Below are 70,649 nucleotides of genomic sequence, written 5' to 3' on the forward strand. Positions count from 1 at the left end.
ATCCCAAGGACTGTTGTATGTCAGACAAAATCATGAGCCTTATCCACCAAACACATAACATGAATTTTAACACCAGTCAGCTCAGTTGGGCTGAGTCAAGGGATACTAATTCAGATGGATCTAATAGAATCGACTTTGTAGGCGGCCATGCCTCAGAGTTCAATATCTGCCCAAAACAAACCTGAGCAGTTTTTTTGGGGGGTGAGTTCATATGTTTTCAGCTTCCTTTGCTGGAGAGCAGAGGCTGGGGTAGGTATGTCCAGCAGATGGTGCAGCTGGCTATATCCCAAAGCACTGCAGGTTTTTGGGACTTAGGGCAGCTTCTGATGCTCAGCTGCTCTTCCACTGTGCTGCTCACCTAATGAAAGGCAGCTCGAGCTTGGCAAGGCAGAGGCAGGTTTGCAAAACCTGTGAGTCCCTTTCCCTCCAGGTGCAAAGTGTGATACAAAGGAAGCATCACTGTTTTCACACAGTCTGCCTGCTGCCTATTGCTGTGAGAAGGCACAGGTGGATATATAAAGCTGTGCTAAACAATCTCAGCAGCTGGAAGAAAAAAGAAAAAGCTGAGCTCCCCTAAAAACTTAAGAGATCTGGAACCACTGAGGCCTGTAAAGCACAAACTTACTGCACTGTAGGATAATGATGCTATCCTAACAAGTGTCAGATGCCTGGGTCTGAATCATAGCCTTGCTGAGCCAGTTGGATTTCCTCAGGCTGCCACGGGATGGCCATGGAGGGTAAGAAATGGCTCTAAAGCAGAAAGAAAACAAAGAAAAAAAATATTTCAGAGACCTGCCAGTAAAGTTCTTTTGGCTTTGAGTCTGGGCATCGCTCCCAAATTCAGCCTCTCACACTCAGATAAAGCGCTACAGCTTGAAATGAGAGTCAGATGTGTGGGAGGGGAGCACACGTATCTGTGCCTGGGCTGAAAACCACATTCACTGTAATGCCTAGAAAATGCTTTTTATTTTGGGCATTGCTCCAGAAAACCTTTTTCATTGCTTCTTCAACCATCCTCTATTGCTTGGGATTGCCCAGATTTTAAACCCAGCTGAGTGGACAGGGAGTGCCAACACCCTGAGGGGTTTTCTCTTTGTTCTCCTCCCTGGAGAAACCTCCATTCCCTGCCAATGCTCTTCAAGATATGGGCGAGAAGGGTTGGTCCCCTCAGGCTGTGGGGTGGGATGGCCACAGCCACTTGACCCGCAGCTTCCAGCTTTATCTGACACATCAGGCAGGTGGAGTCCCAAATACACAAGTGTCTTACAGGGCAAAATGGGGAGGGGGTGGGGGAAGAAAAGGTCCTGACAGTCTGCAGTTGGGTTATTCCTATCATTTTATCATGGGTTTATATTCCTGTGTGAGGGTGAAGGTTTTTTTGTGTTTCTCCCTGAGTCAGAATCTTGGAATTTTGTGATTATGTTGGCATTTTAGCTTGAAAACAAACGCAAATCACCACCATCAATCTGTATGTTCTTAGCCTGCCAGCTTGGAGGAAAAAACTAGAAATGTGAACTTTTCTTCTTCATGCCAGTCTACCTTGTGGCCCTTTCTAGGAGGTGAGAGCTGACTCCTGGCTGCAGGACAGCTGGTGGTCCCGACCCAGGGTGCTGAAGGGGGAGGCAATGGGAACGGCAGAGGACCAGGAACAGTGTGAGTGAAGAACTTGTTAACCCAGAGAAATGGGAAGGAGCCATGTTGGGCTGGATGGGACCCTAGAGGTTGCCCAGTTCCAAGCCCTGCCATGAGCTCCAACAGCTCAAGCTGCCCATGGCCCCATCCAACCCAGCCCTGGGCACCTCCGGGGTACCTGCAGCTCTCTGGGCAGCCTGTGCCAGGGCCTCCGAGTGAAATATTTCTTCCTTATATTACAGTACGGAGTAATGGGGATTTCTCAGGGCAACTGTGCTTGGGACAGCCGCAGGGAGCTGAGGAAGGAGAAAAGCTCAGAGAGGACATGGAGGATAGGTTGGATGGGAAGGAGGAGGTTGGGCAGGTGCCTGCCAACCAGCTCAGCCCCTCACGTAACCCTGGATCTCCAGTGTTATGTTGCCCCATAGCCCGGTCCATTTGCATCTGGGGCTGGTCATTTTTGCTTTGTGTTGGGGTAAACTTGGGAAAAACCTCTGTTATTTTTCCATCTGAGGACTATCTAACATCTAATAGTGACTGCATCTCTTCACTGCAGCTTAGCAATGGGAAGGGTGCTGGAGGAGATGCGATCTACCCAAGGAAATAAATGCGGCATTGTGTGTGTAACTCACAGATGTTAAATCAATCTTCTTAAATCAGCCTTAATTGCTTAAATAGTTGGAGTGCTGTTGCTTTTCACAGAACTGAGCTGCCGGTGCCTGTGGTGCCGCAGGTCACATTCGCCTCTTGGGTAATCTTTGGGACCTGGAAAGCCCACGCAGACAAAAAGAGCTCTGTTTGCAGCCAGCACCAGCTGGGTGGCAGAACTACAGGGCTGGGTAATGCCTAGGAGGTGTTCTCTGTGACTCCTGCACCCACTCCAGCACTCCCCGAATATCCAACAACTTCTGTTTAACATTTCCTGAAATATTGCTACTACCATAATGCTTTTTTTGTGCTATCAAAAATTTACTCCAAACTGCTGTGCAGTGCTGGAATGTGCTTGTTTTAACCTGAGCATTCTTTCTGCTGCCTTATCGGCTCGCGGTGGTCATTCCTACGCAGCTCTAATCACAGAAGTATTTATTTGCTATTCTTTCCTTGCAGGCCAACAGCTTACACAGGAGTGAGACCGAACAGCATGCACATGCCAATGCTGCAGGAGAGACTGAAGGACGTCCTGCTGTGATTCAGGGGATATTTAAGGGGTAACATGAAGAATTTGGTCATGTTTTAAAAGCATTCAGAGTTCTAATGCAATCGAACTTAACTGCTGGTTTGGTTTTGTTTTGTTTCTCAGCACAGATTTCACCAAACGATGCCTGAGTGGGGGTGGTTTTCCAAGCATGATGCAGAACCTGTTGCAGTCGGGAAGTCGCAGTAGCACAGACGCATCGTGCCGGGTGTGTGTGACAGAGCTGGAGGTGGGCGGTATGTCTGGCGGTGAGAATGGCTGGAACTCAAACGCAGGGACAAATAATGGAGGAATTACTCACCTCGAGGTAACGCAGCAGAGTCTCCCAGTACTGAAGAGCGACAGGCGGAGCTGTGAGGGGTCTGGTGAGAGCTGCTGTACCTCAGCGCCCAGCGGTTCCTGGGGGGAGTTTGAAGGCTTCAAGGAACCCTTGGGCAAATGGCATCCCAGACCTGATATCTTGCTGAAGTCAAAAAACACTTCTGATGGTGGTACAGGCGTGAGCAGAGGACATTGCAGTGCTGCTGCTGCCGGTCACTTCTGTTCCGAGCCATCTCTACGCAGTGAGGCTTCCAGCTCTCTGAATGAGGTAAGTGTTCGCAGTAAACCAAAGACCAGAAGTGTTCGTGTTACTGCTTCCTGCATCTTAAGATTTGTATCTGAATGTCTGCTCTATAGAGAATAACTCTGTCCAGGGAGAGAAACTGTCAGGCTGCTTTTTAGTTAACTCGAGTGGAACAAAATGCAACTTCTTTCCAGAGTTTGACAAATACTTCAGTTGTCCTGCTGGAGAGCTTTGAAGAATGTAACGTGCTGCTTTTCTTTTGGGCACCAGGAATGGGTTACAGCCCTTCGGAAACAATGGGCCCTGAAGCATCTGAGAGTTAAAAGCCAGGCAAAAGGAACGTAAGAAGCAAAGAGCTGGGAAGGCAGGTAACGAAAATAAAGTGGGCAGAAAGCCCGAGTTGCCTGCAAGCTTCTTGAAATAAACCAACATAAAATTGAGTTAGAAACTGACAAAAACATTAGCTTCTGTTGTGTAGTACGCTGCCTGAATAACCCAGCAGCCATTCTGGCATTTCGGACTGATCATGGGTAGAAGTTAATATGATACAAGAAAATGAATAGCAAGTAATTTAATACCATTCCTCTCCTATCATGGGATACATTCTCTTGTACGATGTTGGAACTAAAATCTGAATGCTTACTAAGTTGCTTGTTGAGCATAAGGGTTCTACTGACGTGCGGAAGATCAAACCCTGTAGCCTGTAAGGATATAGAGAAGGTATGTTTTATTGGCAATTGTGTAAAAGCCCTGGTGCAAGGGGGATAACTCCTCCAAGCTTGCACACCGTCTGGAAAAATTGTGCTACAGATATAGGGCAAACTAATACATAATCAATAGTTTCCCAGAATTCTGATACATATTCATTATACCCCAAAGCATGCAGATCCTCCCCTGTTGTGCGTGCGTAGTGGGTTGTGAGTTGAAGAATTTGTTGTCTTTTTCGTCAAGGTTTCTGACCTTTCTCGCCATAACTCCTGACAGAGAAGGGAGGCATCCCCCAAACTAGTTTTGTCTCGCTCTGTGGATATCTAATCACCTCCCTACCAGATGTCTCAAACCTTATCAGCATGGCCTTCATCCCCCCTCACAGACCCCGTGTCTGCTATCCCCCTTTCTCTAAAGAACTGTACATTCCTGCTTCTGTAAACTATCCCTAACTATTCCCCTCTATCCTACCCCCTATTCTCAGTTACTGCAAAACCTTCTTTTTGCCTTTTACTTTTCTACCTTTCAATTCCCCCCCTTTTCTTCAATCTAGCAGGATTTCTACCTGCTAGATTATTCCTTCTTAAAGTGTGAAATAAGCCCCACTTTCTACCTTTTGCCTTAACTCATGTTTATTCCAGACTTCGTACTTTTTTCTCGTATTCCGGCACAGGCACATAGAACACCTCATTACCACACAGGTAAGGCCTGCCAATAGTACCAGTATGATGCATACCAAGAAAAGTTGCCTTAACCATCTTAGATTTGGTAACCAGTTAGTAAGTGAGTCCCATAGATCTGTTTCCCAGCTTGTGTCATCCATGCTAGTCTTATGCAGAACCTTTGTCTGTTCCCAGATTTTCCTTAAGTCTGTTTCAATTCTCAAATTCTCATTTATGTAAGCACAGCAACTCTGTTTTATTATTGTGCATATCCCTCCTTCCTTAGCTGTTAACAGATCTAAAGCCAACCTATTTTGAAGTACCACTTTGGACAGGGAGGATACCTTCTCTTGGATTGCTCGTAATGCATCCGTTGTGGCATTTTCCACTATCTCCAGAGTTGCAGAGATATTTACTATAGCCTTTTCCAGCTGCACTACTCCTAGAGCTGGGATTAGGGCTCTCAGAAAGCTATGGAACCCTGTATTATACCTAGCTAGGGGGCTGTATGTGTGCTTAGTTCGAATCCAAGGGGTTCTCAAGAGTCAGGCCTTTCGTGCCTGGCCATCTCCACATAGCCACCAGTAGCCATGAGGTAACTTACATGGCCTGTTTATGTTTTCCTGGTGGGTGAAAGATGTTCCCATCCCTACAATTCCAAGTATGTTTTTATCTGAGGCCCATTGTGATGCTTCGTCAGTTCTAGGATCACATCCCTCACCTTGCTTCCACCTTCCAGTTTCACTAGTTCCTGATACTGCTTTAGAGTTCTTATATTCCCGTCTACACCCTAAGCCTGTCAAATTTCGCCATCCAACCCCCACCCCACCTTTACTATCATGTTTCCTATCTATAAAGATAGATCTAGTAGAATTGACAGCTAACAAGTCAAACTTAGGACCCTTATCTTCTATCCCAAATTTGCATTTCCCATGTTCCACCTAATTTGGAATTGTCCAGTTTAAGGCAACTATCCCATAAACTGGTATTCTTCCCTCCCCTCTAGGGAGGGCTGTACATATCCAACATGATCTATTGAGAGCTTGACCAATTTTCTCAGTCATTCTCAGGTAACTATTCTCCTGCCATGCTGTGACCACTACCACTAATATACTGGATATAATCAAATGCTTATTCATGCTTCAAATCCTGATCTTCAATTATCCTCTTTCTTCTGCGGCCTAGTTGCTTTCTTCAGGTGGGTATAATGTATCCACGATGTCAGTCCCTCCAGTTTTGCAGCAGTGTGGATTGTCAGAAGGTAGGATCCTTCCCACTTCGGTCTCAAAGGTGAATTTGAGAGGGATTTAACTCTCATAACTCTCATTACCGGGCATAGTCGCCCAGTAATATATCATGTACAGGGCCATCAAGGCTTCACGCCCTGGTATCAAATACTGTTTTCTTGACTTTCTTTAACTGTCTCGCCAGGCTAACTATATATTCACTTAACACTTTGTCTCCCACCTGTGTGGATATCCCTTTTTGTACAGCATAAGGTCGCCCATAAAGAATTTCATATGGGCTTAATCCCTCCCTGGTTTGGAGTTTAGTTCAAATTCTTAAAATTGCCAGAGGCAGTGCCTGTGGCCATGAAATTCCAGCTTCTTGGCTCAATTTTACTATTTGTAATTTGATCAGATGATTCATTTTCTCCACCTGGCCACTTGACTGTGTATGGTGTATGTAATTGCCAATCAATTTGCAATAATATTGCTGAACCACCTTAGCAATAATCTTGATCTGATGAGATTACTGCAGGAACCCCGAACCTCGGAATTATTTCATGTAACAACGCTTTTGTTACTTCCCGCGCCGTATTAGTTCTACAGGGAAATACGTTTTCAGGATGGCCAGAGGTATCAGTTAAATCAACATGTACCTGTACCCCCCTTTCCTTGGCAGTTCTGAGAAATCAATTTGCCACTGTTGTCTTGGATAGTTTCCTTTCCCTATCTGCCCTAATAAGATTTTATGTCCAGATTTGGGATTGTTCTGCAGACAAATTTCACATTGTTGAGTCACTTGTTTAACAGTGGAGTATAAAGTTTGGGCTATCTGCTGGGCCAAATACTTGTACAGTGCCTCAGCTCCCCAGTGTGTTTTTCTATGTTCAGCCCTTACTACCGCCCGTAATAAGGCTGTGGGGATGACTGCTCTACCCCGTGGGATAGTGACCCATTCTCCCTTTCTTACTTGTCCTTCTAAATCCTTTATAAGAACTTTATCTTCCTTCGAATACGTGGGTTCACTATCAATTTGGATTTTACCATCTGGAACTAGAGGATGCAATTCTATCGGATCTTCCTCTGCTGCTCTTTTAGCCTCTTGGTCTGCGAAAGCATTACCTATCTCATCTGGTGTTTTTCCTCTTTGATGTGCTCTGCAATGCATAATGGCCACCTTTTTAGGTAGCTGCACTGCTTCTAGAAGTTTGAGAATTTCTTTGGCGTGTTTGATGCCTTTTCCTTGGGTTGATAATAGTCCTCTTTCTTTCCATATTGCTCCATGGGTGTGTACCAAGCTAAAAACATATTTTGAGTCAGTCCATATATTGATCTTTTTCCCTTCTGCTAGCTCTAATGCTCGAGTTAGAGCTATGATCTCTGCCTTTTGTGCTGAGGTGTTTGGAGCTAGGGCCTTGGATTCTATTACCTTGCTATCGGTTGTTACAGCATACCCGGCTTTACTCCCTGATGCACAAAGCTACTACCATCAGTGTACCACGAGTCCTCGGCATCCTCTAGGGGTTCTTCCTTCAGGTCCACCTTAGGCTGGAATACACTACTTCTAGACAGTCATGTGTCACAGGTTCTCCTGAGGTTCCACTGAGGAATGATGCTGGGTTGATAATATTGGTTACTACTTGTCTTGTTCCACAAGAATAGCTTGATATTTAAGGAACCTTTGTGGTGAAAGCCAGTGTCCCCCTTTCACCTCCAGCACTGCTGAAACTGATGTGTTTTAATGTTTACCAGGCACAGGTAAGCACACTAACAAAAAGAAAAATGAAATGAAATACTAACAAAATAGCAAGACTTCATTATTACTACTTTTATGAATTAAAACGTGAGAAAAAGGAGAGCAGTCAACTCGGGCTTTCATGGAGCTAATAGCACTTCATAGCTCACAGCTTATAGTCTGTAAAATCAGTTTTTACATGGAGGGAACAGAGTTTTGTGGAGCCAGGCTTCCCTGTCCCTGTGGAGCTTTGCCTTTTGCAGAGGCTTTGCTCAGGAAAGCTCAGTGCTGAGCATGGGGTGAGCTGTCTAGCATTGGTAGAACAGAGATCACAACATAACTGGTGACGAGTTGCTGGTATGCATATACAGAAGTTAAATTCTAGGGTTGGAATTTCAGACATGCAGTCTTATGCCGAAAAGCAGAGTGTGTGGTGACCAGGGCAGAAATATAACAGATTGTATGGTTTCTTTCTTAGAAGTTGTACATATTAATCTAATTGTAGCCTTTGCTTTAATATTTTTTTCGTGTTTATTAAAGTCAAAAGGAAATATCCAACGTGAGCTGAAACTTTAGGCAGAGTTAAAATACTTAAGGTGTCTTTTTCTTAGGGTAGAGAAGCAGCTGCAGTGCTGCTGGAAATTTCTTTGGGAGTAGAACACACACGTTGTTTGTCATTCATTCCTGTTCTTTTTATATTGTTTATTTGACATCATAAACTCCTCAGGTTGGGGTGCAGTCCTTCAATAGAGGAAGGTTGGAAGGGATCTAGAGATCATCTGAGGTCAGATGTCTGACCTCCAATATCTATTGCATCAGTTAATTAAATTATAACAGTCAGGAGCAGAGTCCCCTACTTAAAAATGAAATCACCATTTCCTTGCAGTAGCAGGATACTTTGCCTACAATCATAGAACCACCAAGGTTGGAAAAAATCTCCGAGATCATCCAGCCCAACCATCCACCTACCACCAATATTCCCCACTAAACCATGACCCTCACTACAGCATCTAAACGTTTCTTTAACACCTCAAGAGTTGGCGACTCCACCACCTCCCTGGGCAGCCCATTCCAGTGCCTGGCCACTCTTTTAGAGAAGAAATATTTCCTAATGTCCAACTGAATCTCCCCTGGTGCAACTTGAGGCCATTCCCTCTCGTCCTGTTGCTAGTTACACAGGAGGAAAGGCCGACCCCCAGGACTTAAAGGATTTTTCTTGTGTTCTTTAAATTCAGGCCATTGTAAGAGGAATGAGTGTACTTGCTTAAGCAAGTGCTCCGATGTAGTATAGAGGATTTTTTCAAAAAGCAGATTTGAAATTTTTGCATTTGTATTTTTATCATCAGTACAAAGGTGCAAGTTAAATGGAAATTACCTGCATTTTGTGTTAAAACACACACTGAAATAGACAGTAATAAAAACAAAATTAATACCAGAGAAGATCTTGTGGTTTTCCTGTGCATCGAGCTGTTCATCTGGCTTGATAAGCTGTACTCCAGTGGCTTGTGTGCATGTCTGTGCAACATCACAGGTTGCAGGGAGAAATGACAAACAAGGAAGATCTCTGCTTTCCTTTGTTACTTCTTCTGCAAGTGTTCTGTCATGGAATTCTGCTTTTCAAACACTTTTCTCCTCCGTATAGTTTAAGTTCACTAAAGCGATTTACAGATCAGTTTAAAGTTTTGTGATATTTTGGGAGAGTTTTGGAGGGTTTTATCCAGGAGTTTTTGAGAGTCTCTGCAGTCACCCATCAGGAAAGGCAGTTCAGTAAGGGCTGAATTTCAGGGATGGCCGTGTGGGCTACGCTGCACTTCTGGGAGCATGCTCAGAAGCACAGAACCCTCTGCCAGCTCTGCTGACTGTGCACGCCCTCAGTACTTCCACTATTCACTGCATTTGTCTGAGTTCAGTATAATGAAACTGGAAATATCTCAATTCGTTTCAGTCATTTGAATTCCAATTAAACCAACCTGTCAAAGTATCCACATTTATTTTTTTCAGATCAGATTGTTGATTGCTAGGCAGGAAAAACAAGCTGGCTGGGTTCGTTCTCCAGTTTTCACACAGCATCTCTGCTCCTGGACTGCAGTCACACTGCAGGGTGTTAAATGCAATGAAGTACTTTGATTTAGAAAACTTGAGTATCTCCTTATTTGGAGAAATAAAGCTTCTGGATGAGATGACACAACAACATCCCTTTAGGATAGGATGTCAATTACGCACGTTTTCCCTTGGTTGTGCATTTCCTGCTCCTTGGATAACCCTGTTACTTCCACTTGTCCTGTTTACATGAGGTTAGATTACTCATGGCCACGTCCATCCTGCAAACCTCCTTATCACTGCTGGAAGAGGAATGAGTTTGTAAATCAGACCAAACTTCTTAATGTAAGCCGGAAAACGTTTGGTGCAAATGCAAGCATCCAGATACATAGTGACCTCAGCTTTTATGTGGACTTGTGCAGTCCAAGTATTTACTGGTAACTATAAGTTAAGTTACACTTGGTTGCATTAGATGTGGTAGAAATACTGTTAGTAAAATAAGCTTTGAGTTGATGTGTGAGCATGTGTTGGTTTTGGCCTGGACTGAATTTCTTGAGAAGGAGTCTTGACTGCTAGTAGGCAAAGCAGTCCGTAACGTAGCAGGTAGCAGTTGTGACATTACAGAGGAAGGTTCATCAGAAACTCTTGGATTCTTGCTTTTCCTCCTCTAATGATAAGTAAATACTCAAAGCACTGAACTATGGGCTCAGTCCCCCTGTGTTATTAATATTAATACAGATTTTAAATACAGTTAATAATACATCAGTAGAAACATTGTTCTGTGGTGAGCTGTGGGTTGCCAATGTGTAGCATATGGAATGAAACTCTCTTTTTTTTTCTAGGCAGACCTCTGCTATGAGGGTATATTTAAATCAGGCTTTCCAGAAGTCCTTGTATCGCAGTCCAACGAGAGCATAAGAAGCCTGGATCAAGTACTTGGTGTGAATAATGAAGATGTTGGGATTCCTGAACTTACAAATAATCGACTTTGGTAATGAGTTTAGTCAGGAAAAAAAAAAAGTTCCTCAGTAATCAAACAATTATGTTGTTTATAGTTTAAATATTTGTGGTATTGGCAACAAACTTAAGAACCATTTTAATCACTGTGCTCCTTCAGTGTATAGATCTTCCCAATTATGTATTGTGTTGGTCAAGGAAATGGATAATGTTTTAGCCATGGGAAAGCAAGTTAGAGAATATATCAGAAGTACAAATTTCTGAGTTTTTCCTGTTGTTGGTGCTCATTCTTATGATTCAGCTTCTGGAATGCCAGAGCAGCCAGCAGGCAGCCTGTTCTTCCTGTTTGCTCGTCCTTTCTTTACAACACAGCTGACTCAATTCTCCATCATCTGAAGCAGGAGTTTTGCTGCTCCTTCTGCTGACAACCCACACCTTTTTTTTCCCCTCCCCATTTCTCTCAGGTGGTGACCACTTTTCACATTAAACTAGATTTTCTTCAGAAGCTGTGGTGCATCCAACTTCTTTCCTGAGGTTGTGTTAATGGCAGTTAGTATCACCTAACTTACTCCTAGGACAGCTGGAATGGTCTCTGTTTCATAGTATATGTGTCCAGATCAGGTACCAGCAAGTTAAATAGTAGCAAGTTGCAGCAGTGAAGTATAACTGACATGGAGGAGAAACGTCTGAGGGACGGATTATGCAAAGTAGAAAATTAATAGGGCTGAACTCTGTACCCACCTTACAGAAGCGATTGATTAGTATGAACTGTGGGCATGTAACAAACTCTGACATGTATTTCTAATGCAGTTCTCTGAGAAGCCTCAACGTACAGTTATGTTGGCTGTTTCCATTAATCATCATGGAGATTTATTAGTGTGTCGGGTTGATACTTTGAACGAATGTAGAAATAGCTTTAAGATAAAGGTAGGCTAGTACACAGCTGTATGTACAGAAAGAATTACATATGTCTTCTGAAAACTTTGTATGCCATCTAACCTCAACTTGTGTTTTCTTTCCTAGCATTGATTCTGGAAACATATGGAGAACTCTTAGAGACTTAGATAATACCTCCAGATTAAGACATCCCTGGAGTAAATCTCACTGCCAAGAAAACCTTCTGAGTGTTCTTGGAATAGATGCAAATCGAACGGTAATTGAGCAAAGGTCTGCCAGTATGCCAGTATAAACTTTTGGTTGCAGGTTGGATTTTATGTAAGCTATACATGCAAACACATGAGGAACAAGATCTGGATGAGTTATAAGTTTATGTAAAGAGAGCCTTTTCAAGTGGTAGTCTCACGTTTTCTCATCATTGTGTGTCAGTAAGGATGAAATTGTGTAGGGATCAAATTTTGATCATCTTTACGCTGAGGTCTCAGTTCTGTGGCACCCTGTTGCATTAGATAGTATGTTCAGCTTCAGGTATGAATGTAGAAATAGCTTTCAGATGTATGCGTACTGGATGGTTTTCTTTCTTTCTTCAGAGTATGAAAAAGATGTCAGTCTCTAATATCTTTCTGTTAAGTGAAAATTGGATTTGAATCAGTGAGGCTACTAAAGTAATCGCTGGGTGTTTTTATTGCATATGAACTGGAAGTGTGCTTCACTTCCCTTTTCCTCAGAAGATTCCATCTGTTTTTGCAAGACTTGAGAGGAATATGTTTTAAATTGAAAGGAGAACGAACTATCAATATTGAAAATCTCAAATGTCTCTGTTTAATCTCTTGTTTTGGGAAGATAAAGGCATGGGGGATGGTTTAGTGTTCAACCTGGTTATTTAGATGGCATGAATCAGTTGTTTGTGCTTCTCAGAGTAACTATTCCAGTTGATGATTTCATTGCCATGATGCGGTGCTGTGTGCAATCGTGAACTGCAGGAGCTGTCATCTAGCAGGAGGAAATGGGAGACGTTTCTCCAACACTCTAACTTCCCCTTCTGTCCTTTCCTTGCCCATTGAGATATTAGCAGTGTGCTGCTTTTAACAATACTGATTTTTCATATATTTTCTAGTTTAGGCTAGTGGTGATTTTATTCAGAAATAGCTTAATTTTGAAATTACAATTTAAGTCATGATTTGGTTCACATGTATGGGTCTCTTTCTTGCCAACGAATTGTTTCAGTGCCAGGGAAACATGACAAATACAGCTTCGGAAAGTAGAATTTGATGTTGTTATTTGAGAGGAAACTTTTCTTTAGATTGAGATCAGATAGTCATTAGTAAAGAAAATGTAAATTTGCTTTCTTAGGACTTTCCGGAGTGCCAGAATGACATCACTGAGGAATCAAATGCTAAAGATAATGAAGACTTCAGATTTGACGGATTCAGTATTAATAACTGCAAAGCACTGATCCAGACCAAGGTAAGAACTGCTCTAAACATAAGTACTTGAGGGAAGCATACAGCATATTTTATGTGTTCATCTGTGCTGCTGTCAGCTGTTAGAGCATATGTGCTGGCTTAACAGCTTGGTCCTGATAGGACTGTGTGTACGTACAGTTGTATTTCACCCATCAAAACCTACTTGACTGCTTCAGAAAAGGTAAAACATAACATCCCAAATGCAAAACCATATAATGTAGAGGATGCTGAAATGTGTGGTTATTTGCTAAGCACCCTGGCTGCTGGTCAAACTATTTACTGGGTGGGAGGGAGCAATAATACCTAAGATACTGTCAGGGTGTATGTCAGAAAATGACAGAAGAAAATCAGTGTGTTAAAGGATAGACGTGATGAACACTGAGAGACACTTGTGGCTTGCTCCTAAGATGCATTGTAAGGGAGACACAAGAAACAAGGTTCCTTGTAAAGAAATTGCATTTGAGCTTGCATTGCACATATTCAGAAAGATTCAGATTTGGTTTCTCCACTGTAGGAGAAAACAGGAACTATCTAAAGAGGAAGGTAGAACTGATGTTAACAATTACAGGGTTATTTTTGTTTTGTTACAGAGAAACAAAAGTGGGAATTGTTATCTGTGCATTTGCCTTCAGTCAAGCAGGCATTTATAAGCTCAGTTTCCTTCATGCAGTGCAACCTGGAGGACGATTCTGTCATTCTGCATTACTTAAAAAAAAAAAAAAATAAAAAAATGAATCAGTTGCATTCTGTTTTTACCAAAGTGCTTGAGATCAGCATTCTATGGGTTGTTTTTTTTTTTCTCCTTTATGCTGATTTTTATGAAGTCTGTCTTAAAATCAGATACAAATATGCTATGTGATTAAGTTAATGTAGCACAGAAAATATTAACTTGCTTTTAATTTTTCACTCAGCTTTCTGTATTGCCAGATTCCAGACAGGATCAGCTTTTCACTTGTAACCTCTTTCTGAAAACCACATCATCAAATGGGAACATGCAATATATAACAACCCCAAGGAAGAAGCACATTTTCAGTACACCCCACCTAAACATGAAATTTTTCAACAGTGATGTTTGCTGAACCAAATGCACTTTTTAATTGTTTTCCTTCTTTTTGAATAGAATGCATTCTCTTACTGGCTTTGTATTGGTGACTGCAGATGTTCATTAGGGAAGTATTACTGTACAGGAGGTACCTAAAGCCACATTATTAGAAGGAATTTGTCCCATCTAGTTATGAAGTCAAAAGGTGCAATTTTGTCCTGAGAGGTTTTGCTGCTGATTCATCTTTCTTACAGTAAATCCAGCTGCAATCACGCTTTAAAGATCCTCTGGACTGTTCTTTGGAATTACTGACATCTCAGGCCTTAAAGCCTCTGAAAAACCTGGTTTCTATGCCAAAACCTGAACACACCTCAAGTGTGTTGTGAAGCGACATCATCTCTTCTGTTTGGTCCAGTCTGAATCGGCTGAGATCTGCTACTTTGCCACGATGAAATGAGCCTTCTGCAACCTGTGGCTTTCATTGGGGTTGAGGAAGGTAGAGCTTCTGTGTATTGTGAGAGCCTGCTGTGGAAATACAGGTAGTCAATGGCACGATCAGATTGAAAATGTTTTGTCCTGGCATTGGTTGCTAACTGAAATAAATTGCATCTCTGAAGCTGATTGTGTCAGGGCCTGTTGGATTTGTTCAGCAGACATACCACACATAGTCCTGCTTGCCACAGCTGAACAGCAGGACTTGTACTGCACAGTGCTTGAAACATGGCCCTAAACCTGTTGAAGTTTTCTGTTCTAGCCCCTCTCAAAATGGGAACTTCGTACAATTTTATTTTTTTTTTAAAGAAGTTGTTAACTCATTCAAGCTCATCCTAAAGAAAATGCTGAAGCATCGCACCGTGGAGCAAACTGATATTCCTGAACTAAGTTGGTTCATTCATGATGTGTCTTCTCTACTCCTGAAATTAAGAAAACCAGTCAACAACGGCAGACTCCAATTCTTCATCCAGCAAACTGTTCAGCAGGGCAATTACAGTTGCTCTATCTTAGTAATGCATATGATACCTCAATGCTATTAGCATGAAGCAAACTGTACAGTGGTCCTCTGTAAACAGTAACAGAGCCTTTGGAAAAGTGCTGTTTGAAAGCAGGCAGCTCAGCAGTTTCCCATCCTCTCAAAAGGAGTTCTGCAGGGCTGGGCTGAAGGCTCCAACTGCATTCAGCAGCAGGGTGAACTTTTGCACCCCAACACTGGACTTGAAAACAGTTTGAATTTCCCCTGCAAGTCTTTCAGAGAACATAAAGGTGTATTCAGTGGTCTGTAGTAACAAACTCAGTAAATACTAGCAAATTGTCAATAAGTTAAGAATGTAAATTTGAGGTTGGTATTGAAAACAATTATAAGAATAAAATCTCATTTTTATTATTTCAGAGAAGCAGAGCCCTGAAGAAGATCCTTGAGAGGGCATTTTTTAATGTGTTACTGCTATCTTTTTGCAGGTTCTGCTTTCACTGACATTATATCAATGCATCAAGGAATTTTTGCACCATTCCCCCAGGGAATGCGCCTCAGCCACAGAAGCAGTCTTGCAGCCCTGTCTAAGGGAAAGGGAAATTACCTGTGTAATTTGATTCAGCATGGAAAAAACTACTGGGCTTCCAAAGATGATGGTCTCTGTGTTTCAGCTTTTTCTTTTTTTTTTGGACAGATGCTCTGGGCTACCTGAGTACTGCAGCACACGACAGGTGAGAGAGGATCTGTGATTCCTGTCTTCAGTCCGAGCTCATTTATTCAAAGAAAAGGACTCACAGATAAGAAATTGTAAAGCAATTCAGTTCAGCATCAAGTCTGTGGAGTCCCCGCTGCCTGCATCAGAACTAGGACACGAGCTATTTGGGGGATACTCACACAGAAAGGGAGACGGGCCTCTCCAAACTTGTTAGTAGATCATTTTCAGCTGTAGACCAGCCTTGCCTTCTATTCTTATCTTTGGAAACAAGGGGTGACGGAAAACCCTATGATGTGTTTTGCACAAACTCTCTGTTCATTTCCTTTTGTCATTTCCTTGTTGCCTTCCTGGGCACGAAGCCAAGCCTGCTAACAATCGCCACTCACCAACTCCTGAAATACACAATTGTATGAAGTAGGAGCAGGTGTTCGTTCTGTGAAAATGATACAGGGAGGAAAAGCTTTGCAACTTAGCGTGTTTAAAGCTACAAATTTCATCACTTCCAATCTTACTTTTGAGCTCCCAACTGTGAAATACTCTAGTTTTGAGGAACTAAACTTGTCACTCTACTCTGTGTCTGTGAAAGGTAAATACCACAGAGCTTGGCGTTTGTTCATGGTTTTGAAAAGATGAAAACTAAAGCAAGGTGAGAGCTTTACATTGCAGAGCTGGACAGAAATGCATTTTTCTTCCTGTTTGAAACTAGAGGGAAAATATATCCACAGAACAAAGTTCTACAAAGTTCAAATCACAGATGTGGTTCCTCTATAGAAGGAACGTTGTGTACAGTTTGAGTAAAATAGAACAACAACAAAAAAAAACAAAACAAAAAACAAACAAACAAAAAACATCCAAACGATCCCACTGTGAAAGACTGAAAACATTTCAGTGATACTCTGCTCAAAGCTGTAATCTCTTAGGGACTCTTATTCCAACAATCAATCCTTAGAGTTGAACAGAGCAGAGGCACGGTTTTGGGAGGTTTTGTCTTTGAAGCATCATATTCCTACTGGTAGAGCTTATTTTTAGAAGTCCAAATTAAAATACATATAATTTGATAACATAAACAGCAATCCAGACCCCAGTATGAGTACACCTGTGAGTATACTATCTAAGTATTCCTGAGTATACTGTAGACCCTCCATTTCATAGGTATATGAATTTTAAAAAAGCTTTAGATGCTGACCTTGATCACTACAGATTTGTCTTCACATGAGGGGTGCTCCTGCCCATTGACCATCCTTGAGGCCCTACTCTAACTCACTCCAAAATGCTGCAGTCAGAGGTGAACACAGATTCCAGCATTTATAATATACAGCATTTATAGACCGACCTTAAGAGTGAATGTGGGAGTAGCCCACAGTACTTACTCCTATTCCAGTTAAAACAGCAGAGAAAATCTGACTAAAAACAAGCTACATTGAAATTAGATGTCAAATCCACAAAGCCACTTGGATTTGAGTTTATCTTGATAGACTGAAGGGGGGGAAAAAAAAAAGCAAAAAACCCACCACCATCCAGCTCAGCTTAAGTGCCAAAGCACAGCCAGTCCAGAACAGTGCTCTCTGGGTCCTAATGAGGGAAAAATGTATGGAATGAAGATTACAGATTTTTTTTTTTCTTTTTTTTTCACTAAAGGCAAGATGCTGATGAATACTAGGATATTAGGTAAATACCTGAAAGCCAAACAACTGCCCACTTCCACGAATGCTTGATTTAATAATACGTACTTCACTGATGCATCTTAATAGCTTAACTCTCCTAATACTGGTTTTTAAATAGCTCAAAATTAGTTTGGGAACTAATTATAATTCATTTTCCATGCAGAACTCATGCATATGTTACCTTGTGTGTACTTCCATGTTGTGTGAGCTGGAAATTACTCTTGTTCCATATCCCAGCACACAGAACATCGATCCAATGAGAGCATTCCAAGTATTGCCTACACCTCCCCTGCCAGCCATGCTACACCAGCACTGTGCATCATGTTGAAGCCAGATCCTTCAGAGTGGCTAAAACTGAGGCAAGCAAATAGAGAAACCTCACACTACGTTTGAAGTCTCAGCATGATCTGATTCCCTCATTTTCTTAATATGCTGCACTACTGTACCTTCACGAAGGCAGCTTTCCTATTAGTGAGTTTCAGGACCCATCAGGTGAGCAGGTCTGTGCTGCTGCAATGCCCTCACAGCCAAAAGCTCATTTCTGGGAAGTCGCTTCCAGACTCACATTGTTCAGGCTGTGCTCAGCAGCCTCCGTGGCAACAGGCAGGAGGAGTGCCTCACATATAAGCTGCAGTCAGTAGCTCTGCCATTAAGCCAAGGGATCCCCACTCTTCTGCAGTGAACTTCATTTTAGTGGTTGACAACAGGAAGAGAGTAGAGAACTTTAAACTTGAAGTCATCGGTGTAATCTCCAGTGGAGACCTATGGGAAAACGTCACATCTTTCAAAGGACAGAGATGACTGAAGAGTGGCAAGATCATTCATCTATAAAAGAAACACTGAAGACTTCAAAATATAAATGGTTAAACTGCAAAACTGTGGCTTTTATTTCCAAACATACAATAAATAGGTCCACCACAACTAGCCTCTAACTTCATTTTACATGGAAGGATTTTAAAATTAGTTTGTGCATATTTAAAAAAAAATAATAATAATAATCAAACTTCCCTTTGCACATAATTCCATACATAACCCAACTGCATTACATACCAGCTTACGGTCTTGGCACTGTGATGCAAGCAACCAATTAGAAACAGAGCTTTGTGGCAAGAGATTGAACAGAAATCACATTTTGTACTGTTGATGAGACGTACTAACAATTCAATCTATGTCTGAAGTGTACAAAAAACTTTTAGCATGTAAATGCTGAAAAGCAAGTCTCCCTGTGGGGGCTGCAAGGTTTAAGCGGATTTATTAACTGTTTGCTATTTGCTACATGATATAATTTTCATACCAAAATACCTTTACTGCATAGTAACATTCCATATTTTCAAATGCAAGAAGAAATTAAATGCAGTCTTTTTGCTTTATTCCTCATCGCTGAATTTAAAGACATTTTTAACCATAACTCTGCTTCATCACAGTGCAGAAGGCCCTTAATATTTCAAGGATTTATTCAGGCATATCTTTAATACAAAAGTAGAGGCTGAGGAAAAGCCAGAGTAGTCTATACACAATGCACAATCTGTGTACATTCTGAAGCTGTACCTCTTCAAGAACTACTTATACACTCTTCAAACAAATCCCTTTATCCAGCAATTCAAAATACTTTAGATCAGAAGTTTTATATTAGAATCAATACATTATATGCATATAAATACATTTATACCCTTCGGTTGCTGAACAACCCAGATGGCTGTGAGGATGTGACCTGAACTGGTTCTCCACTGGTCTGGGATACCAAACTGTATTGGCAGCTCACTGTTAACCCAAACAGTCACAGTAAGAAATGGAGATCTTTGCACAAGGTAGGTGTGCTACAGCATCAGTTAAGACTAGAAATAGTAGGTGACATCCCGGCACCTTCAGCAGGGCCAGGGCTCCAACTTTTGAGATGCAACACCTGGGCAGTGTTTTCTTTCTCTGCATATGCCCTGTTCATTTAGAGTCCCAGCAGAACAAAAACAAAACGAACAAAAAAAGAAAACCAAAGCAAAGCTTTTACCACTACAAATTTTCTTATGAGACAGGTGCTGCAGCTTTCAAGAGCAAAGTAAAAGTTCTGTCATTAAAAAAAAGCAAACAAAACTCCCACCCCCTTTCCCCCCCCCAAAAAAAACCAACCACTAGTGTGCAAGTGTGTACTTCAGAAGACAACAGCAAGGATCAAATACAGACCTCAGTTCAAGCTGAAACACGGTAGCCAAACTGCCTTACAGAAAAATAGCTCTCACTGCAAATCTCATCTTCAGTTAACGAGTGCGCTTATATATACTTATATACACACCTGCCACACGCACACAAAACCCTCCTTCCCCCATCCTTCAGTACAATCTGCAGCATAATCATCATTAGCAACTGCCAGAACGCTTTGGAAGCACGCAGGCAGCCCCTGAGCTCCCCCAGCACCGCCTCGTCGCGAGCGTTTCAGGAGCATTCAGAACAGCACTGGTGCAGCGAGGAGCGTTCTCAACTTTGTCTCTCAAAGGATACAGCAACGCTGACTCTTCGAGTATCCTCCAAAGGTGCTAGAAGTTTTAAGTTTGAAGCGTTTCTTTCTACAATGCCAGGTATACAAACGTGGATCTCTTTTAAATAATATTGCACATAAAAATCATCTTAAACTTCGTAGTGAAAGCAAGGTTGGAGGACAGTGTTTCCCAAAACAGATTAAAAAGCTACCTGTACATATTAAGTTTTAATTTAAAGAACGCCAAGATTATTCAAAATCTAAGCACGTAATACTGACAGAAAAATGTTAAATTGCACAATCTACATATAAATTACATTTGTAAATACTTAAAAGTTTTTAAACATCGAATACCCTTGATTTCACCAATCAGCTGGGTCACTGTCAGAGGATCAGCTCGATGAGTTAGAAGTACTTTCCCCCAGAAAAAAAATAGAAACAAAAAGATCTGCAGTCTTAGACGAAGCACTGGAAAGAGTTAAAGCATTTCAGCTCAGAGGTAGTGCTAAACACATCCAACTAGAAGTCCATTATATCTGAACTATGATGAAATAACGTAGTAAAATGTAGAAAGACTATAAAATTTACAAAAATAAATAGTTCTGAATGCTTTAGAAAATGCAAGAGACTTTGTTGACAAGTGTCTTGATCTGCTTTTCCGACCAAAAGAAAGCAAAGCGTTGTCTCATTTTTAAAATATACCCATCTCTAGTAATGTGTCTGCATCCATTCAATCCAACTACGCAACTTGACGTATGCTGACGTGGCATAGACTCTGATATTAAAAATAAAGTGGAGGCTTTGTAAAAGATCATCTCATATGAAATTTGTTTTGCATGTAAATTCTTCTGACAAATTAAAAATTGCACATAAAAAAGTTTATTGAAAGAGGCATGAGGGGTGATAAGGGTATGTGCCTATTGTTCCACATGTACCCTGGAGGGAAAAAAAGATGATTGCACAGTTCTGATAAATAAATATTTCTTAAAAAAAAAAAAAAAAAAGAAAAAAGAAAAAAGGACCACCACCTTCCAGGTTTATAAGTTTTGGAATTATTTAGGAAACCTCACTATAGACAAGTTATTTTTAGCTGTGTTTTAAATAATTCTTTACAACGTTTCCAGTGGCTTTTATCCTGAAACCAAATGAAAGCGGCAGTCAAAAAGTATCTTTGGGTAAAACAAATATCAGGATCCAACCAGAATCTCCATGATGTGGTCCAACTCACTCAGATCTGTTCTACATATTTGAATGTTGTTAGCTGAAGAAGAATTACAAGTTGGAAAGGTCTTCAATGGCTCTTCTGTAGCAAGAGGTGGTGGTCTGGGCGGCATCAGCGGGGGGCAACAGAAGTCTGAATCGTACATTGAAGTATCGATATCTTCAAAAATGTCATCTATTGCCAGATCCTTCAAGTAGCTGGTTGAATTGGAAATCTCAAAGGAACCAAACACGCATTCGGCTCCCTTCAAATCCTGTCTGTCGTCTTCTAGTTTTAGACCGGGATTTTCTGGAAACTTTGGCTGGTCATCTCCAGTAGGAACCAGACAAGTAGGTGGGCTTATATCTTCTACAAAGTCTAAATCCTTCAGAATAGACGAAATAGCAGACGACATATCATCATCTGAAACTATTAGCAGGCTATTTTCAATCGGGTCCTCTGCAGACCTCAAGTCACAACAGTTAGACTCTTGCTGACTAATACCTGAAGGCAGCTGTAGGGAAATCCCAGATGATTCCATCCCTGTGTAGCTGGGAGAACTAGGAGTAATGCCAGTGCAGACGGCAACTGCCTGCTGATTACTCTCTTGTCTCATTTCCTCTTGAATTTGCCGCACTGTGTTGGCTATGAGGACAGAGCGGTGCAAGTTCGGTTCCACCAGCATTTTGTAAGTCTGTAGCTTGGTGAGGCACATGTTAAGCACCAGCTGCCTCTTAACTGGATATGGCAGATTTCGACTGGAATCGAAGGCACTAGAGAGACCAGCCATGTTCTCCTCATAGTCACTCAGTTTGCGTTTTAGGCCTCTCCCCAACATGAACCTGAAAGAGAAGAACTCTGAATTAACATTGGCCAACACGGCGACTTCTGTAAGATCTCAACAGGCACCTTCAGAAGTCCACAGCAATCAATTTACTCGGTGAATTAAAATTCTGAAGCTGTAAAACACTGAAAGACAGTACAAAATCCTATATAAGATAATTTAAGTCAGAAGATGCACCTTCCAACTGCACTTGTTCTCAACATTTTTTCAAAGGAAAAAACATTAGAAATAGAGTAAGTGCTGTCCAAAAAAGCAGCCTAAGAACTTCCAATTCCCATTTTTAATGTTTACTTTCAACTCTACTATGAGAATAAGAACTTTATAGGTTATCTGTGTTTTTTAACCTCTACCATTATAATTACACAGCATATGAGATTCATTACTGAAGTTTAAAGTCTTACATCCGTAAGAAATGAAGCAGTTGCTTAGCAGTTTAACTAAGGAATGAGAGGAAATCTGGCAGTGTCTCAGAGCTCAAAGGATCATTACCAGTGCTAGTGGCCACCAGTTCACAACCTGCTACTAACCTAACTCTATGGACATCCAGCAGGAGTCTTTCACACAATTTTAGCGGGGAGCAGTAAACACTGGTAAAATACTGATTACACACATCTTGATGTGCTCGAGGTATACAGGGACCTCACTCCCAAACAATTCAAAAAATTAAGCAATTATACATTAGACACTCAGTGGCAGATTAAGGGCAGATCCTGAACATACAAAGATCCAGACACTGCACAGGGCCTCCCAGCTTCCTTTTCATGTGAGCACTGGGCACTGCCAGCAGCAGCTCAGCTGATGGCTGCAGCTGCCAGCTGCTAGACTTTTGGGAACAAGGAGATGGCAGCAGGATAAAGCCTCTTTTACTTCTGGGATTTCTCCAGATTTGCAGGAAGCAATGCAGGGCTCCATGGCTACGTCCATGTGCCTGGACAGGGCTGCTGGAGAACTCAGCTCCTCTGGAGGAACAGAAAGTGAGCAGGCAGTGTGTGCTTCTCAGTTAGAAATGCATGAAAAACAGACAGCGAGTAGAGCAGTTTATGTTTACAACTTCTAAATCATACACACAGTTTCTGGGACACACCTAGATAAGTTAAGCCTGTTGTAAGAACGTATTTTTGCTTAATGGGTAAGTAGCTTGAAAAATAAACACAATTAGCTATCACTTTTGCTATCAAAAAAAAAGATTAAGTGAATCATTTCTTGCAATTCTACCAAAGCTGCATTTTTTCTAAGCTTCAAATGTAAGTTTAAACTTTGTACGCTTAAAAATGTGTTCTACTCTGATTTTTTTCTGCCAAACTGCCAGAGCAGCAGCTGAACCTCTTGATAAAAATGAGGTGTCTGAATGCTGTGTGCCTACTCGTGTGCCCACTCTGCCCCCAGCCCTGCACCCCATCTGAAGCAAACAGAGCCAGGCAGTACTGAGCACTCAGCTACAACAAAATCAGCACCACGTACAGAGTTCAAGTGCCAAATATTACAAGGGGATGTGCACGTACACGTGATAGGCACTGCCTGTAAAACTATCAGCAATACTGCCTGCAACTGGTAACATCGCACACAAACCAAGGAAACTACAAGTTACACAGGCCCTCACAATGAAGTTGTTACTAGATATGCCAGTGCGTGGCACGCTGTGAAGAAACAGCATCTGCCTATTAGTGAAAAATCACACGGAAATCACTAACTCTCCATTTTAAATAGCATTTAAGGTTGTGCAACCTAAGGCATGCCCACATACCCTTCCTGTAAGGAACAAAAGCATACATCAAACCAGCTCTGTGTCTGCTAAGCACCATCCTTCCCACACATCATATATTAGCTGTGTTGGATTTTTCCCCCCCACTCTCTACTGAAGCAGACCAAAATTCCTATTCCCAAAGGTACAAAATACAGAGCATGCATGGAACAGCAATTCTGATGGTTCATACATTCAGAACACTTGGTTTTGCCACTTTACAGCTGTTAGCAATCTTAACCTCTAACATCTCAAACGTGCAAGTGTTTCAATTCTGTAAGCAAGCTTAAAGAGCACGCAAACGTGCACGAGGACACATCATTTCACAGAACAACTTAAACCCACATGTTTAACATTTCAAGTCATACAGTAGGCTAGACTAAATATTTTATGCTCCTATAGGAGACACCCTCCTTTCCCTTCAAAAAGAACTGTCCTACAGTATTCCTGACATACGTAACAAAGCTCGGGTCTGACAGTACTTTGAACTATAAGAACTAAGTGCAAGAAACAGTATTTACTCCAATTTCAAGTGTTTCTATTTTACAGACTCCCCTTCTCCACATATTGCAAAAGCCTTTTTTTTTTTTGGGGGGGGGGGGAGTTTTCTGTTTATTATTATTTAAACATACTCCTATCTTACATTTCATTAATTCTGCTTGATCAGTTTGATTTTTGCCTAATTGCAAAATTGAAGGCTGCTCAAGTCTCTGGCAAATAAAAAACAGAGTGCCACCAGTACAGTGGATTTAGAAATGACCAGTGGCACGGTTGCTACAGGAGACATGAAATTTCTTGTCAAACATACTCAGCTGCTGACCTACAAAAGATACCGAGTCCCTTTGTTACCAGCTAATCCACATTTTATCAGGCCTTTTGCTTTACTTTTTAGCATAAGAATTTCTGACAGGGTCATATTCTTAACAAACTGCTCCGTACTCACACACAATTTGTCCTCTTGTAGCACTGCGTGTTTAAACACACACCCCAAATCAAAAATCACAACCAAACACCCTTTTATGATAGCACTGTAAGCCACTCTTTCCCTCAACATTAAGAAAAAGTTCAAAGATCCAACTTTTAGAATCTTTTGTTATGGAGGAAAAAAAAACAAAAACAACACAAAAGTATAATAAGGAACGTAGCATCTCAACAAATTTTCTGGTGTTTTCTCATCCTCTCTCATTACAGCAATGCAAACAGAGCCACAGCCCATGTAGGGCCAAATACTCCTTAACTGAAGTTATTTTGTGGAAAAGAAAACAGAGTGAATTTAATATTTAGGAGTGCCAAACTCTCCATCTATGTCATCCATAGAAATTCTGCCCCTGACAGCACGCTCCTCATTTACTTTCAGTTCCACGGAGTCCATTTAATAGAAACTCCTCCCTGCTAAGAAGAGCAGAAGCCTCCATGCTCTGTAATCCTACACTGTACCCAAGTTGGAAAAAAACTTGGAGGGAAGAGGCACGTTATGGGTTGGCAGATCTGCAGAGAACAGCAAACACACAGGCCTGCTCAGAGCTTGCAGTTACTCAGAAGAAACATTCCAGGCTACCAAGAAAAATTCACATTGCAACGTGTCGCAGACAATGCAGGACTCGTGCCACCATTTCAGATGAAAAACACAGCTCCATCTGTCACGGGGTCTGAGAGTGCAGCGCAGCTGCCACTGACACATGGTTAGGAAGTGCAGCTGGAAACAGCCACAAAGAACACAGCACATGAAAACTCTCCATTACTTCTACGTAGGCAAACTACCACTACATTTCTTCTTCCTCACCTCCCCAAAACATTTTAAGAGAGAGGTGAGCAACAGGTAGAATGTGGAACTGCCCAGAGCTTTAATTTTTAGACAAGAGAAGTTTTAAAAAATGAGTACATAAAAGCTGGCTGGCAAGGCAAAATTGCATGAACGCAAACTTGACATGCAGAAAAGCAGCACTGCAGTTAACTACACAAGAATTACTGTTACCACTAAGTAGGTTTAAATGCCTAGATCACCAATAGTGCTTGGCCTGCACCATGCAGGAGGTCCAAATTATTTCCTCATCATCAGTCCCTTCTGAGGTTATCATTAAATTCAAACTTGCTTAATTCTTCACATGCAGACGCAGTGTTAAGTTTTTCAGCCTTAATCTGTCTCAGGTGATAAATGATTGTTTCTCCTGAGAGAAATAATAGATTTGAACAGATGTAAGCACCTCCTAAGTGAAAGCTGCCTGCCTAGTCTCCAGTAGGACAACTGTACTACCTTGAATTTACATCAAAATTAGAGGCTCCTCGCTATTTATAATGTAGGTAATTCTCTTTAAAAGTCTCCTTTGGCTCATAACCATCCAAAACACCAAACATAGAGCCGTCCTGATTGCAAACTTCTGATAGTGACTGACTAAAGCTGACTGATAACCTGATTTCCTGCCCTCCTTCCACAGGCACATGCCATAAGCATGCATCCATCTGCAGGAAACACAAAGGAAGACAAACATCCCCACAGCCAATGGAAATCTCCCAGGACTATCCAACGTATGCTGCGTGCTGATTCTAATGATACCTTTCCCCTACCACATGCATGTTTGAGCACAGGCAACTTCATTAAGTTTTAATTAAGTGGTGGGTGGAGTCTAGGCTAGTATTGCATCTATCAGAAGCTGCAAAGGAAGAAAGGTAAGACTGAAGGTACAGTTAACAGTGTAAATCCTTTCCCCCCATCTGGACTTAACGCTGATCACTTCAACACGACTTACGTAACACAGTAAGCTGTCACCAGACTACGCAGGGCAGCCTATCCGAGCTGCTGGAGATCCCCACACAGCCACATCCTGGCTGCGACTGAAAATTAAGGGGAAGTAGGGGCAGGAGGATTAAATGCCTTAAAAGACTGGAGAGTAAGAAAGTAACCCAGACGAGAATGCACTTTAAAACACACAAAGATGTATTTAAGTCCCCTCCTCCCCGCCCTGCCCCGTTTTAGCCAAGATGAGTAACTGCTAGAGGTGGCTAAAAATGTACATATAGGGAGGAGTGCAGTCCTACCAGCTTACTCCCATACCTAAAGTCCTATGTAACAGTCTCTTTACAGGAGTTAGAAGTGACCAGAACAGAGCTGCTCAAAGAAGGGAGAACTGAGGTCAAATTTGGGTCACAACATCCTGATCTGTAACACCAAAGTCTTTCTGCTACTTCTCCGCTAACCAGAACACAGAACCAAGACACACCACTGTTCAGACTTAAAAAAAACCAACCAACCAACCAACCAACAAAAATAGGACACCCCACACATAGATGCACCTAGCATCTTTTCCTGTATTCAGAAAATAAAAATAGGCTGAAAAGTATTCATTAATTAAGAACAGGAAAGAAGTGAGAGGAAGACTGAGCTAAGCACAGAATTACTTTGTGGAATTCATAACCTTGCCACTGTCCCTTCACTATTTGTGGAAACGGAACAAATATCTACCATACAGTAATATTTTAGGGACTGAAATTATGTTTACAAAGCACTTATGAGCAAGTTTTACTTCTATTTAGAATTTAGATGAAGGCAACCTCCCATCTATTTATATTATGTCTAATTATGTCTAATACTAATTCCTACAGTTGGAGGACATCTTCCAGTTCCCTACTCCCTTCTTTGGTGCTGATAAGAGCTTTGCTTTAAAAGATACACCACACTATCTAAGTTTCAGGGCACAACATTTCACTCTGGACAAGACGACCCTCAACTGTGATGTACATTTTCCACAAGATACAAACATGCAGCTCCGGGCGATTTACAACAGTAAAGAAAACACATTCTTAGCAACTGCTATCTATCACTGTAGGCTGATAATATAGATGTACTCAGGCATTACTATTGTTAAGCAAATAAAATTCTTCATACTTAAGGAAAACCCAGCATTACTCTCCTCTTCACTTGTGACTGTAGCTCCACACAGACAAGCAAAGCTTACAGGTGTGTATTTTTAATGAGGAAGCATCTAGCAGATATTTTTCAGGAGCGTGGAGTGTGGGTTTTTTTTGTTTGGTTTGCTTTTCAGGTTTTTTTTTAAGCAGGAAGAAAGGCCTGGTATCATTTAAACTGCAGAGCAATAGTAGATGGTAAGAGCTAACACCTGATCAGGAGTTACTAAATCAACTAACTCCCATAATAAAACTAGAATATCATTAAATGAAAACACACATGAAACCAAACCAGACAAACAACCACGGTTCCACATAAGGAAAAAGGACTGGGGAGGCAAATGATCCTTAGAACTTCCAATGTGAGGACAAACCAGTAATCAAGTAAATAATTATCAATCCTCTTTTCTTACATGATCTTTTACTTCAAATAGAGATACTGAATGTATTCACCTACTTAATACTGACATATTCTGGGGTTATAGTGATCTAGATGTAGATCACAAAACAAACAAAAGTTACAGCTTATTACCTATGTCAAATCTGCACGCCTAAACAAAGCCTAAAGCACTTCACTTTGTACTATATTATCATAGAATCATAAAATCACAGAATGGCCTGGTTGAAAAGGACCACAATGATCATCTAGTTTCAACCCCCCTGCTATGTGCAGGGTCACCAACCACCAGACCAGGCTGCCCAGAGCCACATCCAGCCTGGTCTTCAAATATGTATACCCCAATTTTAAACTTTATAATTCAATTTACCAGTTTAGCCCACAAAAATAACACCTACAGCTGATTATCAGAACATGGGATACGCTCAGAAGGTAAGATTTTAAAATGTGCAAGCAAATACCCTTAGAAAAGAGAGAGGAGTCCAGGCAGGAAGATTCCAGATTTTGCATAAAGTGTGGTCATCCAAAGAGTCTCCGGCTATTCAGGGTTCCAGGCCATCCACAGAGGTAGGATGATGTGACTTAAGGGGAAAAACACGAAAAAAAAAAAATATTAATTGCTATGATATTTTTAAACTAGAAATATTAAGCTCGCAAATCAATAGAGCTATTTGAATGGCTGTGCTAAATCCTATTAAAGCAGTGAAACTGAAATACAAAAAAACAAGAGTTCATAAATGCACTGCAGTACGAGGACTTGGTAGTTCCACTTACAAACATGTGAAATGTGAAAATTATGTATTCTTCTATGAAATGACAGAAGAGTACTGATCCTCCACATGTTGGGCTTTTGGGTAAGAACATGCACTGGTACTTCTTCAGGTTACTGAACGCTGACTTCCAATTGCAGTAATATCAGAAATCACACATCAGGAGAATTGTGGAGTACATTTCAGAATTAACTCCTAACTTTTACAGGCTGCAAAACGAGATCAATTTTTATGGAATGCCCTGATTCCTCTCATTTTCAGCACAAATAGAACCACTGCAAGTAGATAACAGGCAGGATGCCCCAAGACTGCATGTAATCAGCACAGCATCATTTTCATCAGAACCCTGATAAAGCAACATCTGCAGTTTGCCAACAGACCACACGGATTAAATTGTGGATTAGACCAAAGACTGGAAACTCAGGGGGACATGAAAAGGCTGAAGTGACAGCGATCTGAGGAAGAGGCTGGGACATGCAGATGGAATTGTATGATCCGTGTTCTTGTGGTCTCAGCTCCACCTGGAGAACCCAAGTTCCTTAGTTCCAATATGTAATGCCCTTATGAAGGCTGACAGCCTACCCTCTGCATTGTACTTAATGTGCTTGTGTGTATGCATGCATACGTACAGATGCCCACCTACAGCATTCCAACTACTTCACAAAGTTACCACAAGATCCAAGATCAGTTTTATCCAGCTGATCATTGGGGACTGTATTTAAAGAACAGTTCATATGCTGCTTAACTCTGCTTAAAATAATATGTAGTGAAAGCTGGTATCGTATTTAGCTAGACAGAACAGTAAATGAATACGTGTGATTTTAGACAGCAACACCTAGCCTGATCCTACCAAAGGGATCTTCCATTCACAGGTTCTTGGAACTGAAAAGGTGCAGTGAAACAGCACAGAGGTGCTCGTGGCTGACAATGCCCCATGTAACCTCAGTAATAAGTACAGCAGTACTGCCCTCCTACTTCTAGAAGCTTACTTCCTTATGAAGGAAGGTTTGGACCGGAAGGGACCATTAAGATCACGTAGTTCCAACCCCCTGCTATGGGCAGGGACACCTCCCTCTAGAGCAGGTTGTTCACAGCCCCATCCAGCCTGGCCTTGAATGCTTCCAGGGATGGGGCATCCACAGCCTCTCTTAGCAACCTGTTCCAGTGAATCATGAGAAGACCAATGTTATAAGTAACTAAAAAAATGAGACAAATAAGTCATAGTCTTGTTTTGCTGCAAGAACAACAGCTTAAAAGGTCAACGTGGTGATCTACTGAGGTGTAGCTGCTAAGTCATGAGGGGTGAGGGGAGTACATTCACTGGCCGCATTTTCTACACCCCAGAGATGAAAGGACAAACGTTTCAGAGTGTGAAATCTTTCCAGTATTAAATATCCCTTTTTAAAAAAAGCTAACAAATATGCTGCAGCAGTTAAAAGTTTTGGATTTAGGATAAGAAAGGCCCAGAGCTGTGCCCAGTGTATTTCAGAAGCCCGACCTTTTGCTGGAAGGAGCCGGAGTCCAAGGAGTTATCAAATTCAACTCTTTCATTCCGCACTTTAAAGAATCCCTTTAACATTAACCGTTGAGGTTACAGCTGCACGATATCACGGAGCGGCAGCACGGAGGGAAGGTTGGCGGGATCAGATCTTACAACCCACGCAGCAAACGAGCGGTACGCAGCGCACACAGCGGCCGCACGGCAGGCACCCCGAGCCGGGCGCAGAGCGTTGAGGGCTCCGCACGGCCCGGGCCCCGCCACCATTCGGCCTTTGTGGCAGCAGGCGGGAGCCGCGCCGTTACTTCCTGCACCTCCCCCCGGCCGTAACCGGAGCCGCCCCCGGGCTCCCCGAGCTGCGAAAAGTTGCACTCCTCCCCCTTCCTGCCGCCGGCGGACCCCGAGCGGCTAATTATAACTGCGCGGCCAACTTCCAGCCCCGGGCCCGGCGGCGGCCCGCTCCGACCCCTCGCTCCGCGCCCGCCCGGTTCCCCTCCGGGCCCGCCGCGCCCCGCCGTCCGCCCCTCGCGCTCCCCTCGTGAGGGTCAGACCGAGCGCCCCAACCCACCCCCCCCCCTCCCCGCGCGGCCGTTACGCCCCCTCACGGCGCCTCCCCCAGCCCCTCGGGCCGCCGCCCGGCCCTGCCCTGCCCGGCGCCTCACCTGGCAGCGGAGCGGCCGTCCCCGTTCCGTCGCCGCCTGCCTGCCTGCCGTGCCTTCCCGCGCCTGCCGGCCAGGCTCCCTTCGGCGGGGCTGGGACTCCGACCGGGAGGAGGCGCCACCCCCGCCGGGCCCCGGCAGCCTCCGCTCCGCCCTTCCCTCCGCCCGCGGCACCCACAGCGGTGGCGGCGGGGAGGGGGGTGTGTGTGTGTGTTGGGGGGGGAGGTGGAACGCCGCGCGCACGGCGCCCACCAGCTGGCCGCCTCCCTATTGGCCGATGGCCGTCACAACCTGCCCAGCAACCATTTTCTCACTGGTCCGCGAGCCCGGGGGGGTCGGGCTCCGGCTGGCCCCGCGGCGCCGCCCAATGAGACAGCCTGAAGAGCTGAAGTGGGCGGAGTTCTCTGCAGCTTTCGCCCAATCGCGAGGCGGGCGCCGCTGAGTCCCCCCCACCCACCCGTCTCCCGGCACGGCGCTCCGGGTGCCGCGGGCGGAGGGCGGAGGGCGGGGGAACAGGCAGGCAGGCACGGGGCGGCACGCGGCCACGGCTGCACGCCTCACACCCCGCGGGGAGCGCCCGGCTCCGCCCGCAGCGCTGGGACCCGGCCGGAGCCGCACCGCGCCGCCAGGCTCCGCGCGGACCACGCATCTCTGCCTCCTTTTATTGCTGTTGTTAAACCTAAATAAAGTAAAATCAAATAAAGTCGCTGACCGAAATCGCCCTGTTTAAAGGAGGGGCTCCCACAACTGCCTCCTGCCGTGCGGGCGCACGCGCCTCGGCCCGCTGATAACGCTGCGTCAAACGCCGCAAAACACGTTTTCACTTCAATTTATTTCTACCTTTACAAACGACAGCTTTTTGGCCGCGCTCACAGCCCTTTTCTATTTGCTCTCCGTGAGCGTTTGGGTAATCAAGTGACGGCGGCACGGTGCTTGTGCAAGGCCGATTTCAACACCTGACTTCCACGTAGTGATGGGCCGGGGCCGTCATCAGCCCCAGCAGGGCCACCTCAAATCCCAACGGCCCGGCCCAGGCCAACCCCACAGGGCCGCGGGGCCTTCTTCCATCCCCCACCCCCATTCACGACCTAGCGCTGACAGAAGCCCGTATTTTCTCTAGGGACAGCACGTCTTCCAAGTCCTCTGCGCTCTCCCATTTTGCTTGAAACCCAAAGGCAAACAGAAGACTTAAGAACATGAATTTTTTATGATTCAAACACGGCCTTTCAGTCTGACTCCTCTCCCCGCACACGGCAGGACACCGCTCTCGCAAGCAGCGTTGTGGCTTTCACACTCAATTCTGCAGAAGGCAGAAAAACCACACCCCAAACCCGGGCTCTGTAGGTAACACGCCTGAAAGGAGCGCTGCGCTCTGCTCCCCTGCTTACCTTAGCGCTAGGCTGCTAGTTGATAACGGCCCCAGAAGGCAGGAACCGATGCAGACTGCTTTCCTATGGATTTACGGCTGTGATTAATTGACTCTGCGTCTAATGCTCTAATTGAAGTTGGTCTTCTGCCTGGAAACTCAAAAATGTTTCTGTTTTATCCCAGTTACCAGAGTCAGCACAATAGTTTTCTTCTGGTCTCTCACCCGCACACTTCTCCATGCAGCAACTCCAAGACCTGGTTGCAATTAATGAGCTAATTGAAGTGGAATTGCAGAACAATCGCGGTGTGCCATACTTCCATGGCAAAGTGAAGAGGAAGAGTGCACCAAGCCTCGTGAGTTTCACCATCTCCTTCTGTTGGTTACGCCTCTATGAGCTACTAATTAACCATATATTTAATGCCAGTCCAAAAAAAAAAAAAAAAAAAAAAAAAAGCAGAATGGTAGAAAGTTGTGCTTGAAAACACACACTTACACATTATTGAAGATTTTAAGTAAACCGTGCCACAAAGAACAGCTAGAAGTGCCTTCTCCCTTTCAAGCAAAGCAGAGGCACGGAAGCAAACATTTCTGGGCACAAAAGTGAATTTGCTCTAAGTGTTGTTTTTCTCCGTTGAGTATTAAACTCTTCTAGTATCTTCCTTAGAGTCTTGTTTTGGAAGCTTGCACAATCAGAGACTGAAATTACATTTTCTTGATCTCCAAAACTTGTCCGTGAGGGGCACATGAGAATTGCAGTACACTGCTCCTTTGTTGTAACACTTACTCCTGCAGTACTTACTTGCTACTTCCCACGTGCTCCTAAGGGACTTCCAAGTACAGCCTACATGTTCTTACAATTTCTTTTTAATTCTGTTTTTGCAAGAAGTCATGTAATCACCTGTATCTTCAATTATTCTTCCCTAAAAAGATGACAGCTGGAATTACTGCCTGTTTTCCCTGCAGTGGAAAGCTGCCCCTAGCTATATATTTTCCCGTTGACAAGTTGGTCGTGCATCAACATTTACCACAATAATTTTTCGGGTCATAAAGCACTCATTTTTAGCAGAATCTTAGTTAAGCAAAGGAATAATTGTATTAAAAAAAAAAAAAAAAGCTACAATTCAGACAAAATATTACTTATTTTCCACTGACTATATAAAGAAGTCAAGCCACTACATGCAACTGAAGCATATCTTCTTTGGAACTTGAACTATCCAGTGATTTCAGCTCTTCGTGGTATTTCCTTCAAAAAAATAGGAAAAAAAAAATTTAACTGCCAGTTTTGTCTTAAGGAGCTGGAATAAACCCTGCGAGGCCTTATAGTTGAATTTTTTAAGATGTACACTTCACTGCTATGAAGTATTAGAGATAAGTTGGTGTTTTGGTACTTTTAGTATTAATCATGTTTCCTATGCTGTGAAATCACACTCATTTAGGAATTGATGAGCAATCAAAACTTGTCATGATCAATCATGTTTTTTTTGCATAAGGGACTATACATCCCAGGCCTGAGACATAAGCATACTTTCACTCTGAACGCAACTCACTTTTGAAAGTGTCAGCATAAGACAGGATGTTTTTTTCACACTGCCTTTTGACCAAGTTTGTTTGGTTACATGGGAACATACATCAGCAGTCATACGCTCACATCAATATCCCGAGACATGAGACATCCATAATGGACTGATAATTACAGTATAAAACTGTACTATCAAGCAGTTTACAGTAATGCTTTTTGAAATGCCTGCTAAACCAGTCTAGACCTGAGACTTCAAGAAATGACCAAAGGACAGCCTCCAGCACAACTGAGTGCAGACTCCTTTCTGAATCCCTAACCTGCTAGAGGATGAAAGCCACAGGTGTTGCTGTACCTTTCAGACAATCTGCAATGGCAGTTTTCATCTAAATAAATGATACCCTCCTTGTTTACCAGATTTGTCCTTTATGCAAACATGACTACATTCAGAGAGCTATTCCAAATCTCTTCCTAAATAAATTCACAGAGCTGTGGAAGAGAAAGGGGTTAAAAAATAAAAATATCAAAGTGATATGCAAGCCATCTCAGCCTCAATTCTCACACATTTTGCTGAATGCCCTGACTCCAAAAGCTCCTCATATCCCGGTTTTCTTGAAAGAAAAGAGAAACAAAACTACACATAAAAGGGCAGACGGGACAGATATTCAGGGTTCTGAGAAGGAAGCAGATGTTCGTTAGCTAGAAAGTACTTTCTTTTATGCGAGTCTAAAGCAGAGTTATGTCATTCAGACACACAGCTTACTTTGAAACAGCATGACTGTCATACAAGTTTTGTGGCCCTTTTCCCTAGGAAGACATAAAAGAGGCCACAAGAAATGGTAGGAGAACCTTAGAGAAGCCTTAACAGAGGTTCAATTAATTTCCATCTATATGTAGCAATTAAGAAAATTGCCATCAGCAAATATCACATTTCTCATTTGTAATAAGAATTCACAAAAAAGAAAGCAATTTAAAGTTCACCAACTTACAGGCACTCTATCGTCCTTGCTCTCTTTCTTTATCGGGGAGGAATACAGAGCAAAATATTTTATTAACCTTTACGTGAAGCATATTTAACTATTTGCACTAACAAAGAAATGACAATACGAGCACAAAAATAAAATTAGCTTTCTTATTAAAGAAGTGAAGCTACAGAATGAGCAGCAGCTCATACCAAAAAGCATACCAAAAAGCAATAGGCTGACTGTACACTGACTTGCAAAGTCAGAGCAGCTCTACGTACACATCTGCAGAGTGACTGTGCAAGTTTCAGCAACACAAATTCTTCAACCAGCTCAACACTTGAGCCAAGACATCAGACATGTAAGAGCACATAAGATTTGGCATAAGTCTTAAGAACATAATAAAGCATATTTCTGTTTAAAATAGTTAACGACATAACCACATACTTACCTAATACCGTTCCTGTTAAGCCAAGCAGTCCCTACAAATTACTCTTCACTGAGTATGGCCTCCCCAGCAAAGGGATGCAGCTGACTACACGCTTGGTGCAATCATTCATGTGTGTGTGTATTTGACACACGCAGTGTAAAAGCCGTGAACACTCACACTAACTCCCACCTCATACACAAAGACTGAAGCATACCGAAGAGGAAAGGGGAAAAGATCTAAATATCTAAACTTGTAATTTCTCATTTAACAAAAAAATGGAAGGGGAAAAGGAACAGTGGGGAACACCGACAGTTGTTCAACACTTGGAGTTTTGAACCACCACGGTTCAGAGCAGCTTGGGGGAAGTTTCCAGAGGAACGGAAGGTATTTATTTATTCAATTTATCATTCCTGTTCTGGTTGTAAAACTTTGAAGCAATCTGACTACTTTATTCTAGGGCATCTGCTGTCTATCCATACAGAAAAGCATTAAGCATGTTTTCTTGAGGATTCATCATTTTAGAAGTAATTTCTTATACTGTAACACTGACAAATAAAACAGACTATTCTTTCCCTAGGAGATAGGACAGTTGCATCAATATTTGTATCCTCTTGGACTATGACATTACACTACCACATCTTTCAGTTATCGGTGATGTCTCTCTTGTTTAAAATGTCCAGTAGTACTTGGTGTTTCTTAGGTCCAGCTGTATTACACAGATTGAAATTGCCAAGTGTCTACATGGTATTTCATATTTAATAGGGCCATTAATGAAGATTTAATTGAGGAAACAATGTTTGACTACTATGGCAAGTAAAGATTAATATGAATTCCACTATCAAGTCTGAATAATTTAGCAAGTGATGTCATTTTTCCCCTGAACCAGATGCTTCTGAATCACTTGTTGAAAACCTAAGCTCAGCAGTGTATTTTTGCAGAGGTGACACCAGAATACCCTTAACATCCTCCTGCCCTCACCCTCTGCTCTTGGGACGTTTGAGAATCTGAAAAAGGCAGTATGCAGTAAGATCACTTGTAAGAAAGCACAGGCTGCCAGGTATCTAGAAATGCACTCTCTTCAAGTTCAGTGACTTGCTGGATTCAAATCTACAGAAAACGACTAAGTAAGTGGTGTATGTCTTCCTCTTGGCTAAAACACTCCAGAAAAAAAATCAAACAATCTTCTCTCCCTTGCCTACTTCGCTGCTTGGTCAGGCCTCTTGCCACATTTTATCTTTTGCAACAAAACCATACAGTGTATGTTCTTTACGTATCCTCCCCTTCACTTCTTCCCTCCCCCCCAAAGAAGTCTCGTAACAATATGCTTAATTATATACACTCACATGAATGTGAGTATTTGAAGAAAAGAACACCATCCCATGTTGTATTATCTTTTGTTATTAAAAAAAAAAAAAAAAGAGGAAACTCATTTAAGAGTGGAGCATACTAATCGTGACAAGAGATGGAGACATACCAGTTGAGATTTAAAGGCCGCTAGTAACACTTTTTGTAGTAATTAGTGCAAGATAGTTAACCCATATAAACAAATATTTGATGGTAGATTTCAGTGACAAACAATTCACTTGATGACATTTACATATAAATACACATAAATAAAATCCTATGTAATTTAGGTTTGTAGTTAAGAAAAAATATGGTCTGAAATGAATTAAATGTTATTGTCTCTAGTTGGATCAGAGCTCTTCCTCTAACGACAACCAAATATGTGGGGTATAAAAAGCATAATAGTACAATTCTCAATTTAGTAAAGTACTACTCTATAAAACAGAATCATGAAAACAGCTCTTACATTTTAATGTAAAGTATAAAATTGTATATTTACATTTACATACACTTTACTGAACTACATCGGGTAGCTCACAGTAAAAAAAAAAAAAACATCCCTTTTTGAAAACCTTTCAAAAAATACATCAACTGCAGATCTGATCAAAAGTTGCTAAGTTAGCAGCTGACACAACATCTGTAGTAAAAATATACTTTAGGAAAATACCTGGAAAATTCTAAACACCAATAAACACTTTAAAACTATCTTTAAAGTAAAAAAAATGTAGCAAAAACCAGAAGAAGCTAGCTAGAATAATGGGAACTATTGCATACTGCTCTTTAAGAGCCATGTAGCGACTTAGAACAGAAGCAGCAAATATTATAGGAGTTATGTGGCGTAGCAAAGTGGAAACTGGAGGAAAATGGGAAGCCAGTTATCCAGCTTCTCACTGTGTTTGTTACCATTTTCAGTGGGAGAATGATAAAAAGAAGAAGGATGAGACAATCCTTCTCACTAAGCATATCCTCTGTCAAAGGCTAGAACAAATTTGTAGAAGTAACCCAAATTTGAAAGCCTTGGACCACATACTTAAAAACATTTACCATATGTACTTACAGTTCAGTGGACAAGAGATTGGATCATTACACTACAAGTTGCAGGTTAACTTCAGGAGTTAACACTATTTTGCAATATGAAGTGCTTTTTTTTTAATATATATATCTATATAATATATAGATATTTGTAAAATACATGTGCAGATTTGATAGAACAAACTGTGGAAATAGCTTTCTTGAGTCTTTTTTTCCATTAACAGATCTTTATCTCCTACGCAAGGAGTTTCAGGATTCAACAAGGATTTCTACAATATGATCAAGCTCATTAAGATCAGATTTACAATTAGAGCTAGAAGTTGTAGTTGTTGGAGAGGGAAATGGTTCTAGCCCATCACAGTGTCCCATTTTGGTGTTGCTCATCATGCCTGTTAACATAGTATCAAGATCATAGTAAGAATTGTCAACTTCTGAAAACAGGTCTTCAACTGAATTAGGACTTTTGTTCTCCAGTGTCTCAAATATTTGATCTAACGATTTTTGAAAATTTCCTTTATTTTCTTGTGAATTCTCCATTTCCCACACATTACTTTGCAGGTTTCTTAGAGCTTGCACTGAAGAGGCTGTTGACATAGTTTCTGAACTATCTTGTGCCTGGTCACCCTCAAAGTCTTTACTGAAAGTACTGTAACCTGGAACATGCTTTCCCTCAGCTTGCTCCCTAGATGAGCGACAGAGGATATCTGTTGAAACAAGACGATCCACGGATGTCTGGCCTGTATTCTGCATATTTATCATCTGCCAAGTCCCATCTTGGGTCATTTCCTCTTGGATCTGGCGTACCGTGTTGGCTATAAGTACCGAACGACAAAGGTTAGGTTCGACCAGCATGTGACACAGCTGAAGTTTAACCAAGGACATATCTAAAAGTGACTGTCGCTGAAGATTATATGAAGGAATAGCCTTAATACCAGCCAGAGTTCCTTCAATATCTTCTTCGCCATCAAAACATTTTCTTTTCAGTCCTCGCATAAACATCGTGTCCTGTTAAAAAAATAAAAAATAAAAAAATATTGTACAACATAAGCAGCTCAATAGACAGAAAAACAAAAGACTAAAAAAGTAAACCGAAACAGAAAAACTAAACAGTAAATTCTTTGAAGATAAAAACATCAGAATTATCATACCAGGTTATAGAATGGCCATTGTGGTACAACAGGGGTCAGGAACACATGGACAGGGTCCCAAAGACGACACTCAGGAACCAGGAGTGAGCAGGTCCATGAGTCATGGCTTCGCAGAGAGGCACCTGAGAGAGGCACCCGAGAGAGGCAGGGGCTCCCAGCTCCTGGTTCCCATTAATTGCCAAACTTGATGGAAGTCAGAAGCCGCTGCTTCGCACAGAAGCGACCATCCCAACAGCTGTATTTCACCTACTGGAGAGGCAGTTTCTCCTCGCTCCTCCTGAGTTTCTATTGGCATGCTTAACCTCTAATTTTGGAAATAAAAATACAACCTGGCACACCATCTTTTAAATATATGACCCCTGTGGAAAACCAATACGCCTAACGTAGTAACAAAAAAAAAAAAGAAAGATATATCTCACAGACAGTGTACTGGAAAAGGTTAAGTTTAGTCACTTGGGGTGTAACACAAATTCACTTCATATAACTCAAGCATTCCTTCATGTGCCCTTAGTCAAGTGAGTAAACGAACAGCTCAGTTGCAATATGAATTGTGCAATTCCAATAAGGACAGACTCGTCCTCTGGATGGGCTTCTGTACTTCTTTCCCAGCTGACTACTAAAAAACAAAACTCTTGCATTCTTACTTTATGTTCACTAGCTAAAATGACTGGAGCACGTGCAGGCTTCTGATTATTTCCATCTAAAAAATCACCTGCAGAATTAACCAAGGTATGAATTTCAAGCAGCAGCTTCCAGATTCTGAATTGCACTGGTTTTTGTAGCAGCGCTCCATGCAAGTGAAGCACTACAGCTGACCTCTTCAAATACAAAGTAACTGTTTGTAAATACAATAGATGTCACTTCACTTAGTCTTAGGAAAGTTAGGATGCAAAAGAAAGCCGGCACCTAATCTTCACTTTTATGCACCTTTATCATGTCCCTTTCAAGCCTTCTGTCCTCAGAGTTCTTTACGTAACATTTTGGGAATTTTATACACAGTGATTCAAATAAAATGACATTTTTCAGCTCAGAGCTGATAAGACCAAACTGCTATTGCTGCAGCGTGGTTTATTCTGCTTCTCTTGGTAAAGCCTAATCTCTACCTTAATCTTTGGTAGCTACTGAATGGTTCACATGTTTTCAGAGAGATCTCTTTCAGCTTTTTCAGTCTTAGTAAAAATGCACCCAAGTGAAACTACATTGCTCCTTTTATCGTACATTACACTCTTACCTACTCTGAAAACGTGAGGCTAGAACAGTAGCTACATAAACATTTGGTCTACCTCTGTACAACACTTCTCATGTTGCAGCCTGTATCTACAAATTAACATTTTATTGAATTCGCTGTCTCTTAAAGACTTCCTTCCAGAGGAGGCTCAGAACTCTTTAAAAATCACAATGCACACAGAACACAGTATAGAACATATGAACTTTGTCTTAAGGTCATGTTTAATAGACTTCTAAAAAGCTATATACGGACTAGCAGTATATTAAACGCTTCTGAAGTTTCATTCTAAAGTTTTCTCCTGTAACTCAACATATTTGTATTATTTCCAATTTAAAAAAAAAAAAAACAAAACAAAAAACAACCCAAGTTCCTACTTGATAGTGCCTTTTCCAGACCTTGAGGCATTAAAACTTTGTATCTGGTTATATCCTGTATTATTTTTTATGTAATGTTGTATTTACAATGTTTACACATACACACCCTATGTGCAACAACCTCTAGGAAACACCTTTTGTGCCTAATGATCGTACAGGGTTGGTTATGTCATCAGACTTTAAATGTTCCACGCAGAGTTTCAAATTTCTGTTTATTTCAACTTCTTTCCTTGTAAAAGAATAATAAAACTAATTGAATGTTAACCTGATTTTTAACCATTTACTGCTTGACAATTAAACACCTTCTAAGGCACACCAATGGAATAAATGAATGTAGCACAGAACTTGAAAACATCAGTACATCACACATGCAAGCTGGTAGAAGACCAACAAAAAAAAACAACAACAAAATTTATTCTCAAGCATTTCACAGAATTTACTGGAATTTTCAATCACTTTTCCCACTATAATATTTACTTCTAATAGGTATCTTACATCACAAAAAAGCAGTTCTTCGACACCTTGTTTCTAAATCTGCTCAAAATACTAAGATTTCTGTTTCGTGTTAGGAGAAAAAGCTACATACCAGTAATTGTGCTTGATGTAGTCCTTCCTCTTCTCCCATGCTACTGAGCAAGAGTCCATACAGTAACAGTTAGGGCAGCACCTACCAAGTACCAGGAAGCAAGGCATCAGGCAAGTAACAGGAGATGCACAGCAAAACCATTTCCCATTTCAGAAACATACACAGCTCTACTTTTTCAATTGCTTCAGCATCTCTATCCTCACAGCACTCCTGTGACACTATAAAACCCGATTTACAACTGAAACACAATGATGATTTGCTGAACACTATGCACAGAATCTGTGACAGGAGAAGGAAACTGCCAATTTAAGTCCAAGTCCTGGGCTATTACGCTGACCTTTGGACCAGCCTCCCCCTTATCCCTGTGCCTTTGCCATTTGAAGAGCAAACAAAATCTTTAGCCATCATCTGAGAAGCATAAATGTGTAGCAAGGCATAGTAAAAGCAAGTTTATCACAAAAGTGTGCAGTTTTCACCTTTGTCATACAGAGTCATATATCTCCACAACATCTACAGGAAAAGAATGTGCACGCACAAGTATAAAACTGAAAGAGCAAAGATGGGGAGGATTTTCCTTTAGCAGCAGCACAGAAACCTCATGACTAAGATCTTCTTTGCAAGATGACAAAAATGAAAGTAATGACAGAACTGAAATTGTTTTAGCTAGGAAGGCTAAAACAATGTGTTTTCAAAACACATTCGAAGCAAAACAAGATTGAATATACCAAACACAACTATCAAATACATGCAAGAATTCCTTTAACAACTAAAGCAAAAAAGAATGCTGTTTTAATGGGCTACAAATACCTCATAGGAAAAAAACATGAATACAATTCTGCTACTGTTCTAGACATGTCTGACTGTACAAGTCAGTTCAGTGCCTGCAACTGAAGTTGACCTAAAAAATAAGTAAGTTAACTGGATGCATATGTACACCTTTGTTTTCTGTTGTGGCTGGTAATTAAAATTGTTGAAAAAGCACTTGTTTTTGAAACTGGGAAGAAGGGAAGAGATAGTTGACAAAAGCCTTTTTTTTTTTTTGGCAGAAAGCCATCTGTTTTTCTCCAGGGGCTGCATATTAAAATATTGCATTAAAAAAGCCACCTCAAACACTCAAGCCAAAATCTTTTGATACAACCCCAAAATAATACGACTAAAGCACTGTCACATCACAAAAACTATTTCAGCCAACTCATTCTTTTACAGACTGAGCTAACAGCAGCGTTCGAGAGAGGGTGGCGAGGCACCTGAACTACAGCTCCAGTGAGACATCACAGCACCTAGTCAGTATTCCTCATTTCTATCAATCACCTCATCATGCTATAGAAGTTCTGAAGCTTTTGCTCCCTGGGTATATTCTCAGCCCATTCTGTAAAAGAAATGTAGGCTCTCCACACAGTAACCATTTGAATCTCTGAACAGATGCTTTGGTTAAGTGACAAGGACAAAGCTTTTTCCATACAAAATAAACAAAAATGCAACTGCAGGTAGAAATGATACAGTCATGAGAATAATAAATGAAAAGATTTTCTAGTGCTATTTTGGATATTAGACAGTGTTAGAAGAAGAGAGCATGGCTGTTTGCCTCCTGGAATGATATGGGAGGGGACCCTTGATGAGAACACCTGGAAAAAAAACCACCATCACATCCACAAATGAAAGAACGCAGGGGATGCTGGCAGATCAGCCTGTGACTTTAGCACACTAAAGAAGGACACAGTTTCCCATGCAACATGTTAGTGTGTAAGACCTGCTACATGTGATTCTAGGTTCTTGCCTACAGCAATAAACAAACCACACGGATCTCTGCTAGCATAAATGCACTGAAGAATTTCTCCATCATAGCAACTATTTCTTCAGATTCTCATCCCTGTCCCATCAGTGTGCCTCAGAACCTAAGTTCTTAGTAATTTTTTAACCTTAATAGCTGCAATCAAATTCAATTAAAACCTTGCAAATAAACAGCTACCCCCTGACTTTTCTGCACCGTCTCCAACAAGTACTCATCTCAGGAGAATGCTAACCTTAAAATCGAATTAATTAAAATGCTAAGTGTGCTTCTCAATTGATTTACATATTAATGTACTCAAAAAGGTATCAGCTGTTACATAAAACCTTCTGGTACATGCTCACAGGATTGCTGTTGCTCTGGATGCAAGGTGCTCCAAGTCCCCCCCCTACTTTCAGGCAGGATTTGCCTCCGTTCAAGAGGCAATATCTGGACTGGCTGTATCCTATCATCTCCCTTCTGCTGCTGCTACCTCACAAGCCCAAACCTACTGTGCCAAAACCTTAACTGTTGTTTGAAACAGCTGTAGGAAAGAAGTTGTCAAGGAGACAACGGCTATTTGTAGGATAACTAAGTATGAAAAAAGGGGGAGCTGTGTGGTTTTTTGTTTGTTGGAATAGTAATGCAGGAAGCACAGTGCTATGTCATTCACAAAAAATGCTGCTTTTGAGTTTGTGACAAACTCCCAGCCTGCTTTACAAATAAGGTGCTTGAAATCTGATCCAATTCTTGCTGGAGCATCAGCTTACACATTCCAGAACCACATTCAGATGGAGGTGGTAACACCCCGCAAAAGACATACCGGCTGCTTCAGAACAAGGCTGCTTCAGAACAAGGCGTTTTCTAACAGTCGAGCTAACAGAGAAGAAAGAGATTCTGGCACCGTTCGCTTTTAGGAGGAAGCAGACATAAGACGCATAAATCTGAAGAGAAGCTGGAAAGGCAGCGACTCCCTTTCGGGCACGGTGTGCCCGGATCCAGGGTGGGCTACCAGGACGGGGAACACCCCGACGGGCCCGAGACAAAGGCAGGAGGAAGGCGTCGGGGCTGGGTGCCCCTAGGGCAGCACACGAGGGCCGCGGGAAGGGAGCCAGGGCAGCGGGGAAGGCGGCGGCGGAGGCGTGCCCGGGGCGGGGAACGAGCACGGGCGCACGCAGGCAAGGGAGGGAGCGCGGCGGGGGCCGAGGCGGGGCCGAGCATCAGTGCGTGCGCTCGGGGGGGAGCCGGGGGAGGGCCCGAGGAACCGCGCGACGGCGGGAGGGCGGCGTAGGAAGGGAAGGGGCCGAGGAGGAGGCAGTCCCGACGGGGAAGGGCCCTCGGGGGCTCTCGCCCGCTTCCCGAGGAACCGCGTGCGCGGCGGCCTACGGGCGGCCGTTCCTCGCCGTCCCGCGCTCCCGGCGAACCGCCCGCCGCCATTTTGGATCCGCTCCCTCCGCGGGCTCTCGCCGGTCCCGATCCCCCCCCCCCGCGTAAAGCCCAGGGAGACGGAGAAGCGGGCGATGCCGCGGCCCCGCACCTCGCTCGGCTTTCTCCACTCACCGCTCCACTACCGCCGCCGTCGCCTCCCAGCGCAGGAGCCCGGCTCCCGCCTCGGCGCTCACTCCGCGCTTGAGGGAAGGGGCGTGGCCAACCGTAGCGCCCGGCCCCGCCCCCCTCGCCCGCCATCTTATTGTCAAAGCCACAAAGGATCTCGCTCCCGCCCCCGCCCTGCCGCTGGGGGCGGGGCTTCGGCCTCAGGCCACCCCCACAACGCAGCCGCAGGTCTCTATTGGCTACCGCCGAATCGCGCAGACGGCGCTCGCCTTTGCGATTGGTTGAGGCGACTCCGCGGCACCCAGCCGCTCCCGCCCCTCAGGCGCCGCGCACGGGAGGCTGCACGGTTGCCGTAGCGCCGGGCCCTTCCCCTCGGCCGTGAGAGGCTGGGAGGCGGGGGCCGAGGCGGAGCCTCCATTTCAAACGGCAGCCGAAGCCCCGCGGCGCGGCTGGGCTCCCGGCCACGGGCTCCGGCGGGAACAGGTTGAGACCTGGCCCGGCAGCAGCCCGCTGGGCTCTCGCTCTGGGAGGAGCTCCGCCCCCGGGCTGCACCGCCCCCGCCGGGCCGCTCCGCGCCGCCGACTTCCCTCAGGGCTGAGAGTCCGCGACGCCTCCCGCCCGCGCAGCCCGCAGGGTGCCAGGCCTCGTGACTCCATTAGCAAGGCTTGTGGCATTTCCTGTCTGAGCCTCGCAGGCGGAGGACGGGCAGGCCGCTTCCCTCGGGCGGGGAAGGGATGGAGCCCGGTGCCCCGGCAGCTCCGACTTTCGTCTGGAGCGAACGGCCTGGCGCTTTGGACGCCTCTCGCGCCGGCTTGGTGCTGCGGCACATCTGCAAGTGTTTAGCTGGTCCCAGCGCTCAGCTGCTTTCCCGGCCCTGTCAGCAGCCAGGAGGGGGGAAAGAACTCGTCCCGGCTCCTGCTGCTCGGCACCGGCAACTGCGGCCGAAGGTTGGGCTACGAAAAGCTCTGCGGCCCCGGGGAGAGAAGAGAAATGGAGAGAAACAGAAGGCTGGGGAGCAGAAAGTGGGCCTGGGAGTGAGTCGGTAGGGAGGGCTGTGAAACAGCAGAGAGCTGCAACTCGGTAGGAGAAAGCGGGAGAAAATAGTGCTTGTACAAGCAAGTTCACTCTTGGGATGAGATGTTAGAAAGTGCGTTATCTCCCCATGTTTTTTATGGTTTCTCAGACAGCATGTAATGACATCACGATGCAAATGCACACATGAAGACTTTAAAAGAACAATACAGCAAAAAAGAGTGTTCCCCTGCTCTCCATCTCAACACTGACTTTTTCTAGATCAGCTGTGATGAAATCAGTACGTAATCTCACATTAAGTCCTGCACAAACCCTCGAGCATTTCTGCTGTTCCCTGCAGGATCTCTGCCATACAAAAGTGTGGTGGTACTGCTTGGACTGGTGGTAGCATCACCTCCATGTTCCCTCTTATGTTTTTCCGCTTTTAGCTACAATGAGAGGATCTCAACTTTTCCCCCAATACATTCTCCAGTGAAACGAAGGAAGAACCAATGAAATAAGAGGATAGCTGATAGATCAAAAGGTCTATCAGGTTGTTTGAAAAGGAGAACTATGGAAAGATTCTCAGTGCTTTCTTTGAAAAGCTGAGAAAACTTCTGCACACTTAGTCAAGATATGACAAGATTTGATTACTCTCGGGAGAAAACAACTCTTGCATCTCACATATGTGAAACACAGCTTGACAAGTCAGAAGAGAAATATCTGGACAAACTGATGCAAAACAATACAGACCAAAATATTTACTAGAAAGCAGACAATCTCTGATAGTACTAAGATGGTATTATAAAGAAAATAATTGAATTGTAACCACAGTGTGATAAAGATATCAATTTTTAGCTACATGCTAATGTTTTCTATCCACCTACTGGTTTCAGTAAACAAAATGTTAATGCCAGAGTTAAAAAGAGCAAGTGATAAATGCTAGTTGAGAAAGCTGTGTCAGCACATGAAACCTTAGGAGGTAAGGTAGTCTGCAAGCAAAAGCAGAACTGGTGCATAGCAGTCGGAGACAAAGCACAGAGCAAAACTGGAAATAAATGTCTTCTGAACAATCTGATCAGGAAGCTGAAATGAAGATGGGAACTGCTATTAAAAAAAAAGAAAAAATAATTCTGCTGGCTTGAAATGACAGGTGACGAAAAGCAAAAGGTATTCAGAGCTGCTGGAGTAATGTGAGAGCTTACACCTGGTGAGACACTGTGGTGAACTGCTTGCTGATGTAATGACTACCATGTATGACAGGAGAAAACGATGCAAACCCACTCAGCACATCTCTCATAGGAAAGTGGATCAGCTGGCAGAAACTTCAGAATGGTAGACCTGAGGAAATTTAGAAGCCCTGGCAGTCCTCTGAAAGTGTAACCACATAGTTTAACCTCAGTGGGCTTCACTGTGGCCTCGCTGAGCTGAACCATGATACATCTTTAGCATGCTGCCCTGACCCCCATTCCTCGGCTTGGCACACAGATGCAGGACAGACCCGGCTTCAGTCCTTGTGAGCCACACGTGCACACCGGCTGTGCCCATGCCACCGCTCAGCGGCTGCCGGAGCCGTGCTGGCAGCTGGCCCTGGCTGTCCCCAGCCCTCTGCTCCAGCAGACAGCCAGCTCTCCCGGGGCCTCCTTCCCTGGCACTGCCTGGTACCGGCTGCGTGAGCTGCGTGCCGTGCTGCTCTGCAGGCAGCCGCTGACCCTCCCAGCCCCCTTCCCGTGCTGGGCTGCGCTTGATGCCTCCGGAGCTTTGCTGCTCCTTTCGCAGAGCCCCTGCTGGGCTGGCCAGACTTTCACACATCAGCGGTGACGGGAAGGCTGCTGTAGAGTTGGACAGTGTTTATAAAACCGCAGGAATTAATAGGAACTCAATGGCTGAGAGCAGGGCTGAAACTGTGCTTTTAAAGACAAAAAAAAAAAGAAAAAAAAGAAAAAAAAAAGTGTTATTTCCAGTTTATTTGTGCAGCCTTGAGCTTTGCAAAGGATCTCAGACCGTGACATTTCCACATTGCAAATGATTCTAAAAAATGTGTTTTTATTATAGTTTTAAAGGGTCAATGCTGTTACTACTTATGTAGGTGAACCTGCTTTAGCAGGGGGTTGGACTAAATGATCTCCAGAGGTCCCTTCTAACCCCTACAACTCTGTGATTGTGTACAAGAGACAGAAATCCATGCAGAATGAAGTTTCTCACTTCTGCTGGGTCACTGTGCTAGTATGATTTCCAGTCCACAGAAAGGTCTTCCCAAGAGAGTGTTTCATCTGCACTGACAGGCACGGTCTCTCTCTGGGTGTTTGTATGGGGCTTACTTCCGTGTTTCTCAACCAGTGGGTTGCATGCCTGCAGATAAAGAGGTTAGGAAAGTCAGTCATGAGGTTGCTTAAGCTTTGAAGCAAATAGTTTAAGAGAGACAGGAGTGAGTCCTGTCCCGGGCCCAAAACTGTGACGACAGTGAAGCATTTTCCACTACCCTGCTGTGTGGCTGCAGCATTTTCTGTCTCTCCTTCTAGGGCCCTGGGGCCAGAAAGCTGGGCGAGGAGAGCAGGAAAATGTGTGCTTGCACTGCCGGTGCTGGGTGCCAAGCAGACATGAGTCAGCCTTGAGCTGGAAGCCATGCAGCTGTCGTCAGTGCAGCGCTGCTGCCGAGCCCTGTCGGGAGGCAAGGTGTGCTCATCCAGCTCCGTGCTGCACCAGCATGACCCTGTGCGGTTGGGGAAGAGTTTGGGCTGTGGTTCAAAAGTGGGACAAAGCTTGCTTGCCTCTGCCTGCCAAAGACAACGTGGACGTGCTCTGAGTCTGTGTTGTTTCTCTCATAATAAATGTTTGATTAAAGCTTGTAAGTTACGTGTGTCTTTCTTTAATTTGGCTCAGGAGTAGGGCAGGAGGCCCATCTGTAATGTACAGTTTCCTTTAAGCCCAACCTGGCAAATTCTGACTACCTTTGAAATAAGCAGCATTGCGAAACAGTCCTGAGTGCTTCTGCAGACGAGCACATTCCTGCAGCAGAGCTGAGCCTAGAACTCCAGGAGCAGATGGAAGAAAGGCTAAGGAAGATAATTAAATGTGGCTGTTCCCTGAGAAGTAAGCCTGTTGTAGCAGCTCAGCTGAGCCCAGTAAGCCAGATACAGGCTATAGCCTCACTTTGTGCAGTCTGCAGTCACAGCACTCTGAATTTTGTAAAATCATAGAATCGTTTGAATTGGAAGGAACCTTTAAAGGTGGTCTGATCCAACTCCCCTGCAATAACAGGGACACCTACAGCTCAATCAGATGTTCAGAGCCCTGTCCAACCTGACCTTGAATGTCTAAAGTGTCTGTTTCCTTCTTTTTTATAGACTTCCTTTAGATACTGAAAGGCTGAGAAGGTCTAAGAGGAAGTGTTTTCATGTTACTGTTGTGTGTTAATGTGTGGAATACAAAATGTGGCCAGAAGTTCTCCTCAGCCTTCGATAAAGTCTTTGTCACTGCCCTGAGCCTGGAGAGCTGTTACCTCTGTCTGTAGTAGGGGGGTGAACAAGGAATGGGGGCATCCAGTGCCTGTGGAACAAACGTGGAGTTTGGAGTGAGTGAGGAGGAAGAGGAGAATATATCTGAACTGCATTGATGGGCTAAATGTAGCTTGATGCTGGGTGATAGTGACACTGGCATCAAGTGATAGTGGTGGTTTAGAAAATGAGCATAGCAGTCAGAGCGCTCACTGCATCAACTATTACGTGCACCAGCCAATAAGTACTTGACCAGGGCAGCGTTTGGTTGTGTTGGCTCAGCTGTTGAATTGAGCTGTAGCAGACAGATGATGGGAGGGAGGGTGTGTGGCTGTCAGTGTGAACTGTGGTGAAGCAAATCCATTCCTAGGTAGAAATTTGTCTGCCTCAGGCCACCAGCCTCAGGCCTTAGGTTCTAATTTGTCTACAAGAAGGCCAGGAGGATTAGGGATGACATGAGCCAAGAAATGAGCAGAGAATGAGATAAAAAGAACTTTAGCAGACTCTGAAAATTATTTCAAACTGAAAGAGGGGAGATTTAGACAGGATATAAGGAAAAGGTTTTTTATTACTGTAAGGGTGCTGAGGCACCGGCATGAGTTGCTCATAGAGGTGATGTATGCCCTGTCCCTGGAGTTACTCAAAGTTAGGCTGGATGGAGCTCTGAGCACCTGATGGAGCTGTAGGTGTCCCTGTTCATTGCAGAGGAACCAGATTAGACGGCCATTAAGGTCCCTTTCAACTCAAATGATTCGATGATTCTCTTGTCTGACTAAGAAACCCTATGTGCTAAAAACACCACCACTGTTATCAGCTAATAGCCCTCCGGAACTGATAACAAATTGTTAAGAAGAGGTATTAATACGTTCTGACTGCAGGAAATGAAATATAGAGGAAACAGGAGAAAGGAAAACTGTTAGGCTTGTATTAGTCCACAGACTCTTTTAGCCTGCCTTTCTAACGTGGTCATATTGGAGCTAAGAGCTCTTCACAGAAAACTGTAGAAGTTAGTAGGCATCAGTTTCCTCTGCTGATCAAAAAGACGAGAAAGATGGAGTGCCTTCATATTACATTACTTGTCGGTGGTCCTCAGCCACCAAAACGTCACAAAATAAAAATAAGTGTCTTCATCAAGATTTGCATCTGTCAGCTGGTTCAGAGGAAGTGATTTCAGCAGTGGGTGGTATGCAAAACTACACAAGCTGAAGGAACTACAAACTGAGATGTTCCAGCCATAAAACACAAGTAATGCATATTGTATGCAGGGGACAGCAATGATACATGCTTCATGTTGGTGGTGGAATATTTGCAGTAGGAACAAAACACAGATGATAAAAGTTTTCAAAAAAAGAGACTTTTAAGGTGATACCTAGCAAGGTAGGACTACTGTGATAGAAACCTTTATGGCAAAGCTCAGTGCTTTGTATCAAACAGCAGAAGTCTCCAAGTTTTGCAGTAGCAGTCAGCAAAAATGGATTTTAAAGTGCTGAATGCTGTTTGGGGTTTTATTTTAAGGCTTCTGAGCCCCCTTCTGGATTATCATGGCAGTTCTGCTCCATGTCTGTGAGGTGCAAGATTGTTTTGTTGTTGCAAACAGCAAGTAGGTGTGCTCCTCTCATAACTGGAGCAGCACACCTATTTGCTTTGTAACAGGGGTTTTATTTTAAACATACATTTTGGAAATTTGAATTACATGTTGTCTGGTGCTGCCTAAAATATGTTCCATATCTAAGCACAAATACCATAGGATATGACAGTTGCTATAGTAACTAAGCATCTACTATTAAATAGCACCCCAAGCTCATAAAACATGTGCAGCCTGTCACTAAACAAGGTATTCCTGTCTTTGCAGCAGGCTAAGTACCATATTTTCTTCTTGGAGTTAGTCTGATACTGATGATGTGTTTGTGCTGTGCATATGAAGGTCTTTTCTTCTTCACTAGCTCTACCTTCCTTTGAAAACTGCAGCTACTGTAGGAACAAAATAGCCTGAAGCAGTTGCAAGCTGAAGAAGTTAATGAATAATTCCTTTTCCAGATATCCTTGAACATACGTTAGAGGATGGCTTTCAGATCCTTCAGGTCAGATTTGAGGCTTGCACCTTTGCTATTCTGCATCTTTTGATATGGCAGTGTTATTCTCTTGGAATCAGCCTTTTGGGAGGCGTTGTGCTCTTGTGAGAATTCGTGTCCCTGAAAATTACAATGACAACAGGAAACCAGTTTCTGCAGTACTGGCAAACTGGAGAGTTATAATTGAAGAGCATGGGTAGAGCTAACAGAACTTCTTAGAGTATTTAGCTCAGTTTGCCTTGTAGTTTTGAGGCATTTGGCATAGTTCTGCTACATGGGACCCCAATAGCAATCATTAACAGCATTTGTAGTCTGACATTTTCCAAAACAGACATGGGATTTTCCTCTGGCCAACCATTACTAAGGAGAGTAGAACTCTAGAGGTAAGAGTGCTGTGGATAAGCCGATACAGAAGTAGTGCTTTATCTGCAAGTTAAATTGACCCTTCCCTGACTGGGAGAGTAAATGAGAGCTGTGATACATGCTCAGATTGTTTCCCAATTTTGCTTTATAGTCTGGTGAATTGATAGGTTAAACCGTAAAACATTCTGTATCCACAAATTGTGGATGTTGATTTGATGGTGGCTTATCTGAATTACAGTCTGTAAGAAAAAGTACATCTTAAATTAAATAACAATTATAATTTAGAAAGGGTATCCGAAGATGAACATAAAATGTACATGAACTCATGAACTAGGGCATGAAAAGTCATATTTAAAATGTAATTTTTTAGCTTTTTTTTTTTTTCTTTCCTAAGGAAATGCTTGTGAATGCCTGTCTGACTTATCTGGTTAAAGGGTTAACTCAATTAGAGGCATGAGCATGAACACAGATAAGAGGCTGTGAGCGAGTCTCTTTCTCTGCTCTGGGTCCTGTGCCTTGATGGGAATGACAGCCCTGACTTCTGTAGCAATAAAGAAACGTTAACTCACGTCTCCTGCTGCTCTATCAGTAGCCAGTGACAGCCCAGCAATCATTTCAAAATGTCTTAGGTTAACAGAGTAATACATGTTTAATTGGCCTTACTTAATGTGACTAACAAACAGCACCGAGTGCCAGTCGATGTGCTGTAAAGGCACAGGAGCTGCATGGAGCAGCAGTGCAGGGCAGTGCACAGCAGTGTGCGTAGGCACAGGAACAGAGGGGCTCCTGAGGCTTTGCTCACAGCATGCTGGGTGTGCAGGCACTGCAGCAGCCGGCTCAGCTGAGTGCAGAAGGAGTGCATTTCCCTCTGTCCCCAACATGCTCTCCAGGGAATCACGGGCAGATCCTGGCAAGCCCTACCTCCCTCTGTTTTTGTTTTTTTTTTTATCGTTTGACACAAGGAAATTGGCTCCGTTCTTTTCTTTGCGTGATATTTCTTGTTTTCACTTCTGTTTTCTGCTTCTCCTTTTTCTTTCTGTAGATAGCCACCATTTGAATACGAATTTGTGTTTCTGCCGTAGGTGGGTAAGCACCATGACCCTTTCTTTTTTTCTTTCGCTCTGAAGTTCACCACGGCCAGCAGGGCAAATAGGTGAGAGTGTGGTGCCCTCTGGTGCCTGCACTGAGCTCCTGGAGAAACAGCAGCTGGTGCGTGGAAAGGATGTGGGTTTGAAATGTACAATGCAACAAACCTGGCCAGAATAATAAAAACCGGAACTATAGAAAAGAGAATTAAATCTCGGTGTCATTTCTGAAATGAGAAACTCCTGCTGCATGGTTCGTAGTAGAGCAGTAGGCTCATGATCTGGAGTTGACTGACGTGTTGATTGTTGGAGTATGTTGGATATAGAAGCTTTTCTTCATGTTAACCAATTTGACCCATGATGATGAAACAATGACAAGTCAGGATTATACATTAACATGGCTTTATGTTGTAATGGATACGTCCAAGCTATATTTCTACATCAAAAATATTTCCTTCGAATCCAGGTGGTGTAAAATTGATATGAAATGGAAACCCAGGCCAGCAAAAACCCTTCAGATTTGCATTCAATTCATGGTAGGAATGCTAATTTCATACATTTGGTTTAACTTTGTGTTGATTTATTTTTAATGGTTTTTGGTATCTCCAGAGAAAACAATGCTTTTCTGGGATTTTTGCTTGTACGGTGTCATTTCTCATCTTGGAATTTGACTAAGAGGTTCTAGTATCTGAAACTGAAAGGCAAGAAAACAAAGAGACAAAGATTTAATACAGTTTCTAGCTTTTAGTGAAGGAGGAGTATTTCTGGGTGGAAGACTGAGTGACTTGTTCCCGAATGAAGCAAACAAGGCCCACAGCTCTCCTCAGAGCAGGTGGTGCTGTAAGATCACACATCTTCAATTCTGCTTTTCTGGAGCACTGAAGTTAACCTGCTGCCCCTTCCTACTCCCTCAAATCTTTTCCATTATTACATTATAACCTTTCAGTATCTCCTTTACAGTTCAGTGTGCAAAGAAAGTTCCCCCATCCCTCTTGTTTGTTTGTTTGTTTGTTTGTTTGTTTTGTTTTGTTTTGTTTCTGCCAGGAACTTTAGGTTCATTCTTGGCTTAGCTCTGATCTTCTGCCTTTTGTTGAGGGGCCACTCCCACAGTAAGTCAAGAAAGTAGGAAGTAAGTCATATCCCTGAGATTCTTTTTTTATATAAAGCATATTTTTCTTCCTTTTTGCACACAGCAATATGCATTCAGTCTGAGTTCAGCTTGAGAAGTACGTTTCTTATCTTTGGGACACAGCTACTAGTACAAGTAATGAAGTTAAGCACATCATTCTGTCAAGAGCTGTGGACTATTAGTTTTCATAAACTTTACTTTGTTTCAGAAAGATATGAAGAAAATATCTAGAGGTAGACAGGAACCATACATGCAGCTAAATGGAAAATTACAACATTTTTGTAATACCTTATCAAATTTCCTGTATACAACATATTGTGTAGTCACTGGTAAGTGGCAAGCATACAGTAATAAAACCTACCTGTAGTGGGTAGTGTCATCGCAGACCTGTCCTCACTATATTTAAGAAAACCCAAAAAAGCAGCCCTTAATCAACCAAATGAGTGCTGTTGCCTCAAGCACATTGTTGTTAGATTGTCAGAGACACATATCAGAAATCTGCTGTTAGGAAAGTGCTTCTCAACCTACAAAAACTTTTCTAGGAAGGAAGGAGCTTGAGAGAGGCAGTGTACACATGGATAGATCTCAAAGCACTGAGGATTTTAAAGATTATTACCAGCAATCTGCCATATACGGAAGGTGAAACAGCAAGTGCAGTTAGCATTACTGATGGAGAGATGCTACAAGCCTTTTGAGTGCTTGGCCTTGAGTATTTTCAGTCTGGACAACAACTCTATGGGTCTGTGCTACTAACTTTCTCTTACCTTCAGGAGACAACCAAACTCTAAACTCCAAAGCATCCTATTAAGGAGCAATCCCTGTGAAATCCCCAAGGGCCTAGTAACCATGTCACTAGCAGGGGGGTTAAAGTTAAATGGAAGTCCTCTTTTTTTTTTCTTCTTTTTTTTTTTTCTTCCCTGAAGCTTACAAATAAACAGAAGCAATTACAGAGCTTCAAAGCTGTCTCTGAAAGTGCTGACTCAGTAGAATTTGTGTTTCAGTCGCTTATAACCACCTCCGCACAGCTCACTGCCCCTCTGCAGTGAGCACTGACTGTGCATACAGCACGCACCTGATCACTCTTTCTAGTATCTCATGCAAGGGGCTGTGTTTTAAGCAGGCAGACAATGCTCAAGGGAAGAAGCGTTCCATTTTACAGAAGGAGAACTGTGATTCAGACTGAAGAATTTGTAAGCAACAGATTTGAATACTTAGGTATTTGCATACTTGTTCAGAACATCTGTGACTTCAGGTTTACAAGGCTTTTCAGGACTTTGTATATCATACAACATCCTTTTCCCACACTTCTCTTTAGTTCTTCACCTCCCTCAAGAAAGCGTTTCAAGACAGACCTTTGATCATACAGGGGATGCTTTGTGCTCATAGGTTGTGATGTACGTGCCCCACTACAGACTGAGGCTGCCAAACAGGATGGATTGTCTAATGGTGTACTGAGAAGGCATATTCTGCGGTTGCTTGTGCAGACAGTATACATATGATGTTCTGTGAAATTCTTACCACATAACTTATTGCCCCTCCTCAGCTCCTCAGCAGACTTTCTATCTGCCTACAAGGCTGGTTTTTTTTTTTTTCTTTTTTCTTTTTTTACTTGATTATCTCTGAGCATTTCTTACAGGATGGAGTAAGAGGGTGAGACCCTAGAAATTATCAGTGATCTAAAACACAGAGATGAGATGTGAGTTTAGAGTCCTTTCTTACTGATGGGCTCTTGAGAACAGCAACTAACATCAGTTACCAGGACATCAGCATTAGCCTAATTTGGGATAACAGATTTGCTTTTGTTATTCACATTCCTTTCACTTGAGAACTGCCTGTCAGGAGGCCTCACTGCATCCCTGGTGCAAACAGAATGCAAGAAGCGCCCTCTCCTGTGCAAAGCTTAATTGTGCAGGGAATGAGAAGGAACTCAGCGGGATGTAAAGCACCGCAAAAGAGAATAAAAGAGATGGAGAGGTCAGGCATGTATGATACCTTCATCTCTAGACACAGCTTGCAGAAGCTGTGCTGGGAGATGCTGCTGCCCATACGCTTCCTCTGCACACCAAAGAGGTTCCAAATGTGACTGCATTTCTCTGATACAATCCCCCCACCCTTATTTGTTCCATGAAAATAAGATAGACAGGCAACTTTGCCTTATTTTTCTCTATAGAGGACATTTCCTAAAAGACCTGTCCCACAGCATGACCTGTAGGAAGGCAATTCGGTCTTGATGTGAAAATATAAGATTGCGAACAGCCTAAGATAGGTTTTGTCACTCCCAACCGAACAGAACTTTGACACTGAGTTGTAAGTGATAGCAGGGACTGAATGGGAGCAGCTGCAGGGCCACCAGCTGCAGATGAAACTTTGTCACGCTTAGAGTCTGCCTTTATTCATATCCATGTTTGCCTGTTTTACAGAGGAAGAATAATTATACTTGTGAAGCAAAATTTAATACTGAGCATACTGAATATTTCTTAGAGAGTAATGGAGAATTCTAAGTGAGTTATTGCCAGCAAAGATGTTATGCAGCATTTGTAGAATTGATGAATAAACAAAAAGATATATTATCTGCAAAAACTATTTTGTCCAACTCTATTTGATATCCAGAAATTATTCATTTTATGCTTCACATCCATGCTTAAAACAATCAGCAATCCACTTATATCCCAAGTACACTAGGAATGTCTGAGAGACATAGAATTAAAATCATCTTTTATTATCTTGGATGACAGCAATAAGAGGTGAGGGAAATGCATGGAGCTGTGTCAGGGGAGGGTCAGCTGGGGGTTAGGGAAAGGCTGTGCCCCAGAGGGCAGTGGGGGGAACAGGCTGCACAGGGCAGCGGGCACAGCCCTGAGTGCTGGAGCTCAGGGAGTGCTGAGACACCCAACCCTAATCCACACAATCAGTTGACCTCTCAGATCTGTTCTGTCCTAAGTAATGTTCTTTGTTAGGTCTCCATCAAGTATCTCAGCATCCTTCCTTTCCTTTATGATATACCGTGTAACAAAACAGCGAGCTCGTATGTTTCAATTTATGGCGTGGGAGCACTCAGTGTATCTGATGGGCCGCTCTGACAATGTGGAAATAGCATTCCTTGGTGTCTTCACCTGGCCCCTGAAATCCCTTCAGTATTCTGTCACAGGATAAGTTAGATTGGAAAGGATCTCTGGGGATTGTGTAGGTCATCTTCAAAGTCAGATCAGGTTGCAGAAGGGTTTATTTCAGAGTGTATCAGAACAACGATTCTCCAACAACTTACATTAAGAGAAGATGCACAATGATACAGTAATTTGGAAAGGCAAGTGAATTAGACAAGGCAAAAAGATTACTGATGTTGTGTCAGATCCTGCTAATCCCTGTCCCCTGCATCGATGGCACCGGACTCCAATATTGTTTGATTTAAATACACTTGCTTTTTCTCACACAAAAAGTATCAGATTTCGAAAGTCATCAGGTTGAATATCCCATTTGCAACCATTTCAATCAGCTCAGAAGTCAGAAGTCTGTCTCTTTGGTTTCTTCCAAATTCACTGCCATTGTTCACCGAAGTTTTACGTGTAGGCTATGAAAATCCTGAGGCTGAGGCAGTTTGCATATGTGTCTTCAGATATTAATCAGCAACCCCCTGACTGACTGGGGCTGTTCTGAGCAACGCCTGCTACTGATTTTCTTAGTAATGGGAAGTTTGATTTTCAGCAAAGTTACAGATATTCAGTACTCTCCTTTTTCCCTCAGAGTGTTTGAGCTCAGAGATGCACGTGAAAATAGAAAATTACAATTTGTTAATTAAGATCACAACACAATTTCACATTTTTCCAAGAAACAATCTTCTATTACATTCAGAATTGTGCGAACTCCCTTTGAAAAGACAAACATTTCATAGGAAGATGTCAGAGGACTCATTAAATAATACAAAAATTAAATATGTCATAAATACAATAGCTCGAGGAAATGCCGTTAGGGCACAATACTTCTTCCCCAAAGTGTGTAAGAATGAGGTATAACGTGCAGAAATATCTAGCACAATTTTAAAATATTAACAAATACTTAAAGTAGCCTTGACTAATGTTAGTTCAATTCAGAAATGTGGATATTAGTGCCAATTTTAGACTATTACTGAAATACAACATTGCAGATAAAGCAGAATGGCACTACGGAACACTTTAGAAACTTGTACTGAAATAAACATGCAATTGGTTTAGTACTTTTGTGATGTTTTATTTTGTTCGCATAAAAATATGAGAAGGTTTTTAGATAAGTCTTGCCAGGTGGTATAGTTAGATGCTTCTTATTTTGTGATTTCTAGTTTGAAGGTACAGGATACTGCCATCAGTAGTTTATACACAACAAAAATGGAGGCAGAAACAACGAAATCTGCCCAGCACAGTCTCAGTGTGCACCACCAGTGTGTCTCATCCATGAGGAGAAGGGACTGTGTTCTCCATGCTGCCATCCTTCCTTGCCAGAAAGGCTTCCTTGGCAGAAAGGCTATACTCTTATATAGATCCTGCACACTAAAATCCAGATTGATACAGAGAGGGAAGCATTATCCTTGTCAGAAATGAAACACAAGTTCAACAAGTATTTGGAGATGGCATACAAACCGTCCCTGATTCCACCTGAAAATGTCTGCATTTTCTAAACATTTCAGAGCATTCCAGAGTTAACAACAACAAAACAAAGAAAATCTACCAACTGTAAAATATCAAGCAGTAGAAGGGTACATTTTTAAGCATTTCAAGACTGTTTGGTACTGTTTCCTGACAAATACTGTAGAAGTATTGTTTGTACACGTTACCAGGACGCTGCTTTGCCCTTTACTCAATACGTGCAAGGTAGATTAAACAGCGTACTGAAGCATTAGGAACATTTTCAAGGCTCATGAAAGACTTCCTCATTTTTTATATTTTCCATTGGTTAACCACAAACTTTAACAACAGGATACATGCATGAGAATCTGAACATGTACCTCCTGAAGAGCTAGTGATTTCAACCAGAAGAATGGGCCTCACGTTGTTCTCCCAGGTTAGGTGTTTCTTTTTGCTTAGCTCAGAAGAAGAAACAGATTCTCAGTTTGTAAGAGTCCAAAAAATAAGCTTTTAAGACTTCAGTTTGAGTCAAAGTTGGTTTCACAGTTCATTCTACACGTTCTTCACAAAGCAAGGTTTTCACTGATGGTACTGATGGGCAAGCCTCATAGAAGGAGAGAAACAGAAATAAGAAGTGACATTCTCATAATGTTTTCAAGGAGTTGCTGGCTCATGTACTGCAGAAAAAAAAACAACCTACAACCCTTCCTTTGGACATCAGCATGTAAATGTGCCGCACTGTGCAGTCTGCAACTCACACTGAGAACTTCTTTGCTGTCAGCAGCCAGCTGCAGCCGCAAACTGCTAGCTACCACCTTCTGGGTCTTTGCTATTATGATTGCATATGGTCTCCTGCACGTGTGATGAACTTGCTATCTCTTTGTTTTCTTCCCCTAATACTCCTTCGTGTGATTCTTTCTGCATTTTCAATTTGCCACTGTCAGTCTTATGATTAATGGATGAGTTGAGCCTGGATGAGTTTGATTTCCACCTTCTCAGGCTTCTGTAGAAATCTTTCCTGACATTTTCACTAGTCAGCACATAGATGATTGGATCAGCAATGCCATTTGCAGTTGATAAACACAGAAACACTGTAAAAACGGAATATATACTTTTTTCAAATGGACACGAGCAATCCTGATGAAACATAAAGTATATGGCTCTTATTAGGAGTACCACATGGTAGGGAGCAAAGCACATCAGGAAAATGACAATGATGGCAATTGCCAGATACTTCACTTTGGCTTTCTGGTGACAAGTCACGCTGTCACTTGTTTTTGTTCTTTGGAAAATTTTGTAGTTGGTGAAAATGAGAATTGTGAAAGGTATGACAAATCCAAATAGGAATCTGGCAAAGCTGAAAGAAGCCAGTGTTTTGTCAAGGGGTAAGGTCTCAAAGCAGTTCTTGTTATGTATACTATTCATGCTAAATACTGGACTGTGGATTACTGCAACCACAGCAACAAGAAAACATACTATTATGATTGCCTTTTTGCGTCCTCTTCTCCCTCTTGATTCCAGAGCATACACCAGTGCCACATAACGATCCAGAGAAATACAGCATAAAAGCAGAATGCTGATGTATATGTTGCAGAAAAATACGAATCCTGTTAATTTGCAAACCTGTTCACCCATAGTCCACTGGTGATCGTGTTGCACGTAGATAATCCAGAGAGGCAAGGTACTTAAATACATCAGATCACACAATGACAAACTGAAAATGTAGATGGCAATTGCATTATTCCTTCGGATTTGTACAAGTGCGAGGAAGGAAGTTAAACAATTTGCTGGAAGACCAATGGCAAAAACAATGCTGTAAACAGCAATTAGAAGTGTCTTGCTGTCTTTGTAGGGAATGTCCAGGCAAATAGTGAAGTTATCCTTTCCAACTGTGGCACAGGCTGCACGATCCGCCATGATTATTTTTTTTTCCCAGCTGGTGCTTTCTGTGAATCAGAAGACAAGATGGAAAGTTAGTATTTGCATCAATTCAAAGTGTGTCAGTAAAGGCTGCAGTCCCACAGATGCAAGGACATGGCGGGGTGCTTGTCTTAATTCACTTAAGACAGGGGAGTTTTCCAAGACCTGCTGGTGTCCTCCCCAGGGAGCCAGGTTGCAGTTAGTTCCAGGAAAAAGGATCTTTATTCACAAGGAATTTATTGACAATACCATGCCTATCCACTAAGATGAGGTAGTGGGAACCGACCCTAAACCAGGCCACCTAATAAATTGGACAGAGCTGCTGATCAGTTACTAAAATCACTTTGCAGAGGAAATTAAGGGCATTAATCTTTTTTTTTTTTTTTTTTTTTTCCTTCCCAAACTCAGTAGTAAAAAATACAAAGTATAGAGATTTCAGAGATGGGCTTGTAGAAGAACTTAACATTTCTGATCAGATGGGGGAACATCTGAACTGGGTAGAGGCAGTTTTGTGTCAAAAACCACCCAGCATAGAGGAAGCAGAGTCTGGCTGCTGGTGTGTACTCACATACAATTCACACCTCTCTCCTCTTGACTAATAGCTGCAGATGAAGAACCAAAATTGTGCTATACAATATTCACCATTGTAATTTGTCGGAACTGCTTACCACACCTATTTGATAGCTCTCAGAAAAAAAAAGACAGGAAATAAGGGTAGTTAAGGGAAGTAAACAAGGGAAGAACGTTTACACTTTTAAGAAATGGAGGTGAAGAAAATTAAAATGGAGGTGAAGAAAATTTGAGCAGGAGTGGCCACTAAAAACACCACCTTTCCAAGGCAACCATGCACGAAAGAAGACCTGGCAGTTGGTTAATGTAGAGCTAGGAGAAGCATTTCTTGCAAAGTCACATGATGATTTCCACACTAAAATGTCCAATCAGTTGAAGAAAGGAACATGGAATATGTCCCAATGGAACTGAGTTGTCTTAAAAATTGTGCTTTGTTGTATTTATGAGTTTAAAGTTTCCATTGCATAATATACTTCATAAAAAGAGATCTTGCCTGGACTAATCCTTTGGGCATTCACTAATGGGGTGGACACCTACTCCAATCAGGTAACTGCCAAGAGCAGATGTGCTGATAGAAGTTCAGTCCCATTACCCTGAGGATGGGCATGTGCCTTCCTGATCCACTCTGCATGAGCCATTTTTCAACCTGTGTTCATACAGGGAAGAAGGTACCTTTTGTCAGCCTATGAACATTTATTTGTTGTTTGCTTGGTCCAATCTCAAGCAGACCTAGGGGAAGCAGTCTGTTCCCAGTTCAGTGAGGACCTAGATTGTCTCATGCATCTCTAGCAGGGTAGACAAGCTGGTGGGACCTTTCTTTCCTCTCCCTGGGATGTCATAAGCAGCTCTACTCTGATTGCCTAACAGAATGCCTACCATTCAAGTCTGAGGGACATTCAGGTTCCCTGACTTAGTTTAGTCACTGTAGGATGAGTACGGTGTGAGAAAACCAACACAGGGTGCAGTAGGCTGTGCAGTCCTCACAGCTGTGAAATGCTAGCCACAGCCATAAGCACCAGGAGAGATTCTCCTGGTCCATGACAAGAGGTACTCATTTGCTACAAGTACCCAAACACAGTCAGAGCCTACTCAATGACAGCAGTTTCTGACTGAAGACTCATTCCCAATCCTGGCAAGAAGGCAGGTAGGGCAGAGGCAACAGTACCTGTCATTCCCAATACTGGTGGCAGAGAAAACTGTTTCTCAGGGTGACAGTTGGAATAGAGACCTTGTATACAGACAAACTGAGAAAGCGCTGCGGGTGTGGAAGAAGTAAGAAGTATACCGGAGTGTGCGACCATACTCTGTGACTACCTTCCACTTCCTTTTATGGCAAACCACACCTTGCTTGTTTGCTGACATGTTGATGAAGTTAGCAAGTGGTTGCCTCACTAGTAGGGCCAAAATATCCTGTTGCTGCCAAGTGATGAGGAGGGCAACATCTCTCCTTGTCTGAGAGCTGGGTCATCTAGTACCCAATGGATATGTTCAGGTCCTCTCTAGGAGGATTTGAAGTTGCCCTTAGTTTCAAATGCCCCAGCTTAAGGATGACTGAAGAAGAGGATCCTCACTGCTGTGTGTGGGAAAGACGGCACAGTATTCAGCAGGGCTGCAAAGTTTTTAATTTATTTCCCTTTTTTTGCTAGCAGTGAAAGTGTTCTCATAGCTAGTATCATAGCTAGTATCAATATAGAAAATTGGTAGTTGTAAGATATAGTAGTGACATTAGGTTTTTCTGCCTCTACCACCCTTGGTCAATGAGGCCATAAACCTTACCCAGGCCACAAACCAAACAATTGCATAGAGGGATAAAAACATGTTTTGACTTCTGGATCAGCAGAGATTTCTGTGCCAGATCTCACCTGATATGTGACATAGGAGAGCTTGTCCTCTGCTTGTGTCCAACCAGTATGAAACCTCCAGGAACCCACGTAACACAAAGGCTCCTTGGAGACCTCCCCTTCCAAAGTGAAGCACAGCAGATGAATGAAACTGGTTCGTAATGGAAATAGCAACAGTCAAGTTGGGAATGTGGCACTGCTGCATGCTGTCTCAGCTACAGACCAACAGTCTACCCTAAGAGTGTTGCACACAAAACCTTTCAGAGAGGTTGAAGGTGTGTTCTCCTCTCCTCTCTCAGGCTTCACATATGTTTCTTGGCCCTCTGCTTGTGTTCATGCACTCTCCTTCTCACACTTCCTACACCTGTTCACTGCTGGTTGTGCAAAGGCCTGCTTCCCCCAGAGGTACCTGCCTTACTGGTGAGCAGCGGCAATGGTGCAGAGCAGAAAGTGGCAGGCTTACTCTGCCAGAAGGGGTTCAAGTTGGATATTAGGAAAAATTTCTTCTCAGAAAGAGTGGTTGGGTGCTAGCACTGGCTGCCCAGGGAGGTGGTGGAGTCACCATCCTTGGAGGTGTTCAGGAACCACAGAGATCACAGAATCATAAAATGGCTTGGGGTTGGAAGGGACCCCTAGGATCATCAAGTTCCAAACCCCTGCCATAGACAGGGATACTAGCCCAGGTGATACTGAGGGACATGGTTTAGTGGGAAATACTTGTGACTGATGGATGTTTGGACTAGATGATCTTAGAGGTCTTTTCCAACCTTAATGATTCGATGATTCTGTGAAAATTATCATTACTGTCATTATATACATACATATATAAAATTATCATGACTGTTATTTCACTCTTCCTGTTCCATCTTAGTAAATAGACTGTATCTCAACCCACGAGTTTTACTTCTCTTTTTTTCCTCTGATTCTCTCCTCCATCCCATGGGCAGGGGGGGCATGCAGAGAAAGCTGTGTTGCATTCAGCTGTATGCCAGTTTAAACCACAGCACTGCTTATTCTCTGCATGGCAGTTTGCCGCAGGAAGGCCTGTGGGTGCTGCTTGAGGCAGGAAGAGGCATGAAGCCTGGTCCCAACACCTCCCTTCCACACCAGCCAGATGGCAATAGGAGGCATGGCTCTGCCTCCAGACCACAGCTCTTTCCTGTGTCTGGTGCCTGCAACTGAACCTCAGAAAGGAATTCTGTGTGACTTTTTAAAGTTGCCTGCATCAGGCACGCTTTTCCTTTTTTGGTTTGTCAGCATATTGAGTTGAGGAGATCAACACTCTCGACAACCAGCTGCCAGCCACCAGGTCTTGACGAACAAAGAGAACAAATCTATGCTTACAGAGAAAAAGCATGTGCTTGGTGTTTCTGGCCAAGGCCTGGGCTGTCAATGATGAAGCCTGGATCCTTCCCAGCAGCAGTGCTTCCTACTGTAGCCCCAAGCCAGGAGGCAGGAAGGGAAGGAGGCCATTTGCTCCCCTCCCTCCCTTCCTCCTGACTCTCAGCTCCACCTGGAGCAGCCTTCCAGCCCTGAGTGATGCATCCAGCTCAGTGCTGAGTCTAGTAATGCTGCTCAGCTCTCTAGGCCTGGGGAGGGGCTTCCTTCTCAAACTAAAGATCAGAAAGCAGCACTTGGCAGGCAGTTAATGAATATTCTCCCTGTAATGTTGACTCTTATCTGCCCTGTAGCTTTCAGCTGTGCTGATCCTGTCCAAAGTAGTTGTCCTCACCTTTCTGCAACAGCAATGATTCTGCTAGGGCTCCCCATCCACCAAAACATGTTACACTGGATCATGGTTGTGTTTTGTTTCAACAGCTCAACATATATTTAGCAGCACGCTGGGGCTTCTTGCTCTCAGAGACTCAAGAGCAAGACTCAAACCGCAGTCAGCACATGTATGTTTCTCACCTTCCTTTAAGATTTGTAAAACATCTCATCTTCCTGGTTTGTTGAAAGAACAGAGACAACATCTCTGACTTGCAAAGCGTCTGAGCACAAATCACAGTAAAATAGGATAATGCACTGCAGATGACTTGCTATGCTCCTGCCCTGTATTTGCCCTCTTTCTTGGATGTCTGCTCTTGGCCTAGGTAATACATTATATATAGGTTATATATATGTTAGAGCAGGTAGATCTCCAGTAGAGTTTCACACCTGCTAAACAAACGGATCATTACATTTCTTACTCCTAAAATGTAGTGCCTACCTGCTCTAATGTATTGAGATCTTACATAGAGAAAATCCTAGAAGAAGGCAGATGGAGATGCTCAAGTAAAAAGGGGTGTGGACAAGTAAGGCAAATTGGATGTGAAATCCCACTTTCTTGAGGTGTGGTGAGAAAGTAGCAGATGTATTTTGCTGCATGCCCACTCAATGGGACAACAAAACCGTATTAGATGTTGCCTATTCTTCCTTCACTCTGTCTTTGATCCATTGCACCTTGCATTTCTCCTGGCTGGCAGCCCAGGTTTACCAGAGGGAATGGAAAGAAAAGGTTCTCAGAGCTTCCTAAACAGCAGCAGATTTGAGTTCAAACGCAAGACTGATTAAATTCAATCAGATCTCCTGTCTTGTGGGCAGGGACAACAGCACCGTTGTGCAGGAGATGGACACCTGTGTGGTGGTGATCTGTTCTCTTCCCTACCGAGCATGAGGGAGCATTAAAGTCTCCTACAGAGATGCCCCACACAGCTCATGGGAGATGAGGCTGTGAATCTGGGATGCCGTGAGGATGTGGTTTCACATCACAACCACACTAGAGTAACAGCTTGGCTCTCATTGTTTTATTCTCTGCCTTGTCCCTGACCAGTACATTGCCTGACCCTGCAGTGAATACGTGTCCCCTTTCTTATCTGGGTCAACTGACCACTGGCTTATCTTTCTGAATTGTTGACCAAAGTCATAGCAGCAGTAAGGCTGGCGTGGGGGGATTGGTAGTTGCAAGTGGTCAGGAGCAGAGCAGATAGAGCCAGAGGAGGTGTGTAGAGAGAACTTAATCTGGATGTGAACTGCGCCCTCCACCAACCACCAGAGATGCTCCTGGTTGTCTTATTGCTTTAGCAGATTTAAAGACCCTCACTGGAATCTGGCCCTATATGAAACAGAAAAGGATCTTGGGAGGTGTGGAGACTTGGCCAGCTTCACTGAGGGCTGCTGCTGCACATCCAGGCTAGTTTTGTCAATATCTGATCTTCCCTCAAGAGTCTGAACTGTTTTTGCTAACACTGAGGTGTAAAGAGGGAAGTGAAAACAAGGGAGAAAGCAAAAGGCTTTCTTTTGCAGTTGTCTGATGTTTATTAGCTATTCATGTAAAACTGTTTTGATTCCGAACAGAGAAGTTGGAGTGATAAAAATAACCACTATTAGGAAAAGAGAAAAATTCAGATAGGAGGAAGTAGAAAAAAGCACAACAGTTGAGTATAGCAGTGGTGGAAAGGCTCTGGATTAATTCACCTTAGGTACAGAAGGACAGAAGAGAAAAAAAGAGACAGTGAAATCTGTAAAGAGTACAGGTACCTCAGCTGAGCATGATATTTATCTGTTTTTCCTTTTCTAATCATTTTCTAATCATCCTCCTATGCTAAGGATTATTGTCAGAACTGAGAATTTTGAAAGGCTTATGTGGACATTTAGAACAAGGTAATATCTCTGTTAACTAATGCTGGTTAAAATAAGCTGTAGAGCATTTGTAGACTACTGCCACTGAAAATAGCCTCAGAGAGGAAGCAGCAGGACCTTGGGATTAATTGTACAGCCTTGGCATGTAACTTCATACTGCGGATAGAAGCAGTCTTGAAAAAAAATAGAAAATATTTGTTAAGAGAGAAGATATTCATCATCTGCTATTCAAAAGGAGCAACTGTTCCTAGCGAGAGGAAGGTGTTTGATTTACCTCATGATACACTGTTCTTAGATGTGAACTCTCAGCAACTAGATGTTTTAAATACGTATGTGGAGGCGTTTACATATACTCACATTATCTACCTCCTTACATGTACTATTTTGCCAAAATAAGCTGCTGGGGGGACAATGAAGTGAAACAGTCCCATAATTCAAGTGGATGAAGGACCTGGCTTGGAAATGTGATCCTTCCATAAACAGGGCATCCTGGGCTTGTGTTACATTGCCTGGTGAGGGACCGTAGATGAAAAAACAATGTCAGGCAGATAGACATGCAAATGAAAGCTCCGGCTACAGGGTTTAAAACCACTTCATTCAAGGCAGTAGGTAAAACCATGTGCACTTCATAGGAGGTGATGGGTGACTGGGTTGATAGGGGAAGCTGAAAAACAAACCTTCAGTTCCCCCATACCGGTCAAGTTTTCTTCCCAGTCTTAAATCTGAGGTCATGAGTAATGATTTTGGGAACTTCATAACCAGTGACTGAGAAAAGTCCTCTTTGAGAGCATCAGAGAATGGCTATTGCAGGGCAGATTTATTCTACAACACCTATTGGATTGTCTAGAAAATGTACCACAGTCAGAGGAATTGATTCTGTTTGGAGAGCCATCAGAACCCCAGAAATGCTGTCATAAATTTGAGGATGAACTACAAAGCCAGTCAGGTCAAAAGGTTGAAGGAAGTTTCAAGGTTGTGGAGCAGATACAGTGAAAGTGAACAACTGAGAACAACCCCAAAACTGCAAGTTTTGTACTTCTGATTCACACCTTTCCCTGACAAGAAACCAGCAGGCATTTGTGCCTGATATCTCCATGAAGCTAGAACAGATCTAACACATAGCCTTGGTGGCAGAGGCTATTAAAATAAGGCTTCCCTTACTTGAGTGGCTCATGTAAAAATTGAACAGGTAACACCTCCTTGCTATTTCATGCTGAAATTATCAAATCTTGGAAGAATTGAGAGGGGATTCCCATGTGTAGCTTATTTGGAACCCCCTCAAGAGCTCCTGGATGCTCAGAACAGCCAGATGACTTCAAATTTGACACTGAGGTCTTATACAAAGATGAATACTGCTCTGGGTTCTTAAAAAAACAGGCTGGTATACCAAGGAGTTGGCACTGGTGGTGGTGTGGACATGAGAGGCCATTCTGATTGCTACAGGCTGCCTTCAACCCTCATGCTTAAGCTTCCTATTGTGCTGCTCTGCTTTGAGGCCCAGATGGCTCATGAGGTCCATTTTCCAAGTCTCAGCACAATAATATTTGCTCTCTCCTCCTAGCTCTTCAATGCTCTTTGCTTACATACTGGACCTCTTTCCCATTTCTTGGGTGCATCCAAGAGATGATGCAAGTATTGCACTACACTGTCACCTTCTTATCTCAGTACTTATGGACGCCTTCCTCCTCTTCTGAGCCTCAGTTATCTAGGCCTATGCAGAAGACTCCTGCCAACACCTCCATTGCCATGTTATGGCTTGTGGTAGCTGTAGCTGGCACCATCTTCTGTGCTGTTGGCCTCTCAACACTGAGCCCTGGCCAGGCTCTGTCTTCCATTGCAGATCAGGTCAGATCTTGCCAGCCTGTCATCACCTGGGTCTGTTTGTCTTTAAATATGATCTGTGCATTGCCACAATTTGCACTTGCCTTTCACCAACTTGCTGTTGCTTTCCACACCTCTGTCCCATGTCAATCAATGATTTGCAATCCACTGCTGACCCAGGAGATCTGCAGCTGGTAACTTGGACCTCCTCTGCCATTCAAGCTCCCAGGAAAGCCAGAGGATGCTGACTGGCCACTGCCACCAGGCAGTGATACGTGCAGAGAATATTTATTCATAACCAAAGATATCTCCTGCTCAAACTCATAAATGCACAAGCTTCCCCTCTTCCTGCACTGACATCTCCATTGTCATAGGTTGTCCCTGCATCCCAAAAATGTCTGTCCCTTTCATCCCTCTGAAATTCTCCAGTCTGAGCACAGCATGGTAGTGCTAAAAAGAATGAGTAGGTAGGTAGGTAGGTAGGTAGACTGATCTCTTCCAGTAGTAGGAGAACACATAAACAGTGTTCAGCTTACAACCTCATGATGCTGTGGGGGATTCAGTGATCTTGGCCCTGCCCTTATGGGTCTGCACAGGAACCACTTGTGGGAGCTGCACTGATGCTGGTAAAAGAAGTTAAAGGGGAAAACTAGAGCAAAAGCATGCCCAGAATAATTTTGTGATGTGTCAGATTTGGGGTCAGTGACAAATTGTTTGTCTCTGGGAATTCTAGCTAGTTTCTGCTCAGTTTTTTATTTAAGCTGAAGTGAATGTGTCTCAGCAGGTGGGATTTGCAAAGCTTCATGAAAACCACAGTGCTTTCTATTCTTGAAACAATGCTATTTTTAACAGAAGACTTAAAAATGGTACTCAGAGCTCAGTCACCAATATTTCCTCCTTTTCCATTTACCCTGAAACTCATTTTCTTTGTTCCTTCTTGTTCTATGGTTCACTCTCAACTAATTGGAGAACTACTGATTTCCCTTTTTTGCCAAATGGGTTGTCTTCTGTAGAGCTAACTCATGTACCAGTGGCAGGGTTTTTCTCTTAAGACTTTAGTTGTAGCACCAAAACTGTCACGCTAAAAATTCCTCATTGCATCTGTGTGCATTTTGGTGTTTGTGAGCTCATTCTTCTCTCTGCTAAATCTCCTACTGTGTTTTGGCAATATCCTCAGCTGCCACCTCTTCCAGCCCTTTGTACACCTTGTTAATGGCTAAACCCTCGAGCATCTCATCTAAGGGCTGGAACCCTTAGACTTTACACTGGAATGCATGTGAAAACACCGGCTACTAAATATTCCCCACAGTGTCCTTTTTTAAGGATAGGGAAATCATGCATTTTTTCCAATAGATCATGTTCTGAATTTCCCACTTCTCTTCATCCTCGTCACTCCAGTAAGACCTATGGAAAATATTTTTGTCATATGCTTTGCTCTACCAAAAGCATCAACAATGGCTGAAACTTAGGTGTGTCTGATAAGGTGTATCTGCACTGAACACCCTGTTATAAAAATAGTCATAATTCATGAAATTGGATAAGATTCTGTCGAGCCTGGTGTGCTTTACAGAAGGCATCTGTAAAGATGATGGGATTTCTGCCAAAATGATGGGATCCTTGACTACTTCCTCCTCCAGTGCTTTGATATATTTCCAACACAGGAGACATTGTTAAGAAAAATAGTGTCCCTTATGTACATCATCCCTGAAGTTGATTTAAAGCAGTGATTTTTCACATAGTGAGGCACATTCATGGAGGAGGCAGTAACATGTGACAGAGGGACATGAGGAGGTGCCCCATCTGCTAAACCCAACCACAGGAACCTTAGAGACAGGGGCAAAGTGGAGATATTCAGATGCTTTTGGATAGGCTACCAAGTCTGCACAGGAGAGGAAAAGGTCTTAAGGTGGGAATGGAACAACACGTATTAATTTCAGCACAGAATTGCTCATTGCTTTAGCTAACTACCCCCCATAACACACTGAAAATACAAAGACTATCAAGAGAAGGCAAACAAAACTGGAGCTCAGGCAGCCATGAACATCAGCCACAGAAACATTGCCCTTGAAACCAATGCTACCTGTGTGCTCATGGTGAGGCTCTAAATTCAGTGTCCCCCTAAGAGGCATGGAAAATGCAGAACCTGAAAGAGTCATCTGCAGTTTCAGGCAGAAAGCTCTACAGAAGAGGTGCTCAATTCATACTCTATTTATTTAAATGCAGCGTCATTTGCACAGACTATGGAAAAGTCCTCAGTAGAAAACAAGCCTTGCCTATTAGCTGTGAAAGAGCAGAAAAAGTGTCTTTTTTTTCTTCAAATAAAGTTATTGGAAGCTGAGGAACTGCTTGTATGGATGTGGTGTCTGGTCTAAATAGGAATCACAGGAAAAATAGGTTAAAACTAAGTCTACATTCACATTGGTCTTTGGCAGAGTATCAAGCTTTACATCAAAATTTCCGTGGGAGCCAGTATCCATAACTTGTGGTGTTTTCTCTTGCAACATAAAGGAAAAGAATACCTGGGGAGAATCACCAGAGAGATGAAAAGCCACCAAAAAGACCCTATGAGAAACTAAATCTGGGAAACAAAGTTCAGTTTGATCTAGTCAATAGGAAAGCCTGGCACTAGGATGCTTACCCTTTGCTAAACGCAGTTTAGCAACTCTGACTTCAGAATCTCTCAGAACAAAACTAAATTCCCTTCAAGTCTTAAGGGAGGAGCTCAAACTGATTCATTCTGACCACATGCCACCGTGGTGCCAACTGTTAGAACTGTTACCAATCTGTGACTTAATCACAAAATTTGTGGTCTCCTTAATGCTGCAGCTTCACTAAATGCAACAGCAGAGAAGCTTT

The 70,649-nt window shown here is 42.9% G+C and overlaps 4 protein-coding genes and 1 pseudogene across 22 annotated transcripts in view; 1 reads left to right on the plus strand and 4 right to left on the minus strand.

Annotated features, from left to right (window-relative positions):
• Nucleotides 1-2,331: 2,331 nt before the first annotated feature.
• On the plus strand, nucleotides 2,332-18,395 carry CLBA1 (clathrin binding box of aftiphilin containing 1). Of its 11 annotated transcripts, none has more exons than XM_085225744.1 (7): nucleotides 2,332-2,471; nucleotides 2,740-2,840; nucleotides 2,933-3,416; nucleotides 10,606-10,754; nucleotides 11,744-11,873; nucleotides 12,971-13,084; nucleotides 13,995-14,741. In XM_085225744.1, the coding sequence occupies exons 3-7, from the start codon at nucleotides 2,979-2,981 to the stop codon at nucleotides 14,160-14,162; spliced, it is 999 nt and encodes a 332-aa protein (XP_085081870.1). In that variant the 5' UTR covers nucleotides 2,332-2,471; nucleotides 2,740-2,840; nucleotides 2,933-2,978; the 3' UTR covers nucleotides 14,163-14,741. The 11 variants fall into 11 exon arrangements, with proteins under 11 accessions (XP_085081870.1, XP_085081871.1, XP_085081878.1 ...); XM_085225745.1 differs by having other exon boundaries at nucleotides 2,938-3,416; XM_085225752.1 differs by lacking the exons at nucleotides 2,332-2,471; nucleotides 13,995-14,741 and adding an exon at nucleotides 15,581-15,744 and having other exon boundaries at nucleotides 2,554-2,840; nucleotides 11,744-11,887.
• On the minus strand, nucleotides 3,411-6,015 carry LOC146544352 (uncharacterized; annotated as a pseudogene).
• Nucleotides 18,331-32,696, minus strand: LOC100541609 (SERTA domain-containing protein 2-like). 3 transcript variants are annotated; one of them, XM_003206770.5, is made up of 3 exons: nucleotides 32,346-32,696; nucleotides 28,492-28,611; nucleotides 18,331-21,987 (listed from the first exon to the last, which is right to left on the minus strand). In XM_003206770.5, exon 3 carries the CDS (start codon nucleotides 21,981-21,983, stop codon nucleotides 21,132-21,134), a length of 852 nt encoding a protein of 283 aa, XP_003206818.1. In that variant the 5' UTR covers nucleotides 21,984-21,987; nucleotides 28,492-28,611; nucleotides 32,346-32,696; the 3' UTR covers nucleotides 18,331-21,131. The 3 variants fall into 3 exon arrangements, with proteins under 3 accessions (XP_003206818.1, XP_085081879.1, XP_010710300.1); XM_085225753.1 differs by lacking the exon at nucleotides 32,346-32,696 and adding an exon at nucleotides 30,961-31,177; XM_010711998.4 differs by lacking the exon at nucleotides 32,346-32,696 and adding an exon at nucleotides 30,299-30,321.
• Nucleotides 32,697-36,614: 3,918 nt separating this feature from the next.
• On the minus strand, nucleotides 36,615-44,430 carry CDCA4 (cell division cycle associated 4). Of its 7 annotated transcripts, none has more exons than XM_085225755.1 (3): nucleotides 44,275-44,430; nucleotides 40,947-41,027; nucleotides 36,615-38,615 (listed from the first exon to the last, which is right to left on the minus strand). In XM_085225755.1, the coding sequence occupies exons 2-3, from the start codon at nucleotides 40,983-40,985 to the stop codon at nucleotides 37,860-37,862; spliced, it is 795 nt and encodes a 264-aa protein (XP_085081881.1). In that variant the 5' UTR covers nucleotides 40,986-41,027; nucleotides 44,275-44,430; the 3' UTR covers nucleotides 36,615-37,859. The 7 variants fall into 7 exon arrangements, with proteins under 7 accessions (XP_085081881.1, XP_085081882.1, XP_085081883.1 ...); XM_085225756.1 differs by having other exon boundaries at nucleotides 44,252-44,408; XM_085225757.1 differs by lacking the exon at nucleotides 44,275-44,430 and adding an exon at nucleotides 43,538-43,856.
• Nucleotides 44,431-56,630: 12,200 nt separating this feature from the next.
• Nucleotides 56,631-70,649, minus strand: part of GPR132 (G protein-coupled receptor 132) — a 15,383-nt gene continuing 1,364 nt past the window's right edge. The window contains exon 2 of the mRNA XM_019615931.3: nucleotides 56,631-59,966. Within this exon, the coding sequence (XP_019471476.2) occupies nucleotides 58,825-59,937 (1,113 nt within the window). The 5' untranslated portion in view covers nucleotides 59,938-59,966 and the 3' untranslated portion in view covers nucleotides 56,631-58,824. The remainder of the gene's footprint in view (nucleotides 59,967-70,649) is intronic.

The sequence above is a fragment of the Meleagris gallopavo genome, chromosome 5 (genome assembly GCF_905368555.1).
Source record: "Meleagris gallopavo chromosome 5, MGAL_WU_HG_1.1, whole genome shotgun sequence".
NCBI classification, from domain to species: Eukaryota; Metazoa; Chordata; class Aves; order Galliformes; family Phasianidae; genus Meleagris; species Meleagris gallopavo.

Excerpts from the sequence above, each read along its gene's own strand:
- CLBA1 (XM_085225744.1), top strand. The coding sequence starts at position 2,979 with ATGATGCAGAACCTGTTGCAGTCGGGAAGTCGCAGTAGCACAGACGCA. Across the intron at positions 3,417-10,605 it reads CTTCCAGCTCTCTGAATGAG|GCAGACCTCTGCTATGAGGG; the intron begins GTAAGTGTTCGC and ends TTTTTTTTCTAG. Across the intron at positions 10,755-11,743 it reads CTTACAAATAATCGACTTTG|CATTGATTCTGGAAACATAT; the intron begins GTAATGAGTTTA and ends TTTCTTTCCTAG.
- LOC100541609 (XM_003206770.5), bottom strand. The coding sequence starts at position 21,983 with ATGTTGGGGAGAGGCCTAAAACGCAAACTGAGTGACTATGAGGAGAAC.
- CDCA4 (XM_085225755.1), bottom strand. The coding sequence starts at position 40,985 with ATGGGAGAAGAGGAAGGACTACATCAAGCACAATTACTG. Across the intron at positions 38,616-40,946 it reads TACATCAAGCACAATTACTG|GACACGATGTTTATGCGAGG; the intron begins GTATGTAGCTTT and ends TTTTTTTAACAG.